This window comes from Motacilla alba, chromosome Z, assembly GCF_015832195.1.
Source record: "Motacilla alba alba isolate MOTALB_02 chromosome Z, Motacilla_alba_V1.0_pri, whole genome shotgun sequence".
Lineage (NCBI taxonomy): Eukaryota > Metazoa > Chordata > Aves > Passeriformes > Motacillidae > Motacilla > Motacilla alba.
In genome coordinates, this window is record NC_052046.1 from 71,215,110 (window position 1) to 71,286,508 (window position 71,399).

The 71,399-nt window shown below is 42.7% G+C and overlaps 1 protein-coding gene across 2 annotated transcripts; it reads left to right on the plus strand.

Annotated features, from left to right (window-relative positions):
- The first annotated feature begins 3,388 nt into the window (after window positions 1–3,388).
- On the plus strand, window positions 3,389–39,203 carry RAD23B (RAD23 homolog B, nucleotide excision repair protein). Of its 2 annotated transcripts, XM_038124271.1 has the most exons (11): window positions 3,389–3,584; window positions 8,258–8,325; window positions 16,155–16,236; window positions 18,709–18,788; window positions 20,996–21,243; window positions 24,312–24,367; window positions 28,186–28,313; window positions 32,586–32,709; window positions 33,646–33,773; window positions 34,180–34,356; window positions 36,178–39,203. In XM_038124271.1, the coding sequence occupies exons 1-11, from the start codon at window positions 3,389–3,391 to the stop codon at window positions 36,289–36,291; spliced, it is 1,401 nt and encodes a 466-aa protein (XP_037980199.1). In that variant the 3' UTR covers window positions 36,292–39,203. The 2 variants fall into 2 exon arrangements, with proteins under 2 accessions (XP_037980199.1, XP_037980198.1); XM_038124270.1 differs by lacking the exon at window positions 8,258–8,325 and having other exon boundaries at window positions 3,390–3,584.
- Window positions 39,204–71,399: the final 32,196 nt, after the last annotated feature.

Here is a 71,399-nt window from a genome sequence, read left to right on the forward strand (position 1 = left end):
AGTGCAGAGGTTGAATTGACTTACCAAGAGCACTGACTCGAGTTTTTGCCTCAGTGTTTGCCATGAAAACCACAGAAACTCGTCCCAGGATAAGCAGACAAGCCTGAGCATCATGCAACAGGGACTACTTTTGTGGCTGCAGAGGTGACACGCACATAAAAGGAGGTGACAACAGTGTGCACACTGATACTGTTACAACAGGTTCTGTAACAATCAGGGTCCTTGAACCAGGAGTGTGAACAGGTATAGGTAGAGAGCAGTTCCTGAGAAATCATGGACAACCAAAAAGAGCTGAGAGGGGCAAAGCCATGGCAGCACACAGCTGGAGCAAGTGCACCAGGGAAATCAAGTTACTTGGAAGCAAGAATCCAAAAGTAATCATCGTATGCATTTGCCACCAAAACATCTTTCTAAGTCTTTGGCTTCATTTCACATCTCTCCCAAATCAATCCAAGTGGTTTTTTTTTTTTCTCTTTGCATAGGAGAGGTTTGTTATGCTGACTGAGTCAGCATATAAACTGTTGTAAATGAAGTTAAGCTAACTGTGATGCCTCAGTCTGTACACAGGGCGACTACCCAAAATACTTCAGACACAGAATGAAAAAAACAAAAAACCACCAAGTACTGGCTGTCAAGGAGAAGCACTATGAAACTAAATGATGAGAGTGCTCTGGGGAAGAAATTCCAACCCTCAGTTCTGCAACTGCAAGAAAGAACTGGAGAGCCAAGCCCTGCCAGATTTTATGGAGCTGAATGGGCTGAGCTAGAGGAAATACCAAGAATCTGTTTATTTATTATATTCCCCATATAGTGAGCTGTCATAAGTTCTTGAACCACTCAGAGGAAAAAAAAAATCACAGCTTCTTTTTTTTTTTTCCTCATTCTATTTCTAAATTCAAATAAATGGTCAGAAAAAACCCTTCATCCTTAGCTGTTCACAGCCTCTGGAGTTGTTTCTCAGTTATTCTGGGGCTTTTACAAGCAGAGCTAAACACCCACCGTGCAAATGAACTGTTAGCCCTGGGCAGAACTGCTTGACACACTAACCACCAAACACAGAAGTCAGAATGAGTAGTTTAACACAATCTGAGCAGAAAAGAGTAGTGAAACTGACACAACTCCTCAGCATGAGGTACTTTAGTTTGCATGTGAAGCTCAGCACTTCCATATCTGGATTGCTGAATGAAAAGTTAAAAAAAAATCCCTTTCATCTTCAAAGTATAGACTTAGGTATCAGGCCAGAGTGAAAGTGAACAAGCAGCATATTTGAAGTTGTAACCACCTAAGCAAAAAATAGCAAGTGATAATTTCTCTCTCTCTTTTTCTTTTTTTTTTCTTTTTTTTTTTTTTTTTAATGTCTCTCCACACAGAGCAAGCAAGTTATTCTGTGCTGTCAAGAATGCTGGATTCCTACTAGCAACAGTCAGCGGTTTCTTTTCAGTTGTGAAAGCTGCAGGAGGCTCTGGCTGTCTGGCAGCTGTGTGTCAGAGCATGAGCAGGACGCTGGCAGAAGCAGCACCTTCAGCCCTGTGCGTACGTGTAGCATGTCCCCATTCCCTCCCTCCTGCAGGGAAAGGGGTGTCCCTCTTTCCCTCTGCCTGGCAATGCTGTCTGCTGGCTGTGCTGCTGGGACAAAACAGTGAGGAAGCCAAGCCTACTGTAAAAAATGAGTTAGAAGATGGTTCTTATTACAAACATCAAGTTGACAATGTGGCACGCTAGAAATTCTCTGGCCATTACACAATACTAGGAAATTTGGAGTTTAACTGCAATTAAGTCAGCCTGACATAAGTATCCCCTTCTGCAGAAAGACAGTCTTTATATAGAGAAAATGCCCCAGGAGATCCCACACCTGCAGATGGAAGAGGTTACAAGGTGCAGGGGAAAGGGTCTTTTTTACCAACACAGCTGGCTCAACTTTAAAGTTTATTTCTCCTCCTATATTACCTAAGGAGCACCAGGGCAAACAGAGGTTAATAACCCATCAAAGGCACGCATCAGCTACTCAAACACTGAACTACAAACTACTAAACTCACCATGAGCCAGCAGCATGTGCTAACAGCCCAGAAAGCCAAATGAATCCTGGACTGCATCCAAAGCAGCATGGGCAGGTCAAAGGAGGCAATTCTGCCTCTCTTCCCCTCCTGTGAGACCCTCATCTGCAGTGCTGCATCCAGCTCTGGGGTCCTCGATGTTAGAAGGACATGGAATTGCTGGAGCAAGTCCAGAGGAGGCCACCAAGGTCATCAGGAACACCTTCCCTGTGAAGCCAGGTTGAGAAAGTTTGGGCTGCTCACACTGGAGAAGTTTCCAGTATCTCAAGGAGCCTACAGGGAAGCCAGAGAGGGATACTTTGTTGGGAACTGTAGTGATAGGACAAGGAGGGATAGGTACAAACTGAAAGGGGGGAGATTTAGGGAATCTCCCCTTTTAAAGGCAATTTCCCCTATTTATCCCCAATTTAGGTTGGATATAGGGAAGAACTCCTGTAACACTGGAACAGGTTGCCTGGAGAAGGTTGTGGATGCCCCAACACCTGGTGCTGTTCAAGGACAGGTTGGATAAAGCAACCTTGAGCAACCTGGTTTAGTGGAGGTGTCCCTGCCTGTGGCAGAGGAGCTAGGACTAGATGGTCTTTTATATTCTATAAAACCAGCACTGGCAAATCTGAGGTGCTGTAAACCTGCAAGCATGTATTAATAAACTTGTGTAACAAACAACTTACAAGTGATGGGTCCCCTGCCACTCATTTCAATAAGGACATTGAGGGGCTGGAGCGTGGCCAGGGAAGGGAACGGGGCTGGGAAGGGGCTGGAGCCCCAGCAGAGGCTGAGGGAGCTGGGAAGGGGCTCAGCCTGGAGCAAAGGAGGCTCAGGGGGGACCCTGTGGCTCTGCAGAGCTCCTGCCAGGAGGGAACAGCTGGGGGGTCGGGCTGTGCTCCCAGGAACAGGGACAGGAGCAGAGGGAACGGACTCAGGCTGGGCCAGGGGAGATTTAGCTGGATATTAGGAAAAAAATTCTTCACAGAAAGCGTGACTGGGCATTGGACTGGGATGCCCAGGGAGACTGCAGAGTCACTGCCCCGGAGGTGTTCAAGCATCGACTGGACGCGTCACTCAGTGCCACGGCCTGGCTGACACAGTGCTGTCCGCTCACAGGCCGCACTCGCACACCTTTTCCCCCGCGATCACTCCTTCCTTCTCCCTCTCTCCATATATATATATATATATATATATATATATATATATATATATATATATATATATATAAATATATATATAAATATATATTTTTGTATTTCTGCCCCTCTGCCCGCGCCCCTCCTCCCGCTCTCCCCGCCCTCAGGCGCGCCCGCGCCTGCGCCGTGCGGGGCGCCTCATGCGGCGCATGCGCGTCCCCCCCTCCCGCCGAGCCCGACGCCGCCTCCCTCCTCCTCCTCCCTTTCCCGGCCTCTTCCCCGCCACCTCTTCCCGGGGAAGGGACGAGGGCGGCCGGAGCGCGGCACGTACCCGCCGCCATGCAGATCACGCTGAAGACGCTGCAGCAGCAAACCTTCCGCATCGACATCGACCCCGAGGAGACGGTGCGGCCATTCCCGGGCTCCCTCCCCGGCAACCCCCCCCCCCCCCCCTCCCCGCCCCCATCCCTGAGACGCGGCCGTGGACAGGGATGCGGGGATCTGTGCCCTCACCCGCGGGGAAAGGGAGGGAAGGGCTCCTGCGGTGGAGGTGGCTGGAGATTCAGTGAGGGGTTGGGGCCGCGGGGGTGGTGCGGTGTCCGCCCGGGATGATTTTGGGGGGTTCAGGGCCGCGGGGAGCGGGTGAGCTCAGCCGGGGGTGATGAGGGACCCCTTTTCCTCGGGATGCTGGTGGGTGAGAGTGACTTCCCATCGCCGAAGGAAAGGGGCTGCCGTGGCTAAACCTCCGGCGGAAGGACTTTTCCCCCCTTGTTTTTGAGGAGAACGCCCGGAGGTGGGAGGGGGAATAGCTCGGGAGATGGAAAGGGGGAATAGTTCTGAGGTGGAAAGGGGAATAGCCGGGGGAAATAGCCCAGGAGGTGGAAAGGGGAAGCAGCCCGGGAGGTGGGAGAAGGAATAAATATCTCACGTAGTCCTGGGGAGGAGAGGAGCGCTGTAGGAAGCGAAAGTTTTTCCTTTCGGGAAGCGGGGTGCCGTGGGTTAGTAGTCCGTGGGGCACAGACCGCTGCTGGTTTGTAATGGGAGCACTGGGAGAGGGGATATTGCCTGAGCATCTCTCTCCCCGGGTGGGGCTGGGGGTCCAGCAGGAGGAAAACGTGGTGGTCCTTCCCGCCCTTCCATGGATTCCCGCAAGGGAACCGCCGGGAGGGTTGTGGGGCTTTCCTGCCGGGGCAGGAGTGTGATCTGGAGAGGGGCTGGTGTTCGCTGCCAGGGGCATCGCTGTGTGCCCGGGCTGTGGAGGTGGGAGCGAGCGGGAGGGTTCATTGTTTGGCCTCCCGGGGCGAGCTGCAGTGATTAATCAGTCTGCGCTTAGGAGGGGAGGGAGTGCAGGAGAGACTCTGCTGACCTCGGTGCAGCCGGTGTCGGGGGGTGTGATGGGGTTCACGGCGGCCTCGCTCCCCCTCCCCGGCGCCTTCGGATGTGTCTGATGATGCTGTGAGCGAGGAGGAGACATGTTTTGCTTCCAGGTGGATGTTTTCTTCTGGCACACAGGAGCCCGCTGGAAAATCCTCAGGGAAATGCAGTATTCTGAGATGAGAGGAAGGGCCCTAAGTGAGTTGGCAGGGTTGGAAGTTGCCTTGTCACTTGCCCGAGCAGATATGGTTGTTTTGATAGCCAAGTCCAGACACACTTGTTTGAAAGATCTGGGGAGGCTGGCAGCTTTCCTTTCCAGCAGCCTTTCCTGTGACAGGTGGGCAGTGAAGCTCTGGAAACCGTGGAGCATTGTCTCTGCTTTTGTAAAGTCTGTTGGTTCACCCTCTTCCATCTTAAGAAAAATAAAAGGGTGACAGTTGAAAGTTGGACTAAGAGTTCATTTGGGTTACCGTTGTGACTGATGGACAATGCCCAGGAGAAGCAGGGGTCAGAAACCTTCAAATATTTAAAACATAAGTCTTTGCTGTTACTAAGAAAACTCTCTTTTCTTTTCTTTTTTTTTCCCTCTTGCTCTCTGCATTCAATAAGGTCCTGGGAAGTAAATTCAAGGAGAGGACTGAAGGAATGTTGACAGTCAAAGCCCTCACCAGTTTATGAGACAGCAGAATGCAATGACTGCAAGTTGGATTGTGGGAAAATGAGACTGCACCCTCTGTTTATAAATGTAGCTGCTACAGTAGCTCAAAATAAAAATGCTCCTCATGAGCATAGCTTCAGGTTTTGGCCAGGAATGGGTGGTAAGACAGAGGAAATCTGGTAGAATTTGTGGGGAACTTTGTTTTAAAAAGGGCAGAATAAAGATTTGATCTTATTATTAGCTGTAGAAGTGAAAAATGTGTTTAAATTTCCATGGCCCACTTTTAAGAAAATTACTAAGAAATTACTGTTGGAAATACTACAAATCATAGAACTTAGTAAAGAGGAGTTCAGCTTTGAGCCTTCAGTTACAAACTGAGTCCTAAAATCATAAAATACTTTGAAATATGCTATGTTGAAGGAGCGCCTCACAAGCGTGTGCTTTGAAGTTCTCAGTCAGATTTTTTGGAATACACGGATTTTAGCTTAAAAGTGCGCTGGTTTCTTAGATTAATTTCCTGAGACCTGGAAATGTGTTTCATGGAGTTTGGGAAACATTGCTTTTAGTCTTTGGACCATGTGTGTGCTTCTCAGAGGTAGGCTTGTTTACTTGGATTTCTGCCCTGTGCTGTGACAAGGCCAAAAATCGTGTAGTTGCGATAGGCACGGGAAACCTGTTGCTCCGAAGTTGGGTTCTGGTTCTGTGAAATTGCTTTCAATTTCTCCCCTGAGTACTCTCAGTACCCAGTTAATCTGGAGAGACTTGGTGTTACTGTGCAAGGTGGCAAGATTTAATGCTTGTAGCTGAGAGCTGTCGTTGATAGGAATATTTAAACCAACCTCCAGTAATAATTTGAAGCAACATACTTCCCAATAACTAATTAGCCTTTTGCACAAGCAACTGGTCTTTTTTTTTTTCCCTGTTAAGTCACACGGTTGAATTTTGAACTTGCCTTCAACAGTGTGACTCGTTTTGGTTTGGTTGTGTTTTCAAACATTGGCCGACTGAGTATTTTGAATGAGTGAAAACTATACTTGAAGTTACTATCTTGCTTGACAAAGCCCTGGGTGAAGTCTCTCAGATACCCTGACTGACTGAGGAAGATGAGAAGATTTAGCCTCAGGCCCTACTCTTGGAGAAGGCCTGTTATCAAATTAAATTTTTTGCAAACCTGGCTGTTTTTCCCTTAAGTTTTGTGATGGGCCCATCAAGCTCCGCCACAGGGCGGATTTACCCATTGTGGCCATTCTGGTGTGGGGCCGCTCAGGGCTTGAGGTTCAGATTTAACAAGGGTAAATGAAAGCATGTATCCATCTGCACAAGCTGCTGCTTCTTTTTGTCGGCTCTCTGTGAGAAAGTAAATATGTTAAACATTGTGTTAGGAGCAAGTAATAAGCTCTGGCGCTGGTGCAGACCTGTGTAGCCACATCTCTTGTCCGAGGTGACGCTGTGGGCTTCTGAATGTGGCACTTCTGTTGTCGTTATCACTATGCAGACATGAAGCAGGGTTTAAAAAATCTTCCACAAACATTCTTAACTCCGAAAGTGAAACACCGGGCAAAAGTTAAGTCTGTTCTGTTTTGTTTTCAGCTCCCCCTGCGCCGTTAACCTAAAAACCCGATTGTCAAAGTGCAGAGAAGTGCAAGGAATATTCAGGATGTCAGCAGTCTTTTGGCTGCAGTCTCTGTGTCACATAATATGGGCTTTCACATTTCGCTGTTCCACCACAGCACTTGAACACCCAGGAAAAGCCAGCTTGTTTAACAGCACGTCAGCAGAACACTTCGTTGTGGAAGTTTGAGCTTCTGCCGTGTTCTGGTGTGCCCTTAGTGTGTGTGCTTTGTGCGGAGATTTCGGGATGCTAACGTTACTGTGACAGAAGAATTAACTTTGTAGCAGTTCTGGCAGAATCCGGGACTGCTGCTGAGTGAAATGGTAAAAGCTGACTCCTGGGCTTGTAACCTGTGAATGAGTGTGAGCATACCCTTAAAAACCTCCTTCCTACATATGTTTCAGTGCAGGTTATTCCTACAGCATTTGTGGGTAAGAGGATTGCTTTTGTATTTCCCTGGGAGTTTATAATTTTTTGGTTAGAGGGAAAGTGCTCAGTTCAAAATCCAGAAGTACCCTTCCAGGTTAAAGATGTTTTTCTGTTTCAGGTCTTGGCATTCTTTTTTAATTACTCTTTGGGTTGTACAGTAGGTATCTTTCTGCTCTTCTGGAGGACTGTTTTGTTGTTCTTGCCTCTCTTTAGGATTTTATTTTACTGTGTGTGTGTGTGTGTGTGCTTGCGCAGGCAGAGGAGGTGTGAATTTGAAGGGCTTGTACTTGCTGCTTGTGGTTTGATACATGACTCTGCAAAATTGTAACTTCAGAGATCACTAGAATAAAAGTAGCTCAATTTTTTTTTCATTGTTTTCATATTTTCTTCACAGACTATGGCATTTTGGAATTTTGGTCTGTTACAATTTATACTTGTTTAATTAACTCTCTAGGGGCTTTTTGCTACTGGTTTTCTTTGGTGGGTAGTCCTTTTTCCGCGATTAGAGTTAGATTTTCAAGCAAGGAGGTTGTTCTGATTCTTGGCTGAAGAAGGCTAGGCTTTCACAAGTTTAGGGATATTTCCCTGAAATTCTAGTGAGTGTTTTAGATATAACTTCCGAGGAACTTTGGGCAGGAGGACACATTTTTAAAAAAACTAATAAAGGAAAGGATAAGATAGCGTAAATTACTTAATACAACTAAAACTATTTTATTCATATAAGAATATGTTTTTACATGTTGCCCGTTTTTCAAATGCTGTGGCTCTGCCCATAATTTTTCAACTACGTTTTTGAGAGTGTTCTTACCCAGTTTAGCTGTCAGCAAAGAAAAGTTAGCTTTGTAATTTTAATAATTTGGCAGTATTATGTGCTGTATTTCTCAAAATCTAAACTTCCCAAGGTAACTAGTAGGAGTTAAATATAGAGATTGTAAACACTTAGAGATGGTTCCATACATTTACATTCCATATACATTCCATATATATTTAAGGTCTGTTTTGCAGTTATGACTGGAAAGCAAGGGTATCTGTCCTTGATATGGATAACAGGCTGGAAGGTGTTCCCTTTGAAAGCTGGTGAAAAAGGAGAGTACATTTTAATTAAAAAAAATTAAATTAATATGAGCAGATGATCCTGCTGTTGGCTGGAGTCCCCTTGCTGCCCTTGTGTGTAAATGGCTGTATTTACTGACAAACCTTTTGAAAACATTTTCTTTGATTTCCTGAAACACAGGCAAGGTTATCTGTAGGTGTGAGGTTGGGGGATGTAAACTTACAGCACTGGAGGGTACAGCTGGCAGTGTTTTCTCCCACCAAGGTTTGTGTCTTTGCTCAAGGTTCCTGTGGGTGGAGTGGACTCAGTGAAACGAATCTCTCTTTATTTCACAGGACATGGTGATGTGCAGCATGTCTTACCTAGAGCCTGTTAGAATGGCTGTCCTCTGCGTGCTGCCCTGCAGGGAGCACCAAAGGAACGGGAAAAGGAGAGGGAAGGGCTTGCCGTGGCTGTGAGCACACACAGTGTCTCCACACTGGCTCTGGTTCTCCCTCTCCTCATCTTTCCCTGTGTTTTTGTGTCAGAGGACCCCTCCAACCGGCTGGTCTGCATGCAGTGTTGGAAGAGGGTTTTTTTAAGTGTCTTTTTATCATTGATTGAAATGGCTTGTCAGTTTTCTTCATCCTCGAACAACGGTGTCACTTTTATGCTTGTAAATCAGTTTGTGGGGAATATGCCTACTGTAAAAATCCTCTGCCCAAAGCTACAGGGGGATTTTTTGTGCTAATCAACAAGACCATGCAAGAGTCACCACTCAGAGTGTAAGCTTTCTTCCTAAAACAAGCCTCTGTGGCTTCAGAGGCAGGACTGTCCATCTTGCCACTTTTCTTCAAGCTGCAAATAGCTGAAAGCTCTGCTTTTGGTTGACATTTGTGTTCCTGTGTTTGTACAAAGCTGCTTTTAGTCATCTTTTTGCACCAGAGAACTGGCCCCAGTGTCTCCTCTTTCAGGCAGGGCATACATCAGTTTTGAAATGCGTGGCAGAAGTGTGTGGAGGCCAGCTTTGAGGTCAGAAATTATTTCTGTTAATCTCTGGTCAGAGCATAACAACTACTACACTTATAAATTTCACTTGTGGGCAGATGAGCTCAATTTTGTAGAGGAAATTATTAAGGTAGAGGTAATTGCAGAGAAAGTAAATGTCAGGGCTAAATTTGGATTTTTACCTTGAAAATTCCAGATTATTTTTCTTCAGAGAATGCTGCTTCTTTCTTTGTATGCAAACTTCAGCAGCAGTAAATACAGCATGTAAATAAAGGAGCTTATGAATGCTTTTTTCTGTCTGTTTTTAAATGCTGGAGTAATTGTAGATGCCTTGCTTATTTGAGTACAACTGTTTTTTTTGTTTTTTTTTTTTCCCAGGCACTTACTAAGCTCGTAAGCCTGGATGGATTCACAAGGCTCTTCCTCTCCTGTGGTTCTTCCCAATTACTGTATCTGTTATGCCTTTGAGGCCTGAAGTAGGGCAGTGATCTGTTCACGTAACCACCATTGTTATTGCCTTCTGACGAAATATGACTGTCCTGTTTAGAAAGACAATATAAGAGAACACTGTAAATGGAGTTTTGTGCCAGAAAAACCTGCTTTTATGATTTGTAAAAAGAAGTAGCTGGGGCCAAATAGATTCTTACCAGTAAAAGTACTGTAAAGCATTGACTTATGAGCTTAGTAATTTCTTATCCTCTGCGTGTTTTCAGTAGTAGGCACAATATTTGTCATTAATCAGTTGCTGATCGTGGAGTTTGATTAAGGGTAGTAAAACCTGTTGCACTGGTCATTTTGTTGCTTCATTGGCAGGTTTATTGTCTGATACAGCTGCATTGTCCTCACCTGACTTTGAGCAGCATCTATGTAGCAGTATAACACCTGGTAAATATTTTTGCAAGGGCAGTGGGAGGAGAAAACTCAGGAATATTAAGCCTAAATTCCAAACAAGTTTTTGGACTATGATGCCCTGCCTCAGGGAGGAGGAAAAGAGCAAAGCCCTTTGGAGTAAAAGCTTTTGTCCTTGTCTAACCATGACTTTTCCCAAAGTCTGGGAGAAACACATTAGCTTACTACAGAAAAAGATGAAGAGTGGTACAGAATTATAATGTAGATTAAAAAAAAACCAAAAACCCTCTCTGTAGCATTATTCTCCAAGAGAAGCAGTTCAGCAGAGCTAGGCTGGTAGAGAGGGTCTTTCAGAGTTGGTCTTGGGATCCATCTCTTCACAGTCCTTTAATTCATTTGATATGAATTTGATTACAAATCAACAGAAGCATGATGTCATTGAGAAACACAAGGTTTAACATTAGTACCTAATGTCTGCCTGACTGAGGGTCAGACTTTGATAAACAGCTCTCAAATGAGCAGCATGGATGAATTGGAATTGGGTTCATTAAAAGGTAAAGCCCTGAAGATCATAGATCCTGAAGCATCCAGGGAGAGTAGTGATGCTGTTCTGCTTCAAGTGTGCCGACCTCCTGTTCCCAAGGGCAATGAATTTCCACCTTTGGAAAGAGATGCCTGGAGCCTGTGGGAAACGGCGACTCTGACATGAACGGAAACTAAAGAGACCTGCTTGGCTTAGCTCACAAGTTTTGGTGAGATTATGTAAATGTTTTACACTGGCAAGCGCCAGTGGATGTGGGAAGGCTACTCCTGCTCGAATGATAGCATCAGCGTAAGAACAAATCAGTATTGATAGTCTGTGAATTAACTTGGGGTGGAATCTAGGAAAAGACTTCCAATATCAAAGTAAACTTTGTAGCAGCCTCATGGTAGAGGGAGCAAACAACCTTGTCTGTGGGTGCATCAGATTTCTGGTGGAGATGATGGTGTGGAAGATGGGTTGGTGGCTTGATGTCAGAAGAGATCCTTTCCAGCTTTGTATTCAGTTTCTCCCAGCATCTCAAGACATTCAGCAATTTGTCTTGCATATGTTAATTGTACGTTAAAACCGATGAAAGTACACTGTTCACCTTCTCATTAGGATTTATGAAATGAGTCTCTGAATAAACTGATGATTCTTGCCTCTTCTGTGTTAGCATTTATATGAGGTGGGAGAAATGAAACTCGGTGTGCGAGAGGGAAGGGGGGAGGATGTGTGTGATCAGTGGGAACTGTTTGCCTGGATGGAACCCAGCATGCCCTGCATGCTTCGCTGGCAAAAAGTGACTGCAAGGAACAACTGGGAAACTCAGCACTGGTGATTTCATGAAACCCATTTTTAGATGCCTGTCTGGGATGCAGTTGATGACTGGTATTTCTTTGGAAGACCTCAGTTTTTCAGTTAGAGTCAGTCAGCTTTGGCTCTTTATTAAACAAATTGCATGGCATAATATATTCTTGAGGATGTTGCATTCAGTTTCTGAGCAGTAGGGAGTGTTTCACGTCTGAGTTCATAGGAGACAGAAGAAAGTCATCTTGGCTTGTAAGTGTGCTGTTTCTGAATCTTTGGGGTAAAGTGTTTGTAGATGAATTGATGCTCATTCTTAAAGTTATTGCCATAAAGTACAGGCTCTGTTTATTGTGCTGTGAAATTTTATAAGGGTAGAGGAAAAATGGGATTTGATGAGGTCTGAAATACATTTTGAACCCTAATCAGGTTGAATAAAGCTATGAAGCCTGAAGGTTTGGTTTATGGATCTGTATTTATGAGTAAAATAAATCATAATCTATGAATGGTTTATCAGTTTGATGGATCAATGTGCTGGGTCTGCTTCCCCAAAATTAATTTTCACTTAATAACCAATGGTGGTGCTGAAGATAGGTTCTTGACAACCTAATTTGCTAGAGGCAAAGTTTAGGATGTTGCTTTTTTCAGCCTTTCAACTGCACCAGCAGCTGGAAGATGCAGTTGTCTTTTCTGAAAAGCATTGCGAGGGCTTCTCTCTATCTCTCTCTCTCTCTCTCTCTCTCTCTCTCTCTCTCTCTCTCTCTCTTTGTTTTTTTTAATTCCTACTTGAAAATGGAACATCTATGGTTTAAATCCATATGAAGGTGGATCATACTGCTGTCTGACATACAGGTCGTTGCACCATTATGCATTTTCCTTTCTTAGCAGAATTAATGGCACAGTTATTTCTCACTATGCCTTCAGTCACTCCAGTTAGAACTACAAGAGGAAATTCTGTGCCACTGGAATGTTACTGCTAAAATTGATGTATCTGATCATATCTATTACTTTTTTTTTTTTTTTATTCCAAGAATTAGCATTGCATGCTCTACAAATGATGTGTTTCTGGCCTCCTAGGCTAGGCAGTGATGAAAGCCAGAATAGGCAAGCACTTTTTATTTTAGCCTGAGTGTTTCTTGAACTTTTGTCTCTAATAGGAGAATGATGAAGTCTGCAGCTGACTGCATTTTCTTGCAGGTTCAAGCTCTAGTAGTTAGGAGTTGGTGTAAGTCTTTTTGTTTGTTCCTTTGAATAGGTGGGATCCAATCAGTTCACTGTATTCATCTGAGATAGGACAGATCCCCTTATCTAAATCACTATTTTTTACAAAGCAGTTAAGCAATGCTCTGAATTGTTTTTGAATGTAATCTTGAAATTACTCGACTATTTGGTATATTTTCAGTTTTAAAGGAGCAACTTGAATGACATTACAGAATTTTAAATTAGTGGTTAGGAGCCCATGGTGGATTACTGTCAGTCACCATAAGATATTGAGTATCTTTGGATGGCAAAAGTTCACAGTAGAGTGAATGTCCATTTAAATGAGAGACCTACGTAAATGATCTTCCCCTTAGCAAATGGCAGTGTCCCTGGGCATAGATAGCAAAATACTGCAAATTGGCTTGGTTATGTTAAGCTTAAGTTTCTTTTAGATTTTTATAAGCTGTCAGCCAAAGAACTGAAGTAATTTGTGTTCCAATTTAGGATATAATCTGTTCTTAAACTGATTGATGTACGTGGCAAGAATTCAGGCAGAGAATAAAGACCAGCACTGAAAACTGTTACGGCCTTTTCTCCTCAGGATTCCCAGTCTTTTCAAGAATTAAGAAGTTAATGGTGGCCCCCATATTGGCAAGCTTTAGCCAAAGATTATCTCTGTTCTCTAGGAGAAAGCCTGTAGTTTGTTTTTATATTCAGAACCACCATGGTTCTGTGACCTCATGGAGTTATTTGCATTGATAACTATTTCAGTGAGGCAATAAATACCAAACTGCTTCACGTGGATCCAATTACTGCATAGTAATTAGTACATATCTTTAGTCTGTCCTGACCTAGACCACCACAATAATAAAAATTATGTCAGTGTTAGTGTGCAGAGAGGGTTTTTGGGTTTTGGAAGGGGCCTGTACAGCTGAAGCACAGCCACCTGAATGTCCCACAAGGCTGAAACTGCCTGTGGCCACCGAGTTAGTTTTCCTAGGTGTAATCCTGTGGAACGTGGGGCTGCGTGCTCTTGGTGGTCCTCAGCACATGAAGGATGTGGACCTTTTGGAGCTGGTCCAGAGGAGGCCGTGGAGGTCTTCAGAGGGTGGAACATCTGTCCTATGGAGACAGGCTGAGAGAACTGGGGCTGTTCAGGCTGGAGAAGAGAAGGCTCTGGCTGTCTCTCTGGAGAGATCTTGGAGAACCTTCCAATGCCAAACAGAAGGTTCTGTTTAAGAAAGATGGGGACAGATTTCTTAGTAGGCCTGTTGAAAGTAGATGTGAGGAAGGGATTTTGTGCAGTGAGGATGGTGAAACACTGGCACAGATTCCCAGAAAATTTTTTTTCTCATTTCCCTTGACTCCGTGGTGTAAATGGAAGTTTGCCTGTGTCTGAAGATGAATGCCACCTGCCAAAGGGATGAAAGCATAGTTTGTTGCAGACTTATGGAAGGGGGAATATTTTGGGAGGTTTTGGAAGATGGCAGTGCCTCAGGTCGCTTGCAGTGCATCAATCACAGCACAGTAATAATAAGGGGAAATGCTACACACACAGGTGGTCAGCAAAGGCAAATGAATTGTTGGATCCTCCTACATAAATATCTTAACTCCTTTTTGTGGATCCTGTTATTGTGTAGTAAATCAACATGTGTGTTCAGTGTGTCCTAACCTACATTGTTAGCTGTTCAAACATTTATGTTTGAAAGAACACATCTTGGTTTTGTTCCTTGTGGGAAAAAGGCTGTTGTCTGGAATAAAATGATAGAAAATAAAGGAGACTAAGTAGACATTTGAAGCCAGTACCTTGATTGATGCAGTGGACATGAAAGAAAATTTTCTCCCTGAAAATAGATTATGCACGTTAATCACATTGCAATATTTCTTACAAATCTATGACAAACATGGTATCTGGGTATAAAAGAAGTAGTCTGGAGTAATTATCTTTGAGCGATTGGTACAAGTGCATAAGTATAAGAATACATAAGGAGAGTTTTAAAAAGTAGGCATTTGGAAACATAACAGGCTTTTAACGTGGTTCAAGGAATTTGCCCTAGTGCATGCAGGACTTTAACTGAAGTTGTGTCGAGTATTATACAGTATTATTATTATTAAAGTTTAGGGAAAAAATCCTTGGTAGCTTATCTGTGGTGAAGGAGACTGTTCAGTAGCAACGTGAGTCACTTCCATCCTTAAAACTGGGGAGGAATTAACAAGTTCATATTTTTAATTTGTAAGAAAATATGCTTTAAAAATAAATGTAAATCCAGGGATAGGACAGATTGTTGTAAAGTAAGTGCGTGAGAATGATGATGCTTTCAGCAAACTACTGTCAAATTTGACTCTCCTCAGGACTTATGGGTGGCAGTGAGCTGCTCTTAGTTTTGCTGTGGGAAAGCAACTGCCTGGTTGGAGACTAATTCCAAAGCATTTGGCAGGTGCTGGGATGGCATGTATGATACAAAATACCAAAGCATCCTTTCTTCATCTGCTGGGGAAAAATAGCTGGCTCCCTATTTTTGTTTAGTTCCATAGAGGGAAGCAATATGTTGTGTTCTGTATCCTTGCAGAGGTTTATGAAATAGATTTTTTGAATATTCAGGATCAAAACCCATAACCTTTAGAAGATGGTGTTGTAATAAGCTCATAGCAGATTGGTTGTCTTTGTTTTCTTTATACTGGGAGTGTCTGCAAAAAAGCAAGAGGAATTGACTGTGTGTGCAGGCAGTTTGTCTTAAAATGTGAGTGCAGGTGTGTCAGTGCAGGAATGCTTTTACAGGAGCTTGCTTTACCTCCTCAGGGTAGCATTACAAAGTCTTCCTGGAGAACTGAGAGCATTCTTACATATGGCAGCAACTAGCAGAGCCCCTTGAGCTGTTGGTGCTGTGAAGGTGTGGGTGATGCATCAGTGCAAGCAAGTAAATGTATAGGCTTAGAATTGCAGCGTGAAGCTCCAGAAATTGTGGTGGAGAGGGAGGAGTTGAAAACAATTTATGTAAGATAAGCATCTGATCATTTTGCACAAGTCTTTGTGTATGGGGACTTCAAGGTTGGATGTCATGGTGATCTTACCAGAAAAACCCCCAGGCATTCCCTGAAAAGTGGTTATGATGATGAAAACCTTCCACTCTGTTTATAGCAGCTTTACCCTCTGCATTCAGGGAAAGAACAGGGCAAATGGGTCAAGAGATGAAAACATTTTTGCTCCCCAGGTTTCTTAATTTTCTTTTTCACTGTGTTGTACACTCATACTAATAACTTCTCATGATAAAATTAATTATCTGATTTGATTCAGCACAGGAGACTATTTGGGAAAGGGACATGTTGCTCTGCAAAATGGTTACAGTGACATATTCAGAAGACTGATAAACTTGACATAATCAAGGCATGATTGGAACTACTCTTCAGTATTTAAAACTTAAAGTATACTTAATTAGGTTTGTACTGTGAACTTTGTTTTCATTAAGACTGTTTTTGTGCTTTAGGTGAAGGCACTGAAAGAGAAGATTGAATCAGAAAGGGGGAAAGATGCATTTCCAGTAGCTGGCCAAAAACTAATTTATGCAGGTAATGGATATTCTGAAGATAACTTATCTGAACCTGTTTTATTTTATGTTGTTGTTTGACTTGGATGTGAATGTTAAGTCTTCTAAGAATTCTAAGAACTGAAGTACAGACAGGATTAAAACACCCACAAACACAAAAATTAACTCAGTGTCAAAGGGAACTCTTAATTTTGAATTAGAATTTTATTAGGTTTTAATGCATGTGTGTCTGTCATCTTTTCTCTTGTAACATGATGTCTTAAGGATATGCTGTGTGAAGAAGAAATATTTTTTTTTAACAAGAATTCAGGATTTAGGCAGGTCAAAGCTGCTGTTCTGGTTTAATTCTTTTCTTGTTCAATTTATGCTGTGTATAGCTGAAGCACTGCTGTATATATCACAGAGAATTAAAAACTAGATTATTTCTTTTGGATTGACAAAAGAAACCCACCACCAAATCCTTGCTGTACAAAGGTACTTCCAATATTTTTAAGATCTGTCACTAGAAGCATGCATTATGTTCCAGCAAAAGGCAGGCTAATGTCAGTTAAACACATGAAATTAACTTCATTTGAGCTTTATTTTGCTTGCCTTGTTCATTCTGGTGCTAATACAGAAATCCATTTTTTTGTTCTCACTTCATGTCAGAACTTTGGTGCTATTCCAGTACTCCCTCTAGTGTTTTGTTTTTTTTTCTCTACAACTGGGTTTGAAAGAAACTTTGGTGGGTTTTTCACTTTTGTCATGTAGTGCTTTGTAACAAGTGTTGTCTCTTTCACTTGTGATAAGCCAAAGCCTCTGTTACAGTGGAGAGATGCTAATGGCAGAGAAGTTGTGAGTCTCTGTGTTTGTACAGCTCCTCTGGGCTACATCTCATAGCAAGTTTTATGTCCCTGGTACTTCAGAGGGGGGGAGTGCACGTCAAGAACATGAACGTGGAAGTCTCATGCACAACCAAGAAATGTGAACCAGGCCGAAGGCTTTGTGCAATGTGTGTAACTGCATGGCACTCTTAATACTGTGTTACTGCAATTGCAAAAATCAAAGATTGCATAAGATTCTGTGACATGACTTGAGTGTTCTGTGAAGTCAGAATGTATCTGCAGTATTGAATAATCCTCATAAGCAGTACGAAATATAGGAAATAAGGTTGGGAATATAATATTGTACAAAGACGAATTGTCTTATTTTTCTTGGACAAGAGATCTGAGGGTATATTGATAACATTTTTACTTTTATTAAAATGAGCTGTAGAGTTTTCGTAGTTAGGTAAAGCAAAGTGATGCCCCCAGCTGACTTTGATTAGAGAGGCAGATCCATTGTGTTGACGTCTGTATTAGGGTGAGCTCTGGAAACCCTGAGAGTGGTGTGTTCTCAGAAGACAGGATGTCTGTATATATACTTTCATAAAGTATGTATCTTATATTGCAAACACATCCATTGAAGCCTTCCCTGAAGTGCCTATAAAAAATTGTGAGTAAACCCCTGTGGGTTCTGAGTCAGATGCTACAGGTATTGCTACTAATGCACTACTTGTAATACTTCCTTGAATGTTTGACCTGCAAGACTGGTGGAACCAGTCTTTTGTGTTCTGAATGCCATAAAGTGTATGTGTTGCTTGATTTCCTTGCAGTCATCAGGATAAGGATGTGTCCTTCTTGTTGCAGTCCACTAGAGAGGTTACGAAATGGAAGTAGTCTGTGGCACATCTTCAGAAAATTAATAGGTTTAAATTGTAAAATATTCCCTGAAAATTCTGTAGTGGAAATCAGTGCTGTAAAACTCACTGAAACACGGACTTATTTTTCTGATTTGTGGTGCTACCTCTAAGTCAGCTTATTCTAAGAAAAGGCAAAAAGTATGTGGCTTACTGTGTTCCTAAGTTCTTGTGGAAGTCATGCAAATCTGTTTTGTCACAGTAACGCCTCTGCTTATGGAACATTAAAAGTCATAGTATGACAGATATTTCTGGGTTTGTCTGATAGCTTTTTCATCCTTCTGTCCAGGTGGCAAGTTATGGAATGGTTCTAGCTTTTTCTAATGTCTTAGCCTTGCAAATTGTTAAAGTTGCAAGGTCACACACTTGTTATTGCAGGTAATGCTCTTATCTGAAGAACAAATGGAAGATAAGTAGAAAGGAATTTCCCTGGTTAAGCTTTTTGTGTGTTAATGCCTTTCCTCTGTATTACATGTATCTTTGTTAAGGATCTTTCCAGATTCCAGTGAATCTTTCCAGGTTTCATGCTTTTATTTTAAACGGCTTTAAAGCATCTTCAACACTTAGGGCAGCAGCCCTCAAGCTATGCACTACTCCGTACATCACATGAGGAAAATGGTAGCTCTACTGCCAAAGCTTCATGGCCAAACTGCTTTTTGTTGGGTTGTTTAATGTTTATTTATAAATGTGCATAAAACATGTTTTTGTGAGGAAATCCCAAGATCATTTATGGATTTGTTAAACAGCTTCTTAATTTCTGCCTGTTTAATTTCCCAGGTAAAATCCTTAATGATGAAACTGCTCTTAAAGAATACAAGATAGATGAGAAGAACTTTGTGGTGGTTATGGTGACAAAAGTGAGTAATCGTTTCTTTTGAGTAGGAAGCTTCATTAATTTAATTCTGTCTTTTCTTGTGATGAATGGTTGTATATGCCCATCCTTAAAACCAGTGGAATTTCATCATAAGCAAATTCAGGTCAACAGTAAAAAGCTTGTGTGAATAGATAAAAAATATTGCTTCACAGTCTTGTTTTGCCTAGGCTGATTTTTACTTCTGCTCTGTGCTGAATGTTTGTATCAAAGACAAAAATTGCTAATGGATGATTTTACTGTTTATTCTTTCATGTCTCTCGGCTATTTTTTCCCTTTTATTATTAAAAGGAAGAAGGCAACCTGGGTAGTTTGTGGTTAAATCCTCTGTATGGAACTCTCCCAGCCTTGCCATGTTGCTTTTCATAGTTCATGGCTTTTTCTTCTGTCAAACTCAACAGCATAAATCCGTAGATACAGGATACATCTGGCAGTAAACAAACCTGTGGGTTTTGAAAGACTGCAAGTGCAATTTATAGGGAATGACTGTGACATGTGTTTGAAGTATTTCTTCTCTGAACCACTTGTCAGGCTGCTTCCAGGAATCAAGCCACTCATTTTCCAGGCATTCCAGACCACTGCGATCTGAATAAAACTGGCTTCATCTGTATTTTGGAATATTAAATTAATTTTGAAGCTAGAGTTCCTCCTCCTGACAAAGAAAACAGATATTCTGATGCCCCTTATTTCTAGCTGCTAATAGTAAACATAATTAAACAGATGGGCTTGTTAAAGATAAGTGTTGTTGCTGTCTTCCTGAATGAACAGCTTCCTAGGCTGTGGTTTGCCACAGGGGCATTTATCAGTACGAGAAAACAGGTGCAGATGAGATGTCAGAGTCCAGCTTTTCATTTTGTTGATAGCAGAAGACTCCAGAGAAGTTGTGCAATTGCCACATTCAAGAAATGTGTGGCTTTGGCACTTAGGGACAGTGTTTAGTGGTGTGTGTGGCAGTGCTGAGTTATATTCAATCATTTTAGAGGTCTCTTCAACAATTCTGTGATTCTAAAGGCAGATCTCCATGAAGAACTGCTACATTCAGTATATTCTGATAATAAAGGACCTGTACTTTGGGCATTTCTTCAGTCTTACAATCTTTTTGTAGTCTTGGAGCTCAATTGCCCTTTCCTGATTCTATTGTGGATAAGACATGCCCAGTCATGTAGGCACAGACTGCTAACTTTGTCTGATGCTCAGACATTGTTGCATTAAGGGTTTAGAAATCCAGCAGAAAATAACCCCCCTTGCATTCCAACTGTGTCAGTGTTTTTCTTTGAGTGCTTATTAAAATGTTATTTGCTGTGCCCATCATGTTGGAAGCCATTCATTCTTAAGCTTTACCTCTCCTTGCAGACAAAAGGAGGAAGTAAATGTTTTCTTCTTCAAGCAGTCAATGTCTGAAAGTGGTGCACCTTGAAAAAGTAGTTTTGTTAAAGTTCAGCTATTTCTCTTGGAAAGGCAAAGATTGGGGTCAGCTTTGTCAGCCCTTGGGGCTATTTCTATATAATGGGATAAATGCTGCATCCAAGAAAAATTCAGGTTTCCATTAGAGATGTGAAGATTATTTCACAATTGCATACAAGTATTATTCACTCTAAATATTCTGCTGTAATTTTGGTAGTTCTTCATTGTGCTGTATCCTTGGTGCTTACTTCATGAACTGAAGTATTTGAGATGTTATTTTAGTGCTCTGAATGCAAAGATTACATAACTGAAACATGTTGCAGGTGAAGTTTAATTTTTTTTTCTCATCTTGTGTTCCAGCAAACAGCATTTATAATGAAATGTGATTTCTGTCTTAATCACTTTTTCCCACATCTGAGTGGTGAGAAAAGCTTATGCTTGTTCTGCAGATGTTTTTTGGCATCTCTCTTAGTTTCTTCTGGAAAATGCGCTTTTGTAAAACACAGGGTTGTTTTCATATTTAGAATATTGTGGTCTGTAAATATTTAGATCTTTTCATTTCACTTTATTTTCAGAGTGTGAGCGCTCAGGTGTGTGAGTACTTCCGTGACGCTCTCAGTTGCTTGTTTGAACACAGTGAAGGGCATTAGAGAATTAATGTCTTGCAATGTTTTAATGTTGTGCTTGATGTTGAGGCAGCTATAGCAAACACAAATGGTCTTAACAGAGCTTAGAGAGCCGTGTATTTATGATCTTTGTTCCGTGCCTGAATTCTTTGTTCTCCTGTAGCCCAAAGCAGCAGCTGGAGCGACTCAGCCGTCAAATGCCACTTCCACTGTTGGCTCAACAACTGCAGCTCCCACAGCAGTTGCTGCACCAATCCCTGTTCCTGCCCCTGTGCCAGCTCCTGTCCCTCCACCGCCAGCACCAGATGCAGTGGCTTGTGAACCAGCACCTGTGAGTGCTCCGAAAGAGGAGAAGCCAGAAGAAAAACCACCTGAGGCACCAGCTGCTGTCAGTCCATCGTCAATTGACAGGTATGAATAAGCCTCCAAAAACGGGTTCCCATTTCTGTTCCTTCTAGTTTTGGTTTTAAGTTTTTATTACAGTGTTAGGCCAATCACTCTCTCCATTCTATATAATTTTTCTTCTTTCTTAACTGCAATTTCAGTGTCTGACTCAAGTATGATATTACTGATTGTAAGAAGGACCTCTCCGTGCTTATGCCTTCTCCTGTGGGAAGTGTGGTCTTGGGAACAAACCTGTGGAGGGGAGAGTTAAATGACACAAGATTTGAGCTCCTGTTAGAGTTGCTATCCTGCAAGTTTCTTTTCAGACTGAGGATATTCACCTGCAGTGGGTATCTACTGCTCACAAAGCTCTTGAAGTCTGAAGAGAAACGTGTCCTGTCCTGCTCATAACCCTCTGATTGTGCTTTTGATCATGTTGGTCAGATTCAAACCATAAATTCCCTATTGCTTCTTCTTCTGAAATGTAGGATGTGGTATTGCTCTTAATGCCTTAAAGCTGCAAGGTTGGTTTTTTGTGGTTTTTTTTTTTTCTTTTTTTTTTTCCCTGAATCTTCTTTGGCCCATCTGCAAGTAATTAATTGTGAGACCTGGGAAAACTTTTCACCTCAGTTTTCTACAGTTGAGAAAATCAGGTGGAAGTTAGAGGGTTTATCCCTGTTGTATGCTGTTCCCTTTTTTTTGCTTAAGTTGCTGAAGTAATGCATGTGATTAAAATGTTGTTAACTGGAATTTAATGGCCCCTGAAGTGCTGCATAGCATCAAATCTTCATTTTTCATGCTCTGGGTTTTAATTATTTGTGTGTTAGTTCTGGGAATACTGCTGCACAAGACAGTATTTTAAAAGTGATTGTATTTAAACACCATCGAATACTGATTTGATGATAACAAAGCAAAACTTGTAATTTCCTAATGTCTTGAAAAACTCATCACGAATCTCTTGCACTAAATATACAAATTGATGATTTAATTTTGCAGTTCTGAGAAACGAGTATCTCTTAGAAATGGAATGTGAATGAAGTTTCATTTCTTAGTTGTTAAAAAATACTAATGAGTGAGGTTATTTTCTTTTTTTTAACCCCTGCTCAGTTTGTCCAGTGGGTTCAAAGATCAATCTGTCACACTGAAATAGTGTTTTTCATGTACAGATTGCAGCTTTGTAACACTGCAGTAAGGGACCCTCAGTGTACACACTTGACAGGGAGGAGCAAAATAATTTAACATATACATCAAAGTTATCACCTGCCTTGATTTCAGTGAATGCTGTTTGCTTCTGATTTGCTTTAGAAGCTAAATTACTAAGGCAAGATTTATTGACCCAAGGCCAGGCCAGCTGGCATCCTGCTTTGTCTTTGATCTTTTTTTTGATTGTAAATCTTAACTACTGACAGATTCTAGTGAAGCATTCTTGTTGGAACAAATTATTTCTTGCATAGATCTTACAGAGATCTCTGTAAGTTCCTTGCTGGATTTTTAGTGGCATCTTCTGAAAGCATTCAGATCAATCTGATGATCTTTCACTTGCTGGTAGGAGTTGCCAACTCTGGTAGCCTGATAAATGTGAGGCTTCTGCAGCTCCATGTCCTCAAGTCTATCATGTTATCAAGACTCTGTATTCCCAAAATATACACACAGTATGGATATACCTATAAATATGTGTCTGGCTGCTTAGGTCAGCTCAGGCAGGGAAAATCCCAGCACTCATGAAAGATACATCAGCCACATCCACTTCCCCTCTGGCTATTTAGGGCAAAGCCCACTACTGCAAAATGAATATGTACAAAATACAAATGAAAAATGTGAATTTCTGGTTTGATAGCTGGCCCCTTAGAGTTCACCAGGTTTTTAGTACCAGGGTATGGGGACTGCCTGAGCCCTGCCACCCTGTTCCAGGCCCTGATACTCGGATTCCCATTGCACATGCACACACACACACACAGAGGGCTCACCCAGGAACTGGCTTGCAGTCCTTTGGCCTTCAGACTTCCAGAGTGTCTGGTCTCAGCAGTTGCTGGCTCCACAGGTGTCTGGATCCCCCTATCTCACAATTCCCTGTCCCTGTGAACACTTGGGATTCCACATACACACATGTGTGTAGAATACAGACACACACACCCTGCATTACGAAAAATTTTTAGGAGTAGAATTTAATAAAAAGACAGGAGGGATGGGTGGTGAGGTGCAGAGCATGGCCAGGCAAGTGTTTCTTATGTATGACTGGCCCTTTTTCTCCTCTTTTTGCTCCCTTGACCCATGCTTCCTTCTGCATGGTGCCTTAAGCTTTCCTTTCCCTGCCTTTGGTCCTTCTTCTGGATTTCCACCCAACACTTCTACCTGGCACTCCACAGTGAGTTGCACCACCATGTAGGCTGTAATGCCCTTGAAGGAGTCCTGGTGTCCCCACCCTGGGTGTTACCCTGAGACCAGGGGGCTGATGCTTTAATTTTGCAGCCCTGGGAACTGGGCACCCATGGCTGTGGCTGATTAAAACTGGTATTCCTCTGCCTAGTGTTGTGCCTCTGTGTTCCTTGCTGTTCATGGAGGTGAGCCTTTAATCCTGTAATTTAACAACTTTGATAACTTGAGATGGAGTAATTGCAAATGTTAGCAGTTTATATTCCTGGGAAAGCAGTATACTGAGATTTTAATAAGTGCTTGCCACCGACCTCCTTGGGGTCCTCATTGAGGTCAAACTGGTGACTGTGGGGAAGCAGTTAGTGAGACTGCTGTGTGCTTTTGAAAATCCACCTTGTTCTCCCACCCTTTAAGGCATTCAAGCAAGCAGATGGCTAATCCCTGAGCAGATGGGCAAGAGCCAAACTTCTGGGGGGTAGCGGGGGAAGGTTGGCCTTGTTTTAAAAATGCTAGCATTGTAAGTTTGTAAAATCTATTCTCACTATAGGACCAAAAGAGAGCTCTTTGGAAAGCTTTATTGGCTTTTAGAAACAAAAGGGGCTATTAGAGTTACAGCTGCTGCTGCTTTTTTTTTCTTTTTTTCTTTTTTTTTTTTTTTTTTTGAAAAACAGGAAGTTTTCCAAAGTTTTGTAATTACCATTGCACTTGTCTTCATCTTACAGTACAACAGGTGATACATCTCGATCAAATCTTTTTGAGGATGCTATAAGTGCACTTGGTAAGTGGAGAGTTTTTTTTTTAATGTAGACATTATTTTGGTGCAGCAGAAACATGACGGATTAGCAGATGTTGACATTTTCTTCTGTATCTGTCATTGTTAAAGTTATAATCAAAGTGCTCTTCTCTAAGACCTGAAGTTGATGTCTTGGAACCAGCTTCAAGAACTGCTTTACTGAAGAATATTTCTCTTTATATATTTTTGTTGAGTAAAAGGAAGATCCTTGCACTCCTGCTTTTTTTCCCCCATTCGCTTTAATTTCTCTTCTAACTATTCACTTGGAAGTAGCTTGAATAGAAGACTAGATGTAAATATGTGTATGCTTTTCACTTCTGCACACCAGAGTGCAAGGCTGACATTATTCACTTGTTCCAGCTTTGAAGGTACTTTGCTTTTTGACACATTGAGATTAGATAAATTCACCAGATCTGCTGCTGTCTGGGCTGAGGAATGAATGCCTCCATGTATTTACAGTCAACTTATTCTTATTTTGACAGTTTAAATAGTCTTTGTTTCTCAGTGGAATAGACAAAATAAAGACAACAGCAAGCTCTGTCCATCATTTATGCTGATTTGGGTAGCTGGGAAATTATTAGACAAGCCCACAACTCCTTACTCTTACAGAAATTTTTGGGTTGTTTGTGACAAATTCAGGTACAGAAATAAGGAGGAGCCGGGGTTTTTATTCTGTCTTTTGTCTTTAAATATGAAGCTGCAATTTGTTACAAAGAGTCAAACCAAGTAAAGAGTTTCACTTACATTTTCATGTGGGTATATTGGAGGCAGGTGCTGTAATTAAGCAGCTCAGGATGATTTAGAAGCAGCAGTAATATTTTACCTAACTTAGTGGTAGCTACTAGATTTAGTCTGTCCAACTGCATCTTGGATCTTAGGTGTGACATACTGATTTAAATTGTATGATCCAAAATAGCTGATAGAGACTGATAGCAGGAGTCAAAAATGAAACACTAAAACTAAACTGGCTGAAGTGATTGCTGTTACCAAAGGTGCTTCCTTAACCATTCATACTATCTTAGTGGCCAAGATGATGTCATCACCAACACTTGTGTTAACAGTGTTGGTCAGCAACTTAAATGAAGCTGGTGGTCTTGATTCAAATCTCTTCAAAATTGGGGAAAAAACCCAAAATATTTCAAGAGCATCACCTCACAATCCATTTTGTATGGGAGTTCTTTGGTTGGTATCTGATAGAGTAAACCCATGTGTCCCTGACATGTTTGGAAATAAGAGGTATTGACTATGATTTCTGGGTAAGCATACTCTAAGTGTTGTCAGCCAATAAATTTTTAAGGAAATTAGTTCTTTTTCTTTAAAAACTGTCCTGAAGGGAATTTGCTTGCACAAATTGATGGAGTATGTTTTCACATCCTAAGTTGGATCCAACACGTATTCTAACTGTGGCTTCTCAATTACATTGTCTGAAATTAATTAACTCTGCTTTAAAAATAGGGATTGTTTTCCATGATTTGCTGTTGTTTTTGGTTAAATACTGAAAAGTGTTGTGGCTTTGTGTGCTACGTGAAGATCTGCATGTCTTGCAGTCCTTGTGCAACCACATCTTTCACAGGAGCAGCCTAAGATTTCTTTAAGGCATAGGACGAGAATCATTGAGGGGAGTGTGATGAACTGGATTTGAGAGTTAATCCAGCTTTAAAATGTTGCTTGAAAGATAAAAGCAAAGAGCAGAATCAATTCACCATTGACCTCAAACATTTCCACTACCACTAGGGACAGATAGACCTGACTGTGTGTCATGACATTGCTGGTGTGCAACTTCTGAATTATTATTCTTGATCTCACTCTTGCACAACTTATGAAGTTGACTGTATGGAGTACATGCACCTACATTTTCAGTAATTCTGTTTTCCTCCTTTGGCTTTTAATTATGCCTTATGGAGGCGCCTGTGCAGAGTTAGCCAGCCTTTTTGCGTCTTTTTCCTGTGTCAAATCTTCTAGTCTCTACCCTGCTTATTATGAAAAAGCAATGCAGAAGTGTTCAGGTAGTAACTAATTACATCAACAGGTGTTCTGTCTGCTTGGTAATTTTCTTGGGAGTAGTAAGGGTAAACTAGTGCTGTGTAAGGAAGAATGTGAGCAGAAGTCACAAAATCATTGTGTTGGGACGATCATTGGCTTGGCTTTTTTGCTTCCCTGAAGATATGTATAGAAGTATGTGTCTTTGGAGCGAAGTTTAGGTGTTTTTTTTTTCATTTCACATTTGAAAAAATGCAAGTAGATGTGAAATGAATGATATTGTAGTTCTGTATGAAGACATGAAGAACTTACCATTCCTCAAACTCAGGTTGGCACTATTACTTTGAAGCCCAAATAATACTCAAATTAGTCAAGGCTTTTAAATCCTTTATTTATGGGTAAGGCACAAGTACCCTTGGGCTAGGGCTGTTTTATTGTTTGTTCTTGAGCTTACTGCCCTAAGTCACACACCCACTGATTGTTTAGAAGCACACGTTAAGACACAGGCAGTGGGGCTGTATTAATGTTGGCTTGAGTTAAACACCTTCTCCCTAAGGGAATAAAACATCATGTTTTCTTTGGTTCTTTTTATTACAGCTTACTTGCCTTAACAGAATAGCTCTTGTATTTGTTTCCTCTGTTTGTTTTTTTTTTTTTAGTATTAGCATTATTAATTAGTTGGGGTTTTTTTATGATGACTGTTAATTGTTTAACTTTCCTGTCACTAACTTGCTAGTTGCAGAGTCAGTAGTAGGATTTCACTGAGATCAGGAATACTTTCATCCAAGGAAGGAGATAGTATTTTAATGCCTGGGCTTGCTTGTGGCTTTTTTCCTGCCAGGAAGATAGCCTTGAAGATTTGCCCAATTACAATGTATGGAATAACTGCCTTTTTTTTTTTTTTTTTTTTTGTAATTGTACTACTTGCTGTCTGCATTTGAGGCAGGAATATTAATTATGATTATGGATTATGAAAAGAGATAATAATTGTCCTTACAGTGACATTAGTGTAGTAACAGTTGCCCTTAAATTGTTTCATATATAGTGTGTGTACCTTTTGTCTTGATTGCTGTAGGTGTGGGACAGTTTTCATCTATTTTTGCTGTAAGAGGTGGGGGATTTGATGTGATGGATGTCTAGTCAAATGTTAAATTGAGTGAGATAAAGATTAAAAATTAAATGAGATAACTTGGTTTCCTGAACCCCCGCTGAAGTCTTGAGTGAGTTTCCTAGATACAACTTTTAAGTCTTCTTCGTGATTTGAGTTGGTCCATATTAAGTTGATTAAATTACTTTGATCATCATCACTAGCATGTAGCAATATATAGCAATATCTAATCACTAATTGTCATCTATCTAACAACAGCGTAGCAGAAAGTCTTTATTTGGAAAATCCTCAATGGCTAATAATTTGACAGGCAGATTTCAAATTAATACATTTCCAAATGTAAGCTGCAGGAGACTTCTCTTGATTACATCAGGAATTGAATATTAGCTGTGAGGATGCCCTTGACCTTAAATGAAAACTTGAAGAGAGAACATTATTTCAATTACAAGTACAGAAGTATCACAAGTACTGCTTTTGTCAGTAGAAGTTTACATTTTCTTCATTACCCTTTACTATTTCCAATCAAATTCATAATGAAACCACTGAATATCTTTGGAATTAAAGCCACAGAACCATGGCATGTTTAATATGAAGTACTCTTTTCAATGAACGACTGAAATTCAGGTGGAAATTACACTTATCCATTGAAACTTTTGTGTGTGTGTGTGATTATTTTCATCTTATTCCCTTAAAATGGTGGTCCTGTGACTTCTAGTGACCGGTCAGTCCTATGAGAACATGGTGACTGAGATCATGTCCATGGGCTACGAGCGGGAGCAGGTGATTGCAGCACTGAGGGCCAGCTTCAACAATCCTGACAGAGCAGTGGAATACCTTCTGATGGTGAGCACGTACCTTACCTGCACCTTTGTTTTCCACTTAATATCTTTCACTTTGATTTTGGTGTTATTTTGAACGTTACTCAGTTGCTGAGAGTGACGTTTGCCATCTGGAAAGATGAGATTGAAATTTTGACAGGCATGGTGTGTTATAGAAAACACTGAAATAATCCCTAACCACCTCTACCACTTCTTTGCTTTCATTTTTTGTTGATTGATATGGATATGTCTGTAAAGTATGTCCAGTTACAGTGCTGGCTTTAACTGGCCATGGTTTTGTGTCACCTCTTAGTGACAGCATTAGTTGATTAGTTGTACTTTTGTATCTATATCATCACTATTCCTTAGGTTCCAGTTCACTGTTTTTGTTAATAATGCAGTGTTCTTAATATATTCACAAACAGAAAGGTTTGAGAGGGTTTTTTTTTTTTTGAACTGTGCTTAATTTAACTGGTGTTTTCATTTCAGCAGTGTTTTACAAAATAAACAGTTTTTATTTGATAAATAAAGCTTGAAGGGTATAACAAACTTCATTGGCATGAGAGGAAATAGAAGTGTAATTTCACTTCAATGAAAACCCTGGGTTTCTTGAATTTTTTCTTATTGTATACCTTACTCTGACAGGTGAATTGTAACCATGTAGAATCTCTCTGATTTTGTTGCTTAGTCAGTATTTCCAGTACATTTATTCTTTGCTCTGGCGCACAATTTTTCCCCTGATGAGGTCTTTCCTTTTAGCAGATCTGAACTTTATTAAAATCTGGCAACCAAATATCTTGACCTAATCCTTGCAAAATACATGTGGATTGAATTTCTGATTGATTGATAAGAAATCTGGCATCTTTACCCTCTGGTTATAAAACTTCAATTTTGTTAATGAAGTTTTCCTTCAGTAGTTACAACTTCAAGTCCCTGGCATGCTTCCTACTTACATTAACGTTCCCAAGACTGTAATCTTCAGATTTTAAATTGACAACAAATGTTATGAGTACAAAAATATGAAAAGTTTTAATTCCCAGCTAGCATTAGGCCAAGCAAGGGTGAATGCAATCGCTCCCAACTCTCTGTCATAAGTCCTCAAGTTCAAACATTTGTTTTTCATGTTGTAAAAATGTTGGGTTTACTGTTCATCTAGTCTGTAAATACACCATGAATTCAATGCCTCCCCTAAGTGTTTGGCCTGCTGTGTGTGTGGCAGTCCTACACAGTGTGCAATTCTCGTGCACTCAGTTTCTGGCATTCCCCTCCCCTAGTTTATTTCTGTTCAGGAACTCCAGAATAGAGATAGAGTATCCCCATGATGGAGCTACATGGCACATCTGCAAAATGCATTGACTGCTATGAGCATTTAATTTTTAGTCCTTCAGTAGGTCCTGTATATAAAGTGGGTCCTTCTGTTATATAAGATGTCCCTTTATGTGTCATGTTATCCTTCCCTGGAAAATACCTTTTCTCTGTTTCTTCCTCTTCCTCCTGCTGGAAGAGGGAGTAGGGAGGAATGGTCTTGCTCTTGGAGACCATATTAGATGGCAGAATTTTGCTGTCCTTCTAGAAAAATCCTTTTGCCATAAATGGTCTGTATAACTGTTCTGGATCTGCTGGGGTCTGAAGATGTTCCTTACTCTCCTGCTGCATCACAAAAAGGGTCTTTTTAGTTACTGTTGAGGACACTGTTCTTTGACCCTCTCTCTACATTATTGCATCCAAACTATCATCAGCACTATCTTTTATATATATATTTATATATTTATTTATTTATATTTGCAGATTAGGATTAAGACATTGAGCTCTATAAGTGTAATAACACTGTCCAGGTTTAAGGAACCTGGGTACAGCAAGGGTAAAACTGTAATTAAAGCGCCGCTGTTCCTCAGATGAGCCCTGAAGGTTCTAGTTGTTGTCCATGGTTCAGATGGCAAGCTCTTCAGTTTTCTTGGCATGATCATTGAGGATTAGAGATGTAATCCTGTGGTTGTAGAAGGAGTTGCAAAAGATGATCTTTATTTTTCTATGTCCCACACTCATCTTTGGAGGCATTTACATGCAGATCTCTTTTTCAGTCAAGGATTTCCTGACCTCTAGTTAAGAAGGAGTTTTGTCATCTCTTCAGTACCAGCCTCTTAGTTTGGACATTTTTAGGGAACATTTCTTTAGTGTGAGTATAGTGAAATACTTAACAGAATTCCTAGAGAGGTGGTCAATGTCCTGTGCCTGTCAGTGTTTCAGAGGCATTTGGACACTGCCCTTTACAGGCTTTAACTTTTGGTCAGCCATGAATTGGTCAGTGGGACTAGATGATCATTGTAAGTACCTCCCAGCTGGAACTATTTTGTTCTCTATTCTGTACAGAAGCTAGACCTGATGTGATTATTGCCCTGCAGAGAGCAAAGTCAGCTAAAAACTGCTGTACTGCTCCGTTAAACAGTAAACAATTGTTTCATCCACCATAAGGCAACAGTGGCCTTTTTTGCTGTCCAAGCAGTGTTTGCATTCAGAGTGGCTTGTGTGTGGTTTAATACCATGCTTTATTCTGTTGTGACTGTGTGAGCAAGGTCCATACGCCTCACTGGCATTGTCTGATTGCAACTGTACACAGTCTCTGTTATTTGGAGAGTGATACTTCAAGCTTGTGTTCGAGAGTTAAGATGATGCTCAAGATGACAAATAATTTCTAAGTAAATTTGTTTGAACTAGTTTACACAGTCCTTCCATTCAAGAGCAAGCTTAGAAGTTTAAACAAGCACATGTTGTTTGATCTGGACACAGATTGCAGTGGTGACGTATGCCTGGGAATAGGTGAAATCAACTAGTAATTTCATAAGATTAACCCAAATTGTTACATTATACTTGGATTGCCAGAAATGACTGATTTGATGGGAAAGGTATTTAATCAATGCTCTGTAAGCCACTGATAAGGGAGAGTTACATCAGAATTATACCATGAATGGAATCCTCCTCCCCCTCAGCAGAGGGAGGGATGTGTACTGAGTTTACTGAGCCATGTGAAGGTAATGAAGTGTGTGACAGGGAAATCTTGCTTTTATTCCCCTGAGTGGCTTAAATGTGCACTTGATGATCAGGTGATTTATACCTTGATGTGTTTCTTAATTAACAGGTAAGGCAAAGAGCATTGCTTGGAGCACTGTCCGGTTCTCCCTTTCTAGATGTGCCCTCTGTGTTAGCTGTATATTTGTCCTTTTTGTTCAGGTGTAATGATGAACATACCATGTGAAGATCATGTTACAGCAGGACTTTTAATCTACATTACCTACCAGTGATTTTTATGGTAGGCTTGACAAACCTCTTCATTGTCTGGTTACCCTGTAGCTCTGTAATATTTTCACCCACTCAGTTCCTTACATTTTGTGTTTCCCCAACACAAGGGTGACCCTCATTTGGGTAACTTCTCTGGGCTGTTCCAACAGGGTTTGGTATAATATTCTCTGTGTCTCTCCCATGAGTTTCCAGGCTTCAGAAAGGTAGATTAAAAGGCTAGACTTGATGCAGAAGTTCAGTGACAGTGAGGAAGGCAGGATTAGAGTAGGAAGGATTTCCATGCAGGAGAAAAGCAGTAGAGTGAGGTACCATTGTTGTGTAACCAGCATTTTAGTTTATTATAATATTGTGTTTTAGCTTTGTCCATTTCAGCCCCCTGAGCAGTCAGTTCCTTCATAAAGTTGCTTGCACATGAAAAATAGAAGGCAAGATAACTTTTTTTTTAAAACTTGCTAAAGCTGCGTGACATACAGACCTTTTCACCTTTAAGATATTGTGAATGACAGCTTTTCATTGAGGAAGGAGGTCCCAAGAGCTGTGTTCTTGTGTCTCTTCTCAGTTCCTTGCCAGTTGTATGGAATTATTAATCTTAGTTAGCATTTTGTACTGCAATTTTTAGCTGTAATGTCACTATTGCACAACAATATAATACAGTGTAACCGTGTATTTAGTTTAACTTTTTTATTCATATCAAATATCTTTAAACAGGATTCAAAGCAAGTATTTTTTATTGGGCAAAGTGTGTCTTAAAGTGATGCAGGGCATGCTTTACTGCCTTTTTATACAAACCACACATTTTTCCTGCCAAAAAATAAAACTAATCTTTCCACAGTGTTCTCTGTCAGTTATAAATGGATAACTCACAGGATCTTGCTTTGTATTTGCAGTGAAAGCATTAAGTTTTTTACTTTTTCCCCTTAATTCTGAAACCCAAATACTGCATGCAGCTGAAACGTGTCTGTCAGCATTCTGTGGGTAATGATGTGAACTGTGGCTTTAGGGTATACCTGGAGATAATCAGGCTGTGGCTGACCCCCCTCAACCACCAAGCACTGGTGCATCTCAGTCTTCAGCAGTGGCAGCAGCAGTAGCAACTATACCCACGACTACTAGTTCACTAGGAGGTAAGAAAGGCTGTATTGGAGAAGATGTGATAAACAATGTGCCCTTAACCAATCTGTTTTTCAGTCAGTTTTGAGTTCCAGGTGCTTGTGAGTTGCTCAGAGGGAACTGGGTAAGGGCTGTTAACATGGAAATTCCAGGTGTGATACTTTCATGGGACAAGTGGCTCGTTGTATGTCAGGTGCAAAGTTTTCAAAAAACGCAGTGAACTTGCACAATTTCTTTAATTCAGTATTCTGGATTCTTAAGTGCAAGACCACAGATGAGAAAACACAGACTGTGTTTTCTCTCACTTATACTCTGATTTTCTACTCTGTGACTGACTGGGGACTGTCCACTATGACTATATTGATATATTTACCACACAGAAGCTGGGATATCAAGGGAGAAACCTGAAATTAAGCCATGAAGTGTAGCACTGGAAAGACCTATAAATGACCTAGGACTCCTCACTCAGCAGTGCAGCACTTTGACAGTGGTTGGTGCCTACAGAAGAGAAGGGTATTTATCATCTATTTATCTCCCTCTTACAGGGAGATAGATAAATACACGAAAGGAGCCTAATGAAGGGGTAGAAAAGGTCTCTCTAGAAAAGGTGCTCAAGATACGAGAGACAAGAGAGTGGATTGGTTAGATGTGTCTGATTGAGATGAACCAGAGATGAGACGTCCAGAGGAAAGTGTTGGAGATAAGGACAAGGCTGTTGGACCTTAAGAGAAGACTGGGTGAAAAGGAAATGCATTGTTTAATCTTAGAATAAAGAATAAAGTTTTCCTTAAAGCTAGAGTGAGGAAGCAAATTCTTTTATTCTTCAGTGAGTGGTGTATTATCCACTCTCATGTCCTGTTTCTATCTAAAATTGCAGTGTAGGCATGCATTTTAGTAAGATTCTCAGTAACTTTTTAAAAAAACATGTTATTTCACTGATTTTTTTTCAGGACATCCACTTGAGTTTTTACGAAATCAGCCTCAGTTCCAGCAGATGAGACAAATTATCCAGCAAAATCCTTCTCTGTTGCCAGCATTGCTACAGCAAATTGGACGGGAAAACCCCCAACTACTGCAGGTGCATCTTAAAAAAAGAAAACAATGCTTAGTAATTCTGATTTAGCTTTGCAAGAGAGTCGTATGTTGATGTTGTCTGGGATAATATGTTACTAGCAGTTCTATTCCTGGCTTTTCAGCAGTTGTTGCTGTACAGAATGTATTTTCTGTGATATTGGATACAAATCTGAGACTTCTTAAGAGATGCAGAGGGGGTGAGGAAGTGGGAAGGATCACTGCAGTTGAATTGAAACATACAAATTGCACTTTTTATAGTTAGATATAACAGGTTTTTTTCTCTGCACTTTTTTGCGTGTCCCTTTGACTTCTTAATTCTCTGAAAATAAATATTTTTACTTGTCTGTTGGCATGCTTAAACTTCAGTTTCTTAAATATGTGTGTTTCTTTTACTATTCTGTGCATCACAGCAAATAAGCCAGCACCAGGAACATTTTATTCATATGCTGAATGAGCCAGTTCTAGAGTCTCGCCAAGGTTTAAGTGGCAGTGATGATGGTGCCAGCACTGGAGGAATAGGAGATGCTGGGAATGCTCATATGAACTACATTCAAGTAACACCTCAGGAAAAAGAAGCTATAGAAAGGGTGAGCCTCTCTTCTTTGAAATTCTTGTTGCTGTTGGGTGTTGACTCCAGTGCATGCTTAAGACCTGCCTAATTTAAACTTTGTTCAGCTCAGTAGTTCCTGCATCATATTTGGTATTTTCATATTTGACATTTCACAGCTGTTGTAGCCTTGTTTCAAATCATATCTTTTCTTGCTTTATAGCAATTGAGTCTAAAATATCTTAAATCTGTCTTACTGAGAAGAGGCAGAGCATTTTAAGTGATCAGAGACCATCCTGTGGTAATTGATGATGGAATGGGTTTCCCTCAGGAATTATTCAGGAAGTAATTCCTCTTGCAGAAGCCTCAACCAGTACTGCTCTAGATCATGCCATGGCAGCTCTAGGTACAAAGGCCTGGCTGCTTGAGCACTGTTTGCAAAGCACTTGGAAAGTAAGAACACTCATAGTTAAGTAGGTTAGTTGAAGTCAAAACTTAACCCAGTTATTTGTCTGTCTATGACAATTAGTTAATTACAGTTTTCCTAAAGTACTGCTAAGCATGAAAATATACTCTGAGGTGGTAGATTGCATTCATAAATACTGTGTAACTGACTAAACATGGTTTTGCATAGACGGCAGTGCCTCTGAGATTTTTCTCAGGACAAATTGCAAGACTTTTGTCATACTGTGGCAGTGGTTTGGTGCTCCAGAGAAAATGTTTTTTTTCATCTGGCAAAACCAAAGTTTAAGTAAGGATCATTAGAAGATACTTATTTGAATACAGATGTCAGTTCTCTAGATCTAGAGGAAACTGGCAAATAATAAAATTAGTCTAATAAAACTATTTGACCATGTACTTCTTCACAGGTCATCATCTTTAGAGTGTTGCATTTTCTTTTAAAGTCATTTTATGCAGTAGAACTTTATTACCTCCACAGCCTGTCCTGAAACCCAGCAGAGATCCATACGCTTCTTTCTGTTTCCATGAAAGACAAACCTCAACATTTAAGTGTCTTAGTATTGCAGGTGATAACTTCATGCTGTCTGTGGGCTAGAAATAAAATCTAAGAATGGCTGGTGAGGGATAATAGGACACAGTTTTTCTCATAGTTATTTGATCTGCCCCATACATGAAATGCCTTGCAGGTGTTGTGAGGATTTTAAGAAAATCTCCAAGTAGTGGAGTGTGCTTGCCTTTGGCTGAAACAAGAATTCATTTGCTGAGTGCCCCTAAATGCTGGCCAAACCCTTGGCACAGTAATAAGCTCTTCTCTGATGTTCTCATGCCCTGTGTTGTCGCTGTGTTCCAGACATTAATTAATCCCTTGACTTCTGAAAACCAGATTGCTCTCAGCTTACTTGTCTTGGCTGCAGTGTGTTGTTAATATTTTAAGATAAACAATTGAAAATATGGCCTAATGTGATGTGCTGGACAGCCTACTAAAGATCACAGGCTGGGAGCTTTTGTTCCAGGCAATTTTTTGTTAAAAGTTATTTGGAGCTTTTTATAATTGTTTAAAATGAGCATTGTTTGAAGTTGGGTTTTTTTTTCCTGCAGCAGTGCAATGTGCCATTACTTCATGACAATTCTGTGACCCAGGTCTGTTTTAGGCTCACTGTGTCACTAAAGAAGTGACAAGTTTTTAACAAGTTTATTAGACTTAATCCAATCACTTTTTCAAGTGAGGATCCTCTTTACTAAAGGCAGAGGCAGCACCTTATTTTTGACTTGATGAAATCTGCATTGAGCTAGGCATTTCAAGAAGGCAGTAATTGCTTAAATGACATCTCAAGGCACTGGACCTACAAAGAAGCCTAACATGCAAAATGCACTTCCTAAATATGTTTTTTTTCTTCAGTTAAAGGCATTAGGATTTCCTGAAGGACTTGTGATACAGGCGTATTTCGCTTGCGAGAAGAACGAAAACCTGGCTGCCAACTTTCTCCTACAGCAGAACTTCGACGAAGACTGAGAGAAATTTTTTTTTTTCTATTTCACACCTCACACCAGTGCATTACACTAACTCTGTTCACTGGATTGTCTAGGGTATTTGGGCTTATATTCATAATGCTTGGTGTATGGAATATAGGGGGTGGGTGGAAGGGAGAACATAAGAAACAAAGCAAAGAAAGCAACAAGTTTTAAATGTCTGTTTTAAATTAGCAGATGCAGAAAATCGCACAGTGTAAAAAAAATATATATATATATACAACCAAAAAATCAGCTTCTGCAGATAATTAGTTCCTTCTGTAAACTGTAGGTTAACTTTTTCTAGGTTTTCACTCTTACTGTACTAGTTCCGGAAATGTAGTGTAATGCACTGCTTCATGTTCCTTTCCACTTAGTATTGGCATTGGAAGTAGCCTGTGCTACATAGATTTTACAGTCTGTATTTCATGGCAACACTGGATAGCAGCTTTGTGAAATCTAAAAGATCTGAGCAAATGTAATCCTGAATGCCAAAATAGGGATATTCGGGTTTTTTTCTTCAGCTGTGTTAAAGTAGTGCAAGAAACACAATATTTTTGTCTAATGCTGAATTAGAACAGTGTTGGCTCTTTTCTTTTTTTCCCGACGAAAACCCATTACAGTTAAAAGTGTCCTGATTATTGAGAAACACCACCCCCTCCTTTGTCCCCCTGAAATGATCTGAGAAACTATATACATACAGAAAAAAATTATTATCCTGTTTACATATTTTCTCTTTGGGAAAAAAAAATTATAGATACCTAATTACTGTTCTTCTAATGTTATCTTGCAGTAAAAGTTTTAAAAGCAATAGATTGCATGTTTGGTTTTGTTATATGCACTCTAGTGAGTTGAATATTCTTTTTCTGCCAGCAAACAAAATGTAAGCTTCATTTTTGTCTGCTGCAATGAGACTTTATCAAATCAAATTTCACCCTCCCAACTTTGTTGAACCAGCTTTTATAGTACAGCTATAAGTGTTCTGTTGCTCTTGAGTAGATTGTAGTGTTCAAGCTATTTCTGTTAAGTAAGGACTTTTGGGGATTTATTCACTTTATAAGGATGAGAAGTTCAAAACTTGAGATATCAAGCAAGCTATGAATTTATTCCAATGTAAAAAAAATTGACACTCGAAACTTTCTATTGAAAATAAACTCTGGTTACAGAGTTTTCAATCTTACTTCTTCATACCTACTTATGATTTATTTTGTTTAGTCATCATAAAATGTTAACAATCTTTTTTTTTTATACATGTTAACTTTTAGAGGTAATTTTGCCCGTCATTGCAATACTATGAATAAAAACAAGTGTAAATTTAATCTAAAGCTGTTCTGTGCAACGTTACCTGAACACAACATGGGGATAGTTTGATTTTTTTCTACTGTTGTAGTCCAATTACCTGGATTACAAATTTACCTCTACAGTAACCAGGAAAAAATATTATTAGTGGTACAGCACTGAATTCCTGTACTACTAATGATATTAATGATTTTAATGATTTAGTGGTACAACTAAAAAATTATTTTCTGCTGAGTTTGTTTATCAGTGGATTAACTACTTAGCTACTAGTTAAGCTCAAAGTACAAGCCAAGTGTCTTGAAAAATGAGCTAAAAAGACTGAAAGATTTGTATTTCATTTCTTCATTAATTGGCCATAGTCTGTAAAAATATCTGCACAAAACAATGAAATGTATTAAAGCCTTTTACTTTTTTTTTCTATTCTTATACATCTGTGATATTTTTCCAGATAGTGTGTATTTTAATTATTCAGATTTTATTCTTTTAAAATTTCTTAGGTGAATGTCGTCTAAGTGATCAGTAGCACAACCCAAATCTATCAATAGGAGATGTGATACTGCTAAATAGGAAATAAGTCTTTCATAATGTTTTCATTTTAGAGAAGTTAACATTAATACCTGAGTCAGCTAGTAAACTTCATCTAAATAGGATTCTCAGTTTGTCTGTGAACTGGGAGAGATGGATTTTGGTTTAACACTGCATGCCAAAAGGGGCTGTTTGTTATCTGTAAAAGGACCAGCTGTCAGGTACTTGAAAAACACCAAATTGATACAAGGACTTCTTGAATGTACTTTTACTACATAGCTGATACCTAACTAAGATAAAAGCTTTTAGTTTGTGGGAGTCTTCTGTACTGATCAAACTGCTATGAGAAATAACCATTCCTTCTCTAGGAGGGTGGAGAGTAAAGCAAGAATGTTTGGGTGTTTCAGTCCACTCCCTCCAATTTTGATTTTGAAATGTTTACTTATTATAAATGTATTTGAATTAAAGTCTGTTGAGCTTGTTCTTTGTAAAAAAAAAAAAAAAAAAAAAAAAGGAAAGAAAAAAAAAAGCTAGTAGCTTTGTTCATTTGTAACTTTGTATGCTGAGTGACTGAGGGATTTATGGCTGCTGTGTTTGAAGCCTTACTAGTCATGCTGTTCCCGTTTTTTCCAGCAGTGAAACAGTGTTTTTGTGACTTCTGATGAACAACAGGTGTCTGACCTTACATGCTAGCAAAAACTGTTACCTGTCCAATAGCGGGATACTTGCCAGGGAGAATCATGTCTCTCTTTGTAGTAGCTGCCAAAAGGGAAGAATACATGGAATTCATGTGGTGTTGAGGAGGTGTGACCTGAGCAAGCTGCCTAGGTATGTTGTGCCTCGTTTTCTACCAAGTACTACCGGGAGTTGTCTGCACAGAGTGCTTCTCAGCTTCTCTGCTGCAGATCTCTTAGGGATTTGGGGATCAGTTTCCTCAGGGCTTTCTGAACAGTAGCTGAGAAAATAAAGTATTTCTTCCTAAGTTTTGGTACTGTAGTCCTTACCTTTGTTGTAAAACTTCTGAATATCTGCTTAGACAAAAGCTATTTATGATGCACTTTTAATTGGGATTAAAAAGTTACTCTGAAGTCATAATAATTCTGTACTTGTCTGTTCTTAAGTCTTCTCTACAGCTGCATTTTGATGCTGTGGTTCATTTACTTTGTCCAGAGCTGCCTGATGAATCCAGCTAAAACCCAAGCAGTTTTACTGATTAAATGCCCTTTTCTTACCCCACACTAACAGAACTTCTTAGGGATGTGAGATAATCAGTCCTGAAGCCAGATTGTGACTGATTTTGGAGTGCTGGGTTGAGCTTCACTTCAAGAACGTGCATGAATGAATCAAACAGAGACACAAAGCCAAGTCCTCAAATAATGCATGCAGATTTGTCACCCGTGGTTTCATTGGATATTTAATTCGGTTTTACAGAGTTTTGGAGGCAGACACATCTTTCTTTCTTTTTTTTCTGATTTCTCTTAAATCCAGCTCTGTGCACAAAACTAACCTAGAATTTCTGCACTTGAAAATACTCTCTAGTTCAATGGAAACAATAAGGTGGGAGTGGGGAGAACAGCTTTGTCAGTAAACTTTTTATTTCTTCTTCCCCGCCTGGTTTGGGATGCCAACAGTGTTCAACACACCATCCTTTGAAAACTTTTTGACACAGCTACAACCACCACTAAGTGGTCATGGAGCCACAATTTACAAAATTTTGTGTCTTCACTAAACCATCCAGAAAAGCAGGCTTATTCCACCTATGGTTAAGTGATGTATGGGAAAAATTTAAGTATCCAGTTACCCCTGAATACATGACTGCTGCTGATGCCTGCATCTGCAGACTGCAGCTGATGTTGCTGACTTGTAATTGTCGAGTGCCAGTTCTGTATATATTTCTTCATAGAATATAGGACCTGTGAGTCGGAGAAAAAAAAAAAAGGAATTAAACTTCTTGGTTTCTGTTAGGACTCAATTTCTTACCTTCTGTGCAAGAGAAATAAATGTTACACACACACAGTTTAACTCCAGTTGTAATCAAAGCGCATTTTCATGAAGACACCAGCATCTCTGGCATTTCCTGTCCAAACTGCAGTGAAACTAATGAAGACAAATACGTGCTCTTCAATAATGGTAGCAGTCTGGAATAACTGATAGTGGTAGAGTCTGAAGATCTTCCCTCCACGTCATCCCTTTGCTTTGGCATTTTCCATGGTGAGCTGTTACAAAGCATTATCTGCTGTGTGCCTCCACTTCCTGAAGGTCTGGCACTAAAAGCAGTCCTTAAGGTGTTTTGTTGTGTGTGCTCCATGCAGTTATGCCTCAGAGACCTGGAGTGCAAAGTGTCTTTCAAAGTAGGTGTCCCTCTATTTTTATATGGCTCCACACATAAATGTGAGTACTCTGTGGTGCTGAGGGCAAGGAGCAACATCCTTGAAATTCTTGTTGCCTGAGATAAGAGATTTTAGATGTGATAGACGAGGAGTAACCAGATACACCAGCAGGCAGCTGTTTGCCATCCCAGGGGAAGGGTTGGTTGCTGTCCTTGAAATGTGAAGCATTTGACTTTAAATGTGCAGCAGCCAAAGATTAAAAAAAAAAAAAAGCAATGTCTCCCACATGTCTGTGTGGCTGTATCTGTAGAATTGTTCAAAGTCTTGTCAAAGTCAGACACGTATTTTTAATTATATGTTTGAATTAAGCTTGTTTCTTCCCACCCCCACTCCCTTGTCTTTACTCTAAATCTCCTTTTTTTTCCCCCCTTTCTTTTCATTATTGAAGAAAGCATGCCAGCTGCAAAGGGAACACTACCGGCTTCTGTTGGAGGATGGAAGAACAGGATTGCAGAATAGGAAAAGGGGCAGGAAATAGTCTTCAGGGTGGGATATAAAACAGGACAATAAAAGTGCTGAACATCTGGGATAGAGATCTCCATAGGGAGGTTGAGGTGAGGACTCTGGACCTGGAATTGGCAGGGTGTGTGAAAGGAAATGCCTGGGAGAGTTACAAGTGTGATAAAAGAATGGAGTGGTGTGACAGGGCCAAATGGGGAGTCAGAGTGAGCAAACCTTTGGTGGTACTCTGGAAGTATAAGTAAGAGATGGATGGAGTATGTGGAAGCAGAACTAATATTTATCTATAGGGACAATTCAAAGACAAAGAAATTACTTGTTTCTTTTAGCTTATCCAGTAGCTTTTTGTGTAGTGCTTTGGTTTTAAAATCAGTTCTGAGGGAGACAATATAGAGGTTACAAAACAATGAGGGCAGTAGAAAGAAACAAACCAGTGTGACCCTTGGCATTTACCTCATGGACATGATAGAGTGCTCTTGGGTAGTCTGACTGCACTGAGGTCCTCCTGCTTAAAGGTGGAGAGGAAAAAAGTAATTTAAATATTATTTCTATGAGTCTCTGTGTTGCTTGAAGTGAGGGAAATTATCTGCCTAAAAGCATGCATTTCATATTATCAAACATGCTGCTTTCTTCCCCTGTCTCCGTGTTAAAATATCAAATTTCCCTTTGGCAAAGGGCAGGATTGTGCAGGACGCTGTTGGAGCAATGCTGCAGAGTCCGTTTGGACAACTGCTCCTGGTGGGATTGTGCCTTTTGAGCATGAATGTAATTTGTGACCCATGAGTGTCCTAAAATCTGAGCTGTGACCTGTGGAAAGCTGAAAAAACCTGGGAACACTCAATCTTGGAAGAGCAGCAGGGTTAAGATGAGAAGCTACTGGAATATATTAAATATGACTGTAAGTCCAGGAAGCTGTAATAATTTTTTTTTTCCAGCTGCAGTAGGAAATTGTTGCTAAATGTGTACATAGCATATTTTTCTCATTTCACAGAATTTGCAGTAAGTGGCTCTCTGGTACACAAACAAAGGAGGCAGAATACACAAAAAGCCATTTTCTAAATCTAGTTGAAGGATGCCTATGTTGCCTTCAAATCCTGAGGCAAATGGTCATTCCTGAAGCACTCAGTTTGCCATGAACAAGGGTGATTTTGCTCCCAGGCAGGGGCAGCAGGATGGAGAGCTGTTACTGCTGAAATTAACTCTTTGCTGTAGGAGAGGCTTGCAAATTCATCCACTGCTCTTGGCAAGTGGGAGCCTTGTGTTCAGAATTCCCTTTGCCTCCAGGGTTGTTTGGAAACGACCTGTTGCTTTCCAGATTTATCAAAGTGTGGCCTTTGTCACTTGGGAGTCCTGCCCTGCTTAAAGGGGAGGGGAGCTGGGAGCTAAGAGTGCAGGTGGGGAGAACAGGGAGCATCCCTGATGCAGGGGTAAGACAGTTCTTGGGAAGAGTCACAAAAACTAAAAACAAGTTCTGGCAGTCACTCTCTTGAGACACCAGTTTGTCTTGATTCTTCCTTTTGTTAGGCCAAGTACTTTCTAAACCCCTGACATGATTTAGTTATTTACCAAATGTCTTTATCAAAAGTCACATTGCACTGGGTGCAATAAAAAAATAATGGAAAGAAGTTTGTGGTTAAGACATTTATTTCCATCCAAGAAGTGGAACTAAGAAAATGGTGTCCACATAAAAAATCATAGACTATATATTGCTTTCCTTTTAACATGTATTTTTCCTCCCAAGAAGACAGGAATATGTAAAGTGTCCTTACTAACAACACTGATATTATAAAATTCCAGAGCATAAAGAAAAAGTAGGGTTGATAATCTTTCCATACAAAAAAAAAAAACCTGGTTAAAACTGGTTGCTAATCTATTAATCTTATTTGTAAATGTTTAAATATTGGACTACTCTTTATCTAAGCAGCCTTATCACAAAATTCACCCAACACCAGACAGAACCTGAAGTGCTGGATAATGAATTTAACAGCAAAACCAGCACCTGTTATTTAAGCATTCTGATGCAAAATGAGGCTGGGAGTTGAAGCCATGCCTTTGATTCACGTGGTGTTCATGCTGTCGGGTGGCAGATACAAACTGGTGTTTCTAGAGGAGACAAACGCCCTGTTGGAAGGTAGGGTGGCAAGAAAAATAGGTTTGCCCAATGGAGCTGCTTCTGGTGCAGAATTCTGCCGTTTTTATATTTGGATTTTCAAAGGGAAGCCACTGATGCTGCAGTTTTGTTTCCTTGCTGCACAGCTGAAGGTTGTGGTGTCTTTAGAACGCTGTGTTATTCCCTAATAAGCCTTATCATGCCCTAATAATACCTTCTGAATGCCTTGGATGTGAGTGATTAGGCCTGTGCTTACATAAATAGGTGTCTCAGTGGTAAGATGTTATTTGCATGATTGTGGTTTGTAGGTGGAGAAGCTGCAAGCCTGTCATCAAATTACTTGTTCCAGCTGAAAAAAAAAAAAACAACTCGCTCTGTGTGGCTGTCACATCATCATCACCACAGCTTGCATGGAACAATTAGTGTTATTTTGCAAGGGACTGGAATTTTGTTCCTTTTCTTCTCCCTGTTTTGCTCTATGGTGAGTGTGCTGGCTTTGTCCGGGACAGAGATGACACTGGGAGAATGTATTTTGGATTTGTGCTGTAAACAGTGTCGATAACACAGGGATGTTTTAGTTATTGCTGAGCAGTGTTTGCACAACGAGGCCTTCCTCTGCTCCTCTCACCAACCTGGCAGTGAGGGGCTGAGAGTGCTCAAGGATTTGGGAGGGGACACAGCCAGGACAGCTGATCCCAACTGACCCAAGGGGGTATTCCAGACTGTGTGATATCATGGCCAGCTTAGGAAATGGTGAGGACACGAAGGAAGGGCAAGGGACACTCACATTCAAGGGCTTTGTCTTCCCAAGTGAGGGAGTCTGGCCTTCCTGGGGATGCCTGACCACCTGCCTGCCCATGGGAGGTGGTGAAAGAATTCCTTGATTTTTTTGTTTGTGTGCGTGGATTTTTGCTGTGCCTTTGAGGCTGTCTTTATCCCAGCCCATGAATTTTGCAGCTTTTTACCCTTCTGATGTGACTCACTCAGGGTCACCAAATGTGGAATTTACAGGCAACCCCGACAAGGGAAGAGATGAGAATCTTGACTCCATGTTTCAGAAGCTGATTTATTATTTTATGATATTATATTATATTAAAAATGCTATACTAAAACTACAGAGAGAAAGGATACATCAGAAAGCTAGAAAGGAATGAAGAAGAGTGAGTAACAAAAACTCGTGGCTGCTCAGAGCCTCGACACAGCTGGCTGTGATTGGTCATTAAAAAAAACCAATTCACATGAGACCAACCAAAGATGCACTTGGAGCATTCCACAGCAGCAGATAGTCATTGTTTACATTTCTTTTCTGAGGCTTCTCAGGAGTAAAAATCCTAGCGAAAGGATTTTCACGAATATGACAGCAACACTTCTGATGCTGTCCCCTGTTCCCCTGCTCAGGGGAGTGAGCAAGTGGCTGTGTGGGGACAAGTTGCTGACTGGAGTTGAACTCTGAAAGTGGGGAGAAAAACCAGTTAGAACACTGAGACAAATTTCATTTCTCTGTATGCTCACCTTTTCCTGGATTCTGCTAATACCCAGCTCTGTGTGTTTGTGGACGCCCCTGTGCTCTGCAATTTTTTTTCTTTGCTGGGAAGAGAAGCAGGGTCATCATTTTACACTGGCCTTACCGAGGTGGGAATACAGGTTGCTCAGTTTTAACCCTGCTCTCCCTTCACCTCTGACCCCAGCCACATTGTTGGCCGTCCTCCTGTTTTAACACTCAGATTTCGTAATCAGGAATTGAGCCACACTGGGGAGATGGAGAATGAGAAGCTCAGTTGTCAAATTAAATTAGCATTTAGAGGTCACACAGAGCTGACCAGGCACCTTGCACGGTTGGCTGGCGAGGTAACTGGGAAAAAAAAGGAGGGGAAAAAGGGGGAAAAGTGATTAATTCTGCATTTGGGGAAAGAGAAGGAGAAATACCTGCCAGTCTGGGGAGTCCTGTGGGGGTTGCGGTGCTGAAATCCCAGTTTGAGAGTCTTAGCAACACACCAGTGAGGTGTCTGGAGAAAGGAGATGCCTGAAGAAACCCTGAGGGGTGTATAAATATACAAAAATATATGCAGCTGGCAATATTAGGGTTGGGCTTAAGTAATTTCAACTCAAAGCTGTGTCACTTCTGTCAGGCAGACTTTGAGTGTGCCAGAACCTCGATGGAGACTGCTATCCCAAATCTGAATATGTAAATCTGAGGGCAAGAAACACCTCAGAGAGCGGGTGCAGGGCTGGGAAAGGCAGCCCTGTGACTTTGGTCCAGTGCTTGATCACTGGTCTGCTCATCAGACATGAACAGTTTAAACAGTGTTAATGGCTAGTAATTTCACTTGGAAAAAGTCACGATTGTGAAGGTGGTAGGATGAAGGTTTTGGAAAGATTTCCCATTCTGGTAATTTGTTGAACTAAACACAACTTTATTTACATCCTGTATGCTAAGATTTTCTGATCTGTTCTAAGTTTGCAGCTTTAAATGAACTGGAAGGAAGCTTCCCATGCTTAGTGTCTGCCTGTGATTTTGTTTTGGTTTAGGGGTATTTGGGGTTTTTTGGGGGATTTTTTTTTTTTTGCTTGGGTTTTTTTTTTTTTTTTTTGGTTGTGAGGTTTTTTTGTTGCTGTTTTTTGGGAGGGGGTTGATTTTTTGTTTGTTTTTAATGTTTCAGGTAATAACTGATTTTACTGTTTTGGAAAATAGAATTGGGGGAAAGGAGGATACATTACTTTTTCAAATTTCAGTTCTCTTTCTCTGAGCAGAGGCACTAGGTATCTGGATGTTATTGAATATGGTTCCTATTTTTCCCCACATATGTGCATGGGGCCAGGAAGATGAAAAATTTGAAGGGTTGATTTTTTTTTTCGTCTTTGGTTTCCAGTGCTAAGTGCCCAGGCAGAGTTTCTGTGATGCTGAGAGCCTGAAAGTCTTGGCTGTATCCCTTGTGCCCATGCCAACAAATCTGAAAGCTTCCATGTAGCAAATTAATGCTTCTGGTCTTGTGCATCAGCATTTATCTGCCCTGTTCTGGGTATCCTGGTGTTGCTGTTGATGCACAGGACACCTGTTTATTCCAGGCATGGAAAGCTGGTGGTTCCTGACTCCTGTGACAGCTTAGAGCACGTGGAATCTGTAGGCTTGGAGTTTGGACCACTGGAAAGGAAGAGAGCAGATTGCATCAGACTTTGGTTAAAAAGGCAGTTTTTGAGGCACTTGGAGACAAACCAAAGGCAGCTGAAATTCTGTTATGCTCCTTCAATAACTTCCATTTACAAGTTTGTAAAACTTGAGCTGTCCATCAGTGTCATTGTTAAAAATTTCATTTTTTCCTCACTTTTTGATTTTTTTTTTTTTTTTTTTTGAGATGCCCTAATTCTGTTTGTCCCATCTCATGGTCCTGCCTGTGCAGATCACAGGGTATGAATCACCAAGCTGTGGCACATTGGCCTCTGGAAACAGATCCTCAGAATCTGGAGCATCGTGTCCTCTGCTGACAGCAAGTGCCTGTGAAGGCTCCTAGCAGAGTTTGTGTCATCTTGCCTCTGTTCTGCTTGAAGGACAATATCCTGCCAGAGTTATTAGCTGCTGCTTCAGCTGGAGTGGAAAGGTTGTGTGGCTTTGACCATCATCTGTGAACCACAAAGGGGTGGAATCTGATTAGGTTTTTCTTATGGGCAGCCTTGGCAGGGGGATGCAGTGTTCACACAGAATTTTTTCAGGTTTCAGTGGTGTCTCAGCTTTTCTGACTAATGGAGGACATTGTTATTAATAGAATGAAATAAGATTTGAGTCACATGTTAGGGCAGGTTGTGCTGCCTTCACCTTTGGAGGTTTCCAGGTCCAGCCTGGTTGAAGTCCTGAGTGCTCTGATATAATCCTGTGGCTCACCCAGGATGACTGAAGATCCCCAGAGGTCCCTGGCTGATCCAGGTCCTCAAAATTAATTATTTTTGTCATGCAGCCTTACCATTCCAGTGGGGATTTATCTTCTGTGAAAGCTTAGCCTCAATTTCCATAGCCTGCCCTTTCTTTTGTATTTTTTTTTCTTTTTTTGAAGTGTGGAAGCTGCCTAAACACCATTTGAATACTGAATTCTGCCACCTTCTCTTCATTTTTTTAAACAGACCTATAGAAATTAACAAAGCAAGCTTGTCTGACATTGTTACTTCTTTAAAAATCCATCTGTGGTGTCATGACAAATTAAATTAGGCCTAAATTTCTTTCTTTCTTATGTTCTGATAGGCAAAGAAAAGAATTTGCAGAATCAGAAAGAGTTAGGTGACTTATCCAGTGACGAATTGGACAGGAGGATTTTCTGAGCTGGCATATAAAATAGATGCCCTGGATTATTTACTGTGAAATTTTCTGACGTCCTTTATTGTTGTGGAGGCAGCTGCCCATTTGTTTATTTCAAAAACATTGCTTCCACAGTGGGTTTACCTCCCCACCTCACTCCCTCCAGCTAAAAGCATCTATTAGTGCTTGTGAAAAATTGTCAAGAGGCAAAAGTCCCCCTCAAAAAAACCCGTAATTGCATGGCTTTTTTTACTTCAAACATTGCCCAGTTTTTTAAAGTGTAAGCTGAATAGAAAATGTGACTAGGAAGCCCTTATTTTTTTCATACAGCTCAGGGATCCTGTTCAACCTTCCAGGGCTGGGAAGAAGTAAGCAGAATTAAATCATAAATACCAAACAGGTTTCAGTGACCTGGACTCCTTGAAGAGCAAACCAGTCGAGTCCCTTGGGTGAGTTGCTGGAGAAATTTCGCAGTGAGCTCCCTGCAGGCTGTGACAGGGAAAATCGTGTGCTGAAACCATCCTGCTGGGAGAAGCAGAGAAATCTCTTTTTTTTTCAGAGTGTGTTGGGTTTTCCCAGCCATTCTGGTGGGTGTGGAACGAAGCAGATGCACAAGCCAGTGCTTTCTCTTCCTGCCTTCTGCTTGGGGTTGGTTTCCTGCTACCTGCTATTTCCTCTCACTCTGGGACAGCTGTGATGGATCTGTAGGATGGCCTCATTTACTTTCTCGGGATAAATTTGTTGGGGTACCTAAGTTCAGCTACTAACACTGGTGATTAAGGGGGAAGGAGCACCCTGGCATTTCTAAACAGAATTAACTTGCTTTTTTGTGAAGTTCTATCTTTGGGTCAAAGTTAGCAAGATGTGGAAATTTCTCCCACTACTTTTAACAACTGGTACTGAAAATTTTGCAACAAAACTTAGTCTTTCACCACTAATAAATGTGCAGTGACTCTGTTGCGTCTTCTTGGGATTTTATGCTTTATAACTTGCTTATTCCAGCTGTCTGAAAAGGAGAATGAGGGTCTTGTTGTCCTGAACCAGTCTGTCACACCACAAGGTGTAAAGCAGTCGTGTTTGCCAAGACTTTTAGGAGCCAGAAGGTCAAAGCTGCCTTTCACCCATGAAAATAATGCATTTAGCTTCTTGGGACATGCTTGCTAAAATATCCCCCTGGTCCTTCAAGGCAGAGCTGCTTTGGTCTCCGTGCCACTAAAGCACTTTTTTCACTGATAAATGACAGCGTGAAAAGGAACATCCACGTGGAAGCTTCTCTGAGGATTTGTCACCTTGTGATGCCTGAACTATTAACAGCAGGTTGGGGGTGGGAGGAGGAATTCCCATTCTGGAATGGGACAGGCCAGGCCACAGCACCAAGAGAGGTGCCCAAAACTCTGTTTCACCTCAAAGGACCCCCTCCCCATCAGCCCTGAATGCACCTTTTTAGCTGAGAGAAAACTGAGGGGTGGAAAGGAGCATGTGCTTCTCCATCCTATCTCTCTTCTGATGGCACAGGCTGGGCTGTCTCAAGGCTGCACAGCCCTGAGCTCATTTCAGAGTGCTAAAAGAGCCTTGACAGACCCAAACTGAGTGGGTCTTACTGACTGCAGTGGATGTGGAAAGAAATATTCTGGCCAAGAGGGCACTTTGCTGTGCTCCCGAATGGAGGCCTGCGTTTCGAATTCCTGCTTGCCCACTCTCTGTCCAAATCTGAGCCTGAGCAGACTGAAAACAATCCTTTTGATGCCTGAAAATAACCTGAGAGGCTGCAAATTAACTTGCCTGCTTTTTAGACTTTTGTACACTATAATGCAGTGGCTTGTTTCCATGGTGCCTGTTTTCTGCACGGCTCTCTGATTTGTATTAGCAAATTAAAAACCTTGGATCTGCTTTCTTCTCTTCCATCCCAGACCCGGTGCTGAAGATCACCTTTGAAGCAGTCTGATAATAAATGGAGTCTCCATGGTGACTTACAGGTGTAAGTGATGTAATGAGGCAAGAAGGATGTTTTTCTCAAACTCCCTGCTCAAAATAACCCAGGGGCTCAAAAAGCCCCCCAGATCACCTCTCTGTTTCATCGTGGCCTAGCCTTGTGAAAAAGAAAGTAAAAATGGGGGTATGAGTCACATCAGCTGCTCCCAGACAGTGTAAAGGACATTTTTACCTTAGACCTCCTCTCATCCCTGCAAGTCTCCTGTGATCATAATGCAAATCTTGCTCACATGATGAACAATCCATTCTTCCACCTGAAAGAGGAACCATCACCTGCGTGACCCCGGCCAAAGTGGGGCTTTTTGTGAGGCTCCTCAGCTTAAATGTAGGTTTGAGCATTGTGTCTCATACAAAGCTGGAGGGTTTTCCATGCCCAAGTGACAGCAGAGTCTTCAGGGGGATCTTGCTGAGGGTTTGGTTTTTTCAGAAAGTTCTCAGTTCTCTGGAGAACTTGTTTTGACAGTGGCATGCCCAAACTGAATTTTTGGCAGCTGGGTCATGGCAAAACAAAATGTAGAAAAAATGTAGGTAGGAATTTGCTTTATGGGAGCTCTGACTGACTATACCTGCCAGGAAGTCCCTTGAGTGACAGAAATAATAAAAGCCTGTTTTATGTGTGGGTTTGTGGCTCTCACTGAGCCCTCACAGAACTTTTCCCTATGTTGAGACGCTAATAAAACTATTTTCATCCCCCATGCAATTTTTTTTTTTTGATTTCTAACTTTGTATGGAGGAGTTTGCAGGACAGCTTGCTTCTCTTCAGCATGGCCAATCTGTCTTAGGCTGCTTAACCTCCTAGGGGTGCCAGACCTCTGTCCCAGGTAAATCTGTTGAACAGGTTTGGGGAGGGAGCGGAGGTGGCTGAAGAGATCTGTGGGACCACAGCATACCTCAATTTATCAATGCCATTGATACAACTTCCTAGGAAACGAGGCTCTCTTCAAAAACCTGATGGAAAACCTCAAACCCTTGGGACTAAGCTCTAAATCCTCAGTGGGATCTGTTCCCTGTGTGCTATTTTGGACACCTTCCTCCACACTGATGGGCCTGAGCCCATCCAACATTTAGATTAAAAGCCATTACTGAACTCTCCTTTTATTTGCTGATGGATAGCTCAGCTCCTGTAGTTTTCCCAAGTGCCTTTCCAAGTAGGTCTTTCCTAAGAAGCCTTTATTATTTTTCTAAGTTTTAAAGACACTGTGACCTTCATGCCAAAGCAGGGAATAATTTGTACTGAATAATTACATTTCAGATTTTTAAGATTTGTAATTAAAAAAAAAAATTAAAAATTCAGGTTTTCCTTAAAGGAAGGGCTGGAAAGGGACTTTCCTCAAGGGAGTGGAGGGACAGGAGAAGGAGGAGTGACTTTAAGGAGAAGGAGGGCAGGTTCAGGAGGTGCTGAAACAAAGATAGTGAGCCTTGGAAATTCCACTTCTCTTGGACACCTCTTTCCAAGGCCAGAGCCCTGTAAGGAAGGCTGAGAATAAAGAAGACTCAATCACTGTTCAGAGTGCTGAGGGCTGACAAAAGGAGCCACTAATTTTCCTTTTGCAGTAGAAAAAGAGAGGATATTGTGAGGGCCAGAGCATATGCTGATGTAAATTACCAGTTTTACTGGTCATGGGGTTCATATCCCATTAACCCAGCTGGGAATGTGTCCCTGGGAGATAGTTTAATGATTTACACCATCAACATGGAGGCAGATGGAAAGGCAACATTAAAAAAGCAATATGCTTAGGTCGATACATGGGGCATTAAAGCCCAACATAAAAAAAAATAAAAAAATAGAAGAAGCTTTTACTTTGTTGCTGGTTTGGAAATGGGTTTCTAGTAGTGTGATTTTATGGTCAGGTGGTCTTTTTAAATCTGAGGCTTTTTGTTTGTAATTACTGGCTTTACAGATGAAATAAAGTTAAAAATAGCACGAACTAGTGCCTTGCTCCTGCAAATGCTCAAGTGTTCTTAAAAGCAGGACCTCAGAGCTCAAAGGGGTCTAAGGTCCTTACATGAGCAATGTGAAATGCAGAATTTATGTGTTTTAATTCTCCATTTTCCCAAGTTGTTTTCTCCTGGTGCAACTTGGGGTGCCTTGTTTTGAAAACCAGACCAAGGACATCTGGAAATTCCTAGGGTAATCTAATTACCTGCTAATAAACCACTTAGTTTTTGGCTTTTTATTTTTCCCTTTTCTCCCCCACCTTCCCACTCCCCTCCACACAGAAGATTTCTTCGTTTGTTTTTTTTTTTTTTTCTCCTTTTCTTTTCTTTCTTTCTTTTTTTTTTTTTTTTTTCTTTCTCCCTGTTTGTGAAAGGCTGAAATTAACTTCTGGCCAGGTGACAAGCAGCCTGGTCAGGCAGCAGGTCACAGAGGTGACAGGCGCGTTGCTCATCTCCTCCTAGGGTGTGTCACCGAAAACGTGGAGGTAAGTGAAACTCCCTAAAGATGTTTTTTGGGAGCCGGCATTCCTTTTCCCAGGCTGGGGAGCGTGAGGGAATAGCTCCACCTAGGTGCACACAGCTTTCAAAACTTCCCACTTATTTATGCACTTTAGGCAAACAAATGACCATTCCTTGGCTCTGAATTACATATTCTATTAATTAATTAATTAATCTTCTCCTGGTTATTGTTTTCTCGTTTCTCATGCTAACTTACCCACATTTTTCTGTGTCTTTTCATTATCTTCCTTTCACAGGCAGGGAGTTTCCAGCATATGTTGAATTGCCTTTGATAGTCTTTTCTTTATCTTCTGGTCACTCCACCACCTCTTTGGAGGGCTATAAATTCTGGATTCCAGGTGTCCAGGGTTTAGCTCCCCCAGGCTTTCTTCACTGAAGCTAAAGAGTTTTGGTGATCTCATGAACTCCCTCTAAAAATAACAATCTGTGAAAAAAGCTACGCTCAGCCTAAAGCAGAAAACTTCACTGCATAGCTGCTTGTGGATAAAATGCACTGCTTATGATTAAGTGCAACAATTAATTAAAAATTAATGTAAACCATTAATGAGAGAAAAATCAATTAGGGAAGCAATGCCATTCCCAAACAGGTGCAGGGGACATTCCTGGTGCTGGGCAGGAAACATCAAAGGCTGAAAGGGGCTGATGCCTTGTGAAGGCTGACCTAGAACAGAGGCTAGAAGGAGTAGGGAATAAAGAATAAAGTAGGGATTTATTAAAAGGATCTCCTCCATGGATCCACCTTGGGCAGCACAAGAGCCCAGCCAGGGCTGCACCCAAGATGAACCAAAATGGTCCCAAAATGCACAACTGGTCACGGGGTCTCTCACTTTTATAAGTTCTGCTCCATTTGCAAATTGGAGTTCATTGTCCAATTCCAGCTTCAGCCCATGCAGTCCCATCCCTCCCATTTTTTTCTCTTCATTCCACTTCTGTTTATGCTCTTGGGCCTGAGATTTGGATCATCTGTCCTTGGTGCCCAGCTGGAGAAGGAATTGTTTTGTCTCCTTGCTCTGTGCAGAGAGCTCACCATCCCCTAATGCGAAGCCCAGACCCACACACTAAAGCAGCACAGAATCTGAAAAAATCTGAAAAAAGCCAAAACCTGAGGCATCAGGGCAGTGTGTCTCCCTGCAGCTGGGCTGGACAGGCACCTCCCTCCCTCTCTGCTGTTTTCCTCTCACTGATGCTCCAGCCCAGCTCCCTGGGGCTGGGCAGGGGGCCTGGAGGGAGGAGGGGTCTGTGGAATTGTGCCCTGGGCTGGCAGCTGACCAAACCTGTCTGAGCCAGGGCTGTTTGCACAGCTTTAGTCGCTGCTGTGTTTTGTATTCAGAAGGACCAAGACTGCTCTGAGGGTAGGTTCGTGTGACCCAGCCAAGGCACATTACAGCTCGGCTGATCCAGCCCAATTAGCCCTGAATGTCAAAAGCACAGATTCCAGCAAAGCTGTTGTGAGAGGGGAGCTGCTTCCACTGCTTCCCACTGAAGTTTTGTGTGTGCCTTTTGTGTGCCCTGCTGGGGGGGCAGCGCTTTGCTTTCTAAACCAGATTAGAAATCCTGTTCTTGCCCCTTCCATCTGCTGAGGGCCGCTCTTTCTCTCTGGTTCTGACACTTCCCAGGCCTCCCTGCAGGTTTGCATCCGTGCCTCCTGCTTCACAGAGGTACGCAGCAAACAAGTCCTTCATCTGACTCCCATTTAGGTTAATGAGAGTCTTTCCTCTCACTTCAATGGCAGCTGGAGCGAGTCTTTCATCTTTCCTTCTCAGAAACTGGTTGGTCGAGGTCCCTTTTTGTTCTTCTTGCGCTGGCCCTTGTCCCCATCATCTCTGAGCACTTCAGTCAGCAGTGGATTGCTCCGTCTTGTTCTGGTACTCTTATTCTCTTTTGGGGAATAATAGTGTCTGGAGTGTTCTGCATGTCCCCATCTCTAACTGAGGCTAAGTGGCAAAGATGAAAGCACAGGTTTTTCAAGATGTGGATGAGAGTCTGCTGTGGTTTTTCAAAGATATTTAGAAGCTTCAGAAACCACCACTTTGTTCCTGCTCCTTTAAACCCCGTAACTGTCCTGAGAAGACCCAGCATTAAATAGGTTGGAGGAGGTCACGGGGGAGATCTGCTGCAGAGGGGGCTGGAGAAGCATCAGTTCCAAATCTGCCTCTGAATGTTCCCTCCTCTAAATTTGGACACCTCCCAGCCTTGGGGCTTCACCACACTGTAGTGGCTCTACAGGCAGAACGCCACCAGAGAAGGATCCCACCTGGAAAAGCCCCTCTCCTGAAGCACCTGGCAGTGGGTGTGGGCTGATTTCAGCCTTCAGAGGCTTCCCTGCTTTTCCTCAGTTACCGTTTTTCACTATTTTAGGGTCCATGAGCTGAGGAGATCTAAACACAGTAATATTTGCAAGGCCCAAAACATCACCGGGCGGCCACTGTGTGACTCTGACTTAAGGTTTCAGAGGCAAAGAGCAGCCCAGGGACTTGTTCCTTTGATACAGGGACGTGACAGAGGCAAACAAAACAGAACAAACCAAACCACAACGCATCTGCCAACTGCTGCCTTGTTGACTCAACACAGCTCCATTTCAACACAGAAAATTTTCTGCTTTTCTGGCTGCTCCGGGGTGCTCAGATATGCACACTGCAGCAATTAGCCATGCCAGCAGTTATTTGTGCCTCCAAAAAATGGAGTCCTTCATTAAGACCTGGCCCAGGATATCAGAAGCCAGCAGTTCACCTGGAATCTTTGAAGCCGTTGAATGTTGAAAGCCTAGCAGTAATAATGTGTAAACACATAAATGCTTCCCCAGGATGTCACAACCACATGAAGGGCAGACTGAAGCATGCTGGTGAGACTGCAAGAAGCAGCAGGACAGAAGCTTGAAGATTCTGACTGCACATCTTTGTAACAAACATCATTATTTTAATGGAAATTGCACCCCTTTGACCGAATTTTTTTCTTTTTCCCCCCGGTTACTCTGGTGCACATTCATGGCACTTGGCAGAGTGACTGAGTCACTCAGATTACAGAGCAGGACTGGTGTTCCCTGGGCTGGGCATGTGACTGGTCATTTAATGATACCCCTTGCACTGAAGTGTTGCTGGATGATTGCTTGAAAGGCTCACGAAATTATATCCTAGCCACCTTGGCTGACAGGTAGGGAGAGATCATTGAAATAATCTCTGCAGTATGGCAGTGATCAGGCTTGGCTCCACAAACTGCTCCATCAGGGAAGAGGCTGAAATTAAAAAAAACAAACAAACAAACATCCCAGGAACTGCCACTGCTCAAAGAGAGTTTGTGGCTCATAAAGCAAAGGACATTTGGAGCAAACACAGTATATAAATAAATATAAATATAAATAATATAAATATAAAGATAAATACAAATATACATTTTAAATAAATAAATAAATAAATATTTATATAGAAATAGGAACACTGCCATCCTGAAGATCTTCTCCAGTTGACAGCAGACAATTAATTATTGCTGAGCCTTTAACAAAGCCATCTGCAGAAGGTGTTATGCCCTTTGTCAAATGACACTGATGAAAAGTGAAGTTGAAGTTTTGAGTCTTCCCAAAAGAAACACTTGGAAGCTACCAGTCAGGCACCCACAAGTTCTGCTAGCTGGAAAATTTCCTACTTTAACAGCCCTCCAAGATGGGGACAATGAGGTTGTTATACAGAGCTGAGACCAAAATGATGCTTAATGACCTGTGGCAAGCAGCTGTGGTGTGATCTCCTTTCCATGTGCTCCTCGTTTGCTGACTTGGATGGACAGGGAAGGGGGGGAGTGGGGTCTTAATGCTAGATAATCCACTCTTTTCAGGACTAAAGTCAGGAGCAGAAAAGGGTTTTGATCCAGAAAGGTTCTTTTTGGATTTTCCCAGGCGAGAACTCAGAAGCAGAGGGAGCAAGGCATGCACATGAGCCTGGTCTTGGCTGCTCTCTCCTGTGTGCAACACCACAGAGATGCTCCAGGCTGGAGCAGCTCTGCTATGGACACAGGCTGAGAGAGGTGGGGCTCTTCATCTGGAAACAAGAGGGCACCAGGGGGACCTCAGAGCCCCTTCCAGTGCTTGAACAGGCTGCAGGAGAGCTGGAGAGGAATTTTTTTACAAGGGTCTGGAGGGATAGGACAAAGGGGGAATGGCTTTAAACTGAGAGGGGCAGGGTTAGATCAGATATTAGGAGAAAATTCTTCCCTGGTGGGGTGGTGAGGCTCTGTCACAGGGTGCCCAGAGCAGCTGTGGCTGTCCCTGGATCCCTGGAAGTGTCTAAGGAGAGTTTGGATGGGGCTTGGAGCAGCCTGGGACAGTGGAAGGTGTCCCTGCCCATGGCAGGGGGTGGAATGGGATCATCTTCAAGGTCTCTTCCATCCCGAACTATTCCATGAGTCACACATGCTTCAGGCACAGAAGTTGGATGATATCAGTGCTTACCTTCACCACTTGTTTCCTGTGTGTTTTGGGATAAGCTTTTTGCCTTTTTAGAACAAGGACTGATGTTGTTGTGTTTCTGAGCCTGGGGTGAAATCCTTTTAAGTGGAAAGCTGTGCTGTTTTAATTTTGTTATGTGGGTGAGATATAATCCTCAGAAGAATGAACAGTCCTGTGCTTACTGCCCAATGGCCATTAAGGTCTCCAATTAATTACAAAGCCAGGTGGTGCTGAATAAAAAATGAAATCTGTGAGGTATTTCCAGAGCTGAGCCGGTGAAACATTACTTTTTGCTTTCCTGTGCATTCCCTGTGCTGCACAGTGGGGTGGACTTTATGGCACCCTGAAATCTCTCTGGCCACAGACACCCAAACAGGGTGAAGTCTGTAAGTAAGAATTTAAATCCATTAAATTTAGAAATTTAGTATTTTCATTATGGAGCAGAAATTTAAAAAATATTGTTTGGATGGACTTTACCAGGAGGTACCAGACACATGCTTCTGGAAAAATCTTAAGCCACAAGTATGTAGCTTCCTGAAAGTCATGTATCACTTTTGAAAATGTAGGATTAGGTCTTCTGGGCTGCTCAGAATCCCCAGGCCCACACAGCAGTCCTGCAACACGCAGAACTGGAAATCACAGGAACTGATCAGCGTTGCAATAACAGACTTTCTGCTCTCCTGACGAAAATTTTAGGCTGAGTAAAGGTAACACCCTTCTCAAGAAGATAAATTATGGCATGTACCATGTGTGAAGACCCAGGTACTTGATTTCTGAGTTTAGACATGGGATCCTTGCAGGCAATCCGTGTAATTTATTGCAGGAGTCAAACATCCCATTTGCTGTGTCTGTGCCAACTTGACCTGCTGTAGGGAGGTAATTTGTTCCTCTTCATATTATGTATAAGTAGTCTGTGGAGTTTTTTGACTTCTCACAGTACAGTGACAGCATATTTCTTCTCAGCCCCAAGTCCTGGCTGGTGTTACTCTCACCTGTGCTTATCTGAACTCAAATGCTGAATGCCTGTTAAAGAATTGGAAGGCATGAAAAGAAATTTGCGTTGTTTATTCAGAATTCTGGGGTGAAACAGGCTGCTGTCTTTAGATGACAGCATGCAAATCATACAAATTGCCCAGTTTTGCTTTGCTAGCCACTTCAGCAGCTGTCCTTGTTTTACGGCATCCGATGCCTCCTTCATGTGCCACTGTCTGTCCTGAGCTGTGTCTCAGCCACATTGCCTCCTGTTCTCCCTCTGCCCCTTTTTCCCACAGCTTTCCAGTAACTCCAAGCCCTCTTTGCTCACCTTTGTTTGTCTCTTGAGCTCCCTGGGGAGCGGGTGAGCTGTGAGGAGGCACCAGGCAGCATCTCACGCTGACTTGCCCTCTCTGCCCAGGGACTGCTCCCATTTTCCAAAGGTCTACAAAGATGCTTTTTTTTTTTTGTTTAACTGGTTTCTTCAGCTCTTCCCCTAAAGATGACCCGTCCTCCTCAGGTTTTCCTGCCCCACAGCCTGTGAGTCACGTCCTGGGTTTGCCTGTGGAGCTCTGATGTCCTTGGCTGGATAGCGGGCGGTCGAACAAAACAACATTGCAGCAAGGATGGCGTCTGGGGGCGTTGGTGGAACAGACCCACACGTTTCTCATGATCTCATTAGCAGCTGCAGAACCTGGAGGACCTGCCACCTCCAGGGGAGAGCATTTATTCACATCATGTCTTCCCCCTCTGAAAATTACATCATGCGAGGCCTTACAACAGGCTGTGGGGTGAAAACACCTCGGAAAATTTGAGTGCATCAGGGCAGAGCGGCAGCCTTATTGAAATAAAATGTTTGTTTCATAAGGTGTGCTGGCTGGTTTTAATTTTATCAGTTTAGGGCCTGCCAGTGTGTCCCAGACACCACTGTTTCTCCTCTCCCTGAAGGAGGCACCACTCTGAAGCGTTCCAGGAAGGAGCTCTGCAGATTCTTACAGAATTAGACCACGTTTGTAACTCCTTTCAGGCACAGACATCCCCACACCAGGCACTTCCCTTCTGCTGGAGATGCCCCTGGATCAGCTCGAGATGACTGGGGGAGGACAGCCCAGGGTGACCAGCACCCTCCTAGGCTGGCAGTCACTCATGCCAGCGCTGTCCCTGTGTGAGAAGGGCCTTGCCAGTCCCAAACTGTCCCTATGGAATGTGTGGGATTGCCAGGACCAGGCTCCTGGAGGCGTTCCCCAGCCTGTCTGCCCGCAGGGGTTGGCTGTGCCTGCCTCTGTGTGTGTGTGTGTGTGCACAGGGTCACAGGAGGTGCTAAACCCTGCTTAATTCCACCAGTGTTGCCACATCTGAAATTCACCATGCAAACAGACTCTGGGCTCCTCTGCTTCCTTTTTTGTTCTGCTTTGTTTTCCAGTTTCCTCCAAGTGTAATTCTCTCTTTCCAGCTCCACTATAGGGGGGAAAAAAAAGCTGACATGATTCGTAGTTAAAGCTCAGTGAACCTCTTTTGCAGTCCTGTGAGATATCTACACATGACACACATCAGTTAGCCAAACTGCAGAGAAAGAAGTCTGCATAATGTAAATGAGCTCTTTTTGCAGACTTCCTTTAGCTCATAATGCCCCTGCATCAAGGAGCAGGTGATGTAAACCACATAATTAAGGCCAAAGGTAGGTGGTGATTCCCAAGGACTTCCAGCATCTTCTTTGTGATCAGCATCTGGCAGCACCTGGGGCCAGATTCTCTCAGGACCTCAGCCCCTTGGAAAACCACAGCACTGATTTAGGTGCCAAGTTGCTTCGAAACTGGTTTCCAAAGGAAATCAGGGACCAGGCAGTCCCTCTCTGACTGTCCCTGTCCTTGAGGGCTCACCCCTGGATAACTCCTGAATCCATGCTGCTGCCCACAGGTGACCCATCAGCAAACAGCCCCACAGCGTGAGCTCTGCAGGGTAACTGGATTTTCACACAGCGAGGTGGAAGGGCTGGTGAAACAGTCCCTTAAGCTCTGGGGAGGGAATCAACGCTCCTGGTGTGAATCAGCTTCTGTTTGCTCAACCCCAGGGGGGAGGGAGTGTGGAGAAGGGGGTGGTGTCACCGATGCCTTTCTGTGCTACCTAAAACCAGAGGCCAGACAATAATAAGATAATAAAACATGGTTATATTTATTGAAGGGCCTTCAGCTACACTTTGGGCAGAAAAATTTGCACCCAAAATAGATCATGGGTCATGGGTTTTTATACTTTTGTAAGTTTGGTCAATTTGCATATTGGGAGTTAATCTTCCAATTACAGCTTCAGGTCAGTGCCTCAGGTTTTGGCTTTTGTATTTTTCAGGTTCTGTGCTGCTTTAGTCTGGGCTTCACGTTAGGGGATGGTGAGCTCTCTGCACAGAGCAGGGAGAAAAAACAATTCCTTCTCCAGCTGGGCACCAAGGACATATGATCCAAATCTCAGTCCAAGAGCACAAACAGAAGTGGAATGAAGAGAGAAAAACAAGGATGGGACTGAGTGGGCTGAAGCTGGAATTGGACAATGAACTCCAATTTGCAAATGGAGCAGAACTTATAAAAGTGAGAGACCCCGTGACCAGTTGTGCATTTTGGGACCATTTTGGTTCATCTTGGGTGCAGCCCTGTCTGGGGTCTTGTGCTGCCCAAGTTGGATCCATGGAGGAGATCCTTTTAATAAATCCCTACTTTATTTTTAAATTCCATCCAGCCTCTGTTCTAGGTCAGCCTTCACAAGGCATTAAGGCAATTAAGTCATTTACCCCAAGTTTGCTCCCCCCCAAATAAATCACTCTTTTTTCCATCTCTCAGGGCCTGAGGCAGTGAGGTGTCCTTAATTCCCAGGCCTGGAGAGGAATTGTTGTGTCTGCCCAAAATGGGAAAGCAGCTTCCAGCACTCTACATGGAACTGAAGAGTTACACACTAAAGAACTGCAGGATAAAAAAAAAATATATGAAAAATATTAAAAAGCTAAAATCCTAAGGCATCACCACAGCAAAAGGGAGCAGGAGGCAGGGAAGGAATCGTTCAGGTCAGCTCAGCCCACACCCCTGGTCTGATCTGTGGTCCAAGGTTGGTGGGGGCTTTACCACCCTCAGTGGTGAGGAGATTCTAAATAAAACAGCAGCCCAAAGGGATAGAGGGGTGTCCGTGAGACCTTTACATCTTCTATAAAATCAGATCTGGACAATCATAAAAAAGTAAAATGAGGTGTATCATTAGGGTGTCGTGTAATTGCAAAAACCTAATTTTTTTAAGTGAATAATTAACAATTTTCAATTTTTAGGGATGCTTGTAGGAATAAGAATTTTTGGGTTTTGTGCACTCATCAGGGTCATTATTGCATTGATAGCTTTTAGATTTTGTAAAAGCTTTTATCTGTTAGCTTTTTAAAAATCATAAGTACTGGGATGTTTTATAGGTTAGTACAAGGATTTTTTTTTTTTTAGATTTAATTACTTTTTGATTAATTTTTGTATTTGTTGTAGGTTGTTTGGTTTCTTTCTTTCTTTCTTTTTTGAGGGGCCACTGAGGGACTCATAGAGGAGTATTTGTGTTTTATGTGAGTTTAAGTTTTGGTTGTACATCAGTGGCCCCTTTTAAAAAATTGTCGTCAAAATCTGTTTTGTTTGGGGTTTTTTTTTTAAATTTTAATTTTATTTTATATGTGGGCACTTGTGCTGTGACACTGGGGCATGATCTGCACTGGGAGGACTATGAAGGACTGCATGGCATGGGTCAAACTTCTCCCAGATCCTGCTCCCTTCAATGAATTCCTGTTCTCAAGTTTCATTGAGCACATGTGTGGTTAGAGGATATATTTTAAGCTGAATAAACTTGATCCCATACCTTCGTTACAGAAATCAAGAATTTGGCCAAAGATGTAAAAATACAAATGTAACCTTTTTTCCTCTCCACTTGGACAATCCAAAAGATGAAACTGAAGAAGAGACCTGGGTCCTGGCACTCATCTGGCTTTTGATGTGTTTGCTGGTAAAGTGTGTGGTAATCCCCATGGAAGGTCTTGCTGTAGTAAAGGCAGTAAAAAATAGCATTGTTCTACATGTTTTGCCATAAAAGAGCATTTCTCAGCCTTATATTCCTACCAGATCCTATTTGGATTTGGATTGAAATTCTATTTCTCACAAATCCTGTCCTCCACACCCAGCTTGAGTGCCCTGTAACTGTTTTTTTCCCCCTGGAATGTGTGACAAATGGTGACAGAATGGTAAGGTTGCCTTTCTTGGTGTCCTTGACAAAATCCCAAATGTTGCAAGTGGTCTCCTCACCCAAAGGACTGATATCCTGCGTGAGACACGAATAAATGAAAATGAAAGGGCACAGCAGCCAGCTGTGTGCTTGCATGGTTGTAACAGCTGGAGCATAACCCAGGAGCTTGGAGCTGGCGGCAGCTGTGCTGCCCTGAATCCCTTTCCTTCCTGCACGTGTGACAGGCAAAAGCCCTCCCAGAGAAAGAATGGTGAAATAATTCTGTTTTTTTCACAATGCCAACCCCAAAAAAAAAAAAAAAAATTCTGCTTCAGATAAGCTTCATACACTTGGATCATTTGAAGAGTGCATGTCCCAGTTCAGAGTGCTTGGGGCACATCTGGTTGTAAAGGGTGTGGGCACTGTGGAGAACCTGCAGGAAAGGAGGCTCAGGGGGGATCTTGTGGCTCTGCACAGCTCCTGCCAGGAGGGGACAGCCGAGGGGTCGGGCTGTGCTGCCAGGAACAGGGACAGGAGCAGAGGGAACAGCCCCAGGCTGGGCCAGGGCAGGCTCAGGGTGGACATCAGCAGGAATTTCTCCATGGAAAGGGTTGTTAAACCGTGGAAGGGGCTGCCCAGGGAGTTCCCACCCCTGGAGGTGTCCAAGGGCTGCCTGGACGTGGCACTCAGTGCTCTGGTGACAAGGTGGTGACAGTCCCAGGTCGTGGGCTTGATGATCTCAGAGGCCTTTTCCACTCTGACTCCTTGCTCAGCCATGCGTCATCAAAGGCAGCGATGAGGCACAAAACTGGAGAACAATTCTCACTGTCTGCTTCATGAGTGAGGTGACAGCACCATCAGCACCTTGGGACCTTCCAGCTTTCCCCTGTGTGCCAGCCTGAGCTGCCTCATGCAGCTCTGAAGCTCTGGGGCAGGCATGGGAATCACCTTGGGCTGCCATGGAGACTCCCTGCACCTTTCAGCAGCCTTCCCTTGGCACGAAAGGGAAATGGAACTCAAAAATCCGTGATGAGGATCCTGGCAATCCTGAGGGCAGAGTTCCTCCTGAGCCTTCCTTGAAGGGACAGTGTCCAGCTCCAGCCAGGAGCACTCCGAAGGCAAGCCAGCCTCCCTCTCCTGGAGTACATCTGCAACAAAAACTACATTATGCAGGGTGGAGGTCCAGCTGGAAGGTAAACCTAAAAAGTAAGGCAAGAGAAAGGACATGCTTCGAACACAGATCACTCTTCTGCAGAATTTGGAGCCGAGGACCAGCAGTTCTTCTGGCTCTGCTCTTCACAACCAGCTATTTTGCAGCTACTGCTGTGCTGGGATCAATAACCAGTTTTAAAATGTGCTCTCGCTCTTCCCGGGAACGGTGACTCTGTGCTTCCCTCTGCTGTTGGTGACACGGTCACTGCCCATCCCTTTAAAAGGCAGCCCTCAATCCCAGTTTGAAAGTGTCCACTTCCAGCTTTCAGCTCCTGTTAGCTCCTCCTAAGCCCTGCTCTGCTGAGTGTCAGACGCTGCAGCACGCCCTTCTCTTTAAAATGGATTCTTTCTGCACTGTGCTCCACTGCAGATACCCAAAGACTCTAAATGAGCAAATTTGGGTTTCAGAGAAGTCTCAATATAGCAGCATATGCCTTTTTGTTTTGAAGCAGATGGTGTTGGTCGCAGAGGAAGAAAGCACATGGGGAATGACATGCGCTTTTGGGCTGATTTATTCTTGTGTGCTGGGTTGTTTTTTTCCCAATCACTGCCTTAGTATGCAATTAATTAGTGCTTTTCTCTGTCTTGGCATCCTGGCTGTAGAGCTGGACTCAGTGGTTTTGTCTCAATAGACCGGAATTCTGGGAGTTTTCAGTGACATCCTTGAGTGTCAAGTGAGGATGTCACCTTTTTTCTCCATATTCCCAAAAATGTAACATAAAATGCTGTGGATTGCCATACCAGCAGTGAGAACCCTGAAGGGCTTTGTTGCCTTCCCTGTAAATGGTCATTGTGCAGCGTGGAATACCCGGCTTAGCTTTCCTCAGATTTCTGTGGCCTGCCTGCCACATCACGAGCCAGTCCTGAGCTGCTGTGGCTCCATCAGCACCATGGAGCTCGTGTTGGACACTTGGAGAATGAGCCTGGTTTCTGTCTGGCCTTCTAGGAAAGTGCTGTCCATGACAATATCTCTCCATCTTTGTGTCCTGCACTGCAAAAAACCCAGCCTGGACTCCTCCTAAGAAAGCCGAGGCTTGTCTGGCTGTTGCATTTGTGTTGGCCCATGCCCTGCTGTCTCTATGTGGTTCCCTGTTTTTTTTTTTTTCTTGTGGTTTTCCTCATCCCTACTGAGTATTTTTTTTGGTGGTTGTTTCCTCTTGAAGACTTCCCACCCTTTCAAATCACTGGATGGGTCCAATTTCTGTAGGGAGCTCCTGTGTGAAATTGTGTCTTCCAGTGGTCTGCACGCAAACAGGAAATCAAACATCTCCCAGTGGAGATGGGATGAGGCTTGGGAAAACCAGCTCGGACCATTTTGTTCTGCTGTAGTGGGGTGTCATGAGCACAGCCTCACCCCAGAGAAGATTTAGGCACCACCCTGTGTTAATTCTGGCCACGGCAAGGGCTGATGCCTTTACAGGAGCCCTGCTTTAGGCCACAGCCGCTCTCCAAATGCCCTGGGAGAGGTAAGTTTGAAGGAAAACAAGCTACAGGTCCTGTGCTGAATCTCTGCTGGGCCAGGAGAGGAATAGGAAAATAATCAGCCCTGCTGGCAGAGCATCCTTCCTCGGGGCTGGTGGCAGCATGGTCCTGACATCCAGGAGGATGGAGGGGATGACCCTGATGCAGAGCTTGCTCTGAGCTCCCACTACAGCCCACAGGCTGGAGGGGTGGGTGATCCGAGCCTTGGAAACTCAAGATCCTAAATAAATAGAAATGGTTGTTAAAAAAAAAACATGCAAACAAGAAACAGGCTCCTTTTCCCTTTCCACACCTGTTTTAGAAGACAGATCAGAAGCAAAGCGTGGCCTGCCTCCACTATGAAGACTAAAAGCAGCAAACATCATTGTGATGCATTTCATAATATAATAAATTCATAAATTCAGCACATGAATAACAGCAGGACAGTGACAAAGAACAGCAGGCCAGCAGGGCTCTTTGCTCACTGCTAGATTTTCATTTGTGTTTTTATCTGTACTCACACACTGTGCATTGCTGAGCCTCAGAGCACATCAGCTCTGCTGCTCGTGCTGGTCTAACACCCACCTGCCAGCCCTTCCATGAGGGCAGAACCAGCAGCCCAAGCTGCCACATTTTGCTGTGAAACGCTTGGGGATTTTTTGTTCGTAGATTCTGGATGCAGGTTTCAGATGCCTCTGATGAAACAGTGGGTCTTCTGTTTCATTGTGCCTTCCCCATGTGCTAAACAACTTGCTGAAACAGGCTGAAACGCTAAGTAAAGAGAGATGTACTCACTTTCACAGCTGAAGGGGAACCTTGGTTGAATCAAGTTCCAGGATGCAGAACCTTAAGGGTCAAATCTAGAAAAGTTTCACAGCTGGCTTTAAAAACCTACATAAGGTGAGACAAAACTTCTTGGTAAATGTGGACATCCAAATGTAAATATCCTAAGCAGAGCTTCCACACTGACAACTTTTGGGTTTGATTTGGCTGTGGTCTGGAGAGAAAAGTTTCTCTTTCAGCTCTGGGGTGGCTTGTACATTTGCAAGGGAGGACTTGGAAACACCAGGCATTTTGGTTTTTTAAATAAAGAGGGAGCAGGTTTGTGTTTGGGCTCTGCCCGGCTGGTATCAACAAAGAGAATTGCACAAAAGCAGAGACTGCTGTTGGCAACAGGAACCTTGTAATGACATTCTTCATTCTTAGAAAGTGCAAACCTCCTCAGCGTTTGAAGCAAAGTGATAACAACAACCATCTGACCCTTAAAGGGAGAAATGACCAGGCTGAGTCACTGCTGCACAGCTGTTTTTTGCCTTTCTAAGAACAGCAGGGATCAGAAGCTGGGAGGCAATGCGTTCTTAGATGTCTCTCTCCTGGATGTCTAGTCATCAGTTAGTCATGACTGTAATGAGAAATATCAGGCTCTCTTGTCCAGGAGCTGAGGAGCTGAAGCCATCTTTCTGCACCTAAAATTTCCTCTAGGTTGATGGTGATTTATTCCTTGCACTGACACATAAAAGCTGTTGATTCAAAAGGCATTGGATTCAGGAATTTTGTTTGCTTGATCTTCCAGAGGCACCTCTTAAGAAGCAAATGTAAGGTTTGCTGACCTTTGCCACCCACTGCCCTCTGACTCAGGAGGCTGCTTCACACCCCAGAGAAGGATTTCCAAGAAGAGGTGAAACTTCCAGGGCGTTTAGGCTCAGCAGCTCCTCCTGGCACGCTTTTCGCCAAATGCATTTGCAGATCTCACCATAGTTCTGGCGAGCCTGCCCGGATCAGGCGTGTCCAAATCACACACAGCAGCATCCAAAACAGGCCACCCCTCCTGGAATGGGGCTCTGGGGCACTGACATCACACTGAGACTGTTCCACTGCAGCCAGGCTGGCACTGATTTTCCTTGATTTACAGCCCTGCTGGGGTTTTCCTACAGAAATCCCTGCTGCAGCAGCAATGAGCAGTTTGCTCCAGGACACATTGTGCATTAGAATAGCCTAACAGCTCTTTTCTAGAGGTGATTTTGCATCACTGGACAGTGTCTGCATGAGAAAGCTCATCCCTTCTTGGCCGGCAAGTCTGTGTTCTTGAAATAGCACGGGGTGCCCTGGAACAGCCACATTTCCAGCTGGGTTGTGCTCCGAGGCCAGCTGTGGGCTGACCACACCGACCTTGCCTTTTTTGCAGCTGCTGGAACCTCTTCCACAGGTTATCACACTCTGGTGGTTTTGCCTCCAGGCCAGGGAGAGGCTCCCCAGGCAGGGGGTGAGGTGACCCACCCATGACCCTGGTTGTCTCCAGAGCAGACCGAGCAGCCCTCTTGCCACTGAGTCTGTGTTTTAGCTGAGCCAGCAAGAGAAAACCAAATTTGGGTGCTTTCTCGTCATTAATCCTCCTGTGTAAATGTGGCAGGCAGTGGCTGAGGCTAAGTCTTCTCAGAAACCTCAGTGCATGAGGAGATTTTGGTTGTGCAGGTATCCCTGAGCTGTGGGGCAGCCCCCCCGTGCCGGGGCAAGGAACTCCCATTCTGTGCCAGAACCACAACCCCCCATGGCCCTGCCTTTGGCTAAAAGTGCTGCAAGAAGGTCTCAGAACATCATCTTTTCTTGGCAGTGGGAGTGATGAGAAGGGTTGATAGCCTGTGGGAAGCTTCTGTGATCCAAAGTGGGATAACCCCAGGTACACACGGGCTGGGTCACGGGGTGCTGCACAAGCCAGGGCTGTCAGCATCTGAAGGGATGCAACATGGTCTGCAGTCCTCTCTCTTTACAGCTTTAGCTCTAATAAAAACCATGTCAAACAGCACTCGACCGAGTCAGTGCCCTGCTTAGAGGAAATGTGATGGACCAGCACCTCCTGGTGCAAAGGCACTGCTGTGCAGGCAGGAGCAAGTGGCTGGACTGAACACGAAATTTTACCCTGAAAACTGAGTTCTTCAAAGAGGAATCTGATTTTCATAAGACTGCTGCTGCACTACTTTATCTTACATTTTTTTCATGGCTGGTTCTAATATTTTGTGGAAAGCCCAGGGTCCTCAAGCTGAATTTGTGCATTTGCAGGTCAGCAAATTAAAAAACAAAAACCAAAACCAAACAACAAGCCAACAGGATATTTAAAAAAAATAATAAAATTCCTAGATTGTACCTGATAGTGCATTTGAACATAGAGATCAGGAGAGATGTGGTGCAGCTGGCGTGGGGAGCAGATAAAATCCTCCAGGAGCAGAATAATGAGCAGCAAATGTAAATGTTTCGATCGCAGCTCTTGCAGCCAAGCTTGGAGACAGCCCACATGCACTTCCAGCTGCTCTTCCACCAGCCCTCTGAAGGTGGTAGTGTTCACTTCTCCAAGATCGCAGCTCCACATGAGAAAGTTTAAATGCCTTCTTGCCGCAGGGACCAGGAAGAGACGAGCAGGTGGGAGGAAAGAAAACCAACAGAGGGCAGGAAATAATCAACAGAAAATCAACAGCCCTTGCAGAAGCCACTCTGTGCCGTGCTGGTGAGCTGAAAAATGTCCTGTTCATGCCAGCGGAGGAGGAAACTGAAAACCATGTCCCAGAGAGGGGAAACTGAAAAATAAAGATGCAGTGCAAATGTGTTTAGACCATCTGCACTAATTCTCATTATGGTGATGCATGTAGGGAGCAAAACACTGTGTTTTGTGGATGGAATTGGAAATGCATTCTGCTTCATTCAGCAGTTGTAAATGACAGGTCTTGTTTAGAATAATCTCTGCTGGATCCTGTAGTATCCCACCAGCTCAGAGGCACAAACCTGCAGGTAGGGGTTCTGCAAGCTGCCTTCTCCATTTAGCATAATGGATGTAAATTGCTTAAAAATGGGAAAAAAAAAAAAAAGAAAAAGAAGACTCTACTGGCAAACCCTTAGGTAGGCAAGGAATCAAAGGAATTAGGGAATCAAAGGTCCAAATTCACAGCACAGCAGGGCAGTACATAAACTTGGCTTCTGAGCATCTCAGTTTTGTGCATATCCATCCTCAGACAGTAGGAAAGGTTCCTGTTATTTGGTGATAGCCCGTGTTCAGTATTTTGTTGAAAAACATCTGTGGAGGCCATTTCCAGTGTTATGGAAACCAGTCTGTGGTGTGCATGGCAGGAAGGAGCAGATCCAAGATCTCGGATAACTTCCTGTAAAACAGTGAGGCACAGGTCAGCTGAAACTCTTAAATTCCAGCGTGATGGTTGGTGTCTGGGACCAGGACAAACAGGACCAGGCCTCTGATGTGGGCAGGAGCCTCTTTGGTTGGGGAATGTCTGTACACTGGTGTTTTATGCTAATATTTGCAGAAAAAATTGCTTCATGGAGGGAGACTTCTCCAGAATGGAATTCTTCACGTGCAAAGAATTTTTTTTAAACCTTTCCCTGTGTCGTGCAGCACATGAAGTCACCCCTGATGCTTCAGGAGCAAGCCTGAGCATACTGGTCCATTTTACCAGCAGCTGGTCAGGGATGTGGTGTGACAGCACCCTCCCTTCAATCACACAGTTCTGTGGATGCTGAGATGGCAAATAAAGCTGGGCTGAGGTCACTTGAACTTTTGTTTTGGAAGAAGCAGCAGGGCAGGGTAAAAACCCCAAGTATCTCAAGTGCTAAAGTGCTTCAGGCTGCAGCAAACAGGGCAAAAGTGGCCAGAGACACTTGGAAAAGCCCTGTCCTTGTAATGAGATATGAGTTGAGAGTTTTCCGGCTGGGGTGATGCTTCCACTCCTAATTTTCCACTGCTGAAGGATGTCAGTCTGTGAAAAGACAGCAAACATTGCAAGGACAGGATACGCTTTATTAGCAATTACTCACTTGTTGTCTTTATTACAAGAGGACAAAGCAAGAAATTCAGCTGGAAGTAGGTTGTTAGGGTAAGTTTAAGACAATGCCAGGTACAAAACAAGTTTTCACGTCTTTGCTCACCAGCTCATCCATTGATCTGAAAGCAATCGAAACCAAACAAAACCTTGTGATGCCGGCCTCTGAGTGTCTCTCCAGGAAGCAGCTTGAGATGGAGACACAAATTTACTTTAATCACATGCAGAAAACAAAGAAGCAGAAATTACAGCATCACTGGAGTCACTGAGGTATTTTGAGCTGCCTTCTTAAAGTCTTAATAAAAGACGGATAAACAGGTTCCAAAAATATGTGAAACCACCACACCTAAACCCTGTCCCATTCCTAGCATTAAAATGTTAAATTAAACAAAATGTTTTCAAAGGCTTTGAAATGTTTGGTGGTTATTTATATGATGGCCATGCCTTCAAGCCTAGACAAAAATCAAGGTCCCACTGACCATGCACAGCTCCTGCCTCTGAAACAGTCAGGGCTGTGCTTCCAAAAATGCCAGCTTGGTGCACATTTCAAAGCTGGGCTGCTGGCTGCAGTGACATGAGAGGGCTTCTGGGACACTGCCAGGCTCTTCTCCCATACCCTTCTTCCTTTTCCTACCCCCCACCAACAATTTCTTTTTAAGCGCATTTTCCATGAACACAGTTCCAGGCCCGTGGTGGAGCAGCAGGAGAGGAGCAGTGTCAGGTCCAAAGCTTTTGTTCTGCTGTAGCTGTGGCACTGCTTTAACCCAAACGGACAGTCTGGGTTCTCAGGGACACCCCTGGTCATGGATAAAGATGGGCAATCCCTCCAGAGGCTGCAAGACTTCTGGTCTGTTCACAAAATGCAGGGTGTCGCCACATCCCCAACTCCTGAAAACCAGGCCTGAATTTTTTCCGTGCTCCTCAGGGTACACTGGGGCTGAAACACGAATTTATCACCAAGCACTGCCCCACTTTTCGGTTCGTTTGGCTCTGACATCTGCTTGTTGTGGGGTGCCTGTGAAGTGCCAGGCTTTGCTGGCACAATCACCTACAAAATGCTGTCGTCTGTGGGGGAGGGAGCAGCAGCTGATGGAATTCCAGGCTGTGCCCCTCTATGAGGCAGCTCAGTGGTGATCTGTGGAGCAGGGAAGGGTGTTTGCTGTTTCCCCTCCCCTGTCACAGCTGGCAGGTAATGGCAGCTGCAGGAGAGGAGCCTGGCCCTGGCATCTCCGTCACCCCACAGCCAAAAAACTCAGAGCTTTCTGAGCCCCCACACACAACCCATGACACCCCATGAAGTTAACCCTCAAACCACATTAAGCAACTAGAGCAGGGAAAGGGAAATTTTGTACCGGATCCCAGAAGTTTTGTAGATGAAACAAGGCTAAAATAAAATTACTGATTAGATTCTCTTAATCCACTCAAATGTGGGGGCAAAGGTTACTTTGCCACAAGTGTTTATCTTGCTGGTTATGATTCAGCTTGCCAACTGTTGCTGTATGACCAGAACAAATTTACCCTCACAACTAGAGAATCATTAAGCACCATTTTATCACTCAGATGTCTAAAAAACATGTTTGCTGTTCTAATGCACATCTCCAGTATGGAGGGCTGCTGAACTGATTGGCCTGTTAGCTTTCTGCTTCCTCCATGGGCTTTTCAGCTTCCCCTTCAGAAGAGCTAAACAAACTACTTGACGCATTTAAGGCTGAAATCAAAAACCCAGTGTGGAGGGTGAGTAGTTTGATAAATGTCCTGGAGGGCCTCGGTTGTGCTCGCTGTCTGTGACCGCCAGGCTGGAGCCGTGCAAATGTACCTGAGGTTTAAATAACCCAGATCTCACTGAGGCTGTCTTTGGTTACTGCTTTGCATATTCAGGCTGTAAGTGAAGGCAGCTCAGGAGTCACTGGTGCGTGCCTGGTCGAGCCAAGCCACCACTGGCACATCCACTGTGCGGGCAAGAGGAGGACCTGGAGCTGGAGGAGAGACCTGCAGACACCTTTCCATCCATCCCTGCTCACAGCAGGCTCTGCCCTGGCCGACATCAGCCCTGCCACAGGCAGCCTGGCATGTCAGCAGGAGCCAGGGTCTATTTTCATTTCAAACAGTCCCCGGAAATAAATAAATAAAACTTAAAAAGAAAATGTCATCAGAAACCATCCTGAAACAGATAGTGAAAAGTTTTCTTCCTGATGCATGCAAAGTCAATTAGCGGGTTACTAAATACATGCTGGGAGACATCATCATAATAGGAACAATCGGGGCCATTTGAATAGCCAAATATGCTTTTATGCCATATTTGTTTACCTTGTGGAGCGCATCCACGATATGTATGTAAATGCCAGAGCCTATTTCTTGCTAAGCACTGTAATCCCTCCTGCCCTCAGCCCTCGCTGCGGTTCCTTGTTTGTACCTGTCAGGGGCTGCTGGGACCTACAACTGTTGGTTTAAGCAAATGCAGAGCCAAC

Coding starts and splice junctions, on each gene's coding strand:
- RAD23B (XM_038124271.1), top strand. CDS start 3,389: ATGCGCGTCCCCCCCTCCCGCCGAGCCCGACGCCGCCTCCCTCCTCCT. Junction 32,710..33,645: donor GACTACTAGTTCACTAGGAG/GTAAGAAAGGCT, acceptor ATTTTTTTTCAG/GACATCCACTTGAGTTTTTA. Junction 33,774..34,179: donor AAAACCCCCAACTACTGCAG/GTGCATCTTAAA, acceptor TGTGCATCACAG/CAAATAAGCCAGCACCAGGA.